General features: G+C 39.1%; 1 protein-coding gene and 1 pseudogene across 3 annotated transcripts; both read left to right on the forward strand.

Moving 5' to 3' along the window:
* Nucleotides 1-2,050: 2,050 nt before the first annotated feature.
* Nucleotides 2,051-59,136, forward strand: MAN1A2 (mannosidase alpha class 1A member 2). 2 transcript variants are annotated; one of them, XM_081122125.1, is made up of 13 exons: nt 2,051-3,694; nt 14,974-15,229; nt 17,501-17,597; nt 25,280-25,398; nt 29,573-29,653; nt 41,194-41,288; nt 41,916-42,039; nt 43,086-43,179; nt 48,626-48,741; nt 49,421-49,637; nt 50,920-51,092; nt 52,230-52,345; nt 56,387-59,136. In XM_081122125.1, exons 1-13 carry the CDS (start codon nt 3,393-3,395, stop codon nt 56,517-56,519), a joined length of 1,923 nt encoding a protein of 640 aa, XP_080978251.1. In that variant the 5' UTR covers nt 2,051-3,392; the 3' UTR covers nt 56,520-59,136. The 2 variants fall into 2 exon arrangements, with proteins under 2 accessions (XP_080978251.1, XP_080978252.1); XM_081122126.1 differs by having other exon boundaries at nt 2,641-3,694; nt 14,974-15,100.
* LOC308549485 (ADP-ribose glycohydrolase MACROD1 pseudogene) lies at nt 20,500-21,476 on the forward strand (annotated as a pseudogene). The gene has a single exon. The product of its transcript is annotated as an ADP-ribose glycohydrolase MACROD1 pseudogene (transcript).
* Nucleotides 59,137-72,089: the final 12,953 nt, after the last annotated feature.

Below are 72,089 nucleotides of genomic sequence, written 5' to 3' on the forward strand. Positions count from 1 at the left end.
AACAAAAACAGTACTGATTCCTTAAAAACGCCTTTGAGACAGACAGACCTAGTCTCTAGCAGACAATACGCACACACACCCCATGCTTTTTGATGCTGGTGTAGGATTATAAGAAACTAATTGATACCATCATCAATGGCTTTAGAAATGCAGACTGCATTAACCCCTAATTTAAATAATGATGTTTTTACTCTCCTGAAAAATGAATTTTGCACAACAGGCAAGGCCAAGAAAATGAAAGGGGCACATATAAGCCTTCTCCTCGGGCTAATAGGCTGAGCCTGCTTAAGTCACACGTGTCAACTAGGTGATGGCAAGTTTCAGGTTATCTCCGTGGTTAATGATTTGGTGACAACCTAGGTAATGTTTACTTTTCTAGACTCATGCAACTTGCTACTTCATCCAGAGGTCAATATTTGTTTTCCCTACTGTCTTCGTGGAAAATAATGACCTTGAAGGTAGGAAACCGAAGAGTTTTCTTTTCAGAGAGGCTCAGCATTAGAAACCTACCCATAAAATTGAGGCACAGCACGGACACACGGGGAAGGCAGTGGGTTTCCCACGTCTAGGCCTCACAAGTGCCCACGGAGATCTCGCTTTGGACTGGGCACTCTGCTGCCAGCCTGACCGGGCGATGGCGAGATCTCGCCTTGGACTGGGCACTCTGCTGCCAGCCTGACCGGCGATGGCGAGATCTCGCTTTGGACTGGGCACTCTGCTGCCAGCCTGACCGGGCGATGGCGAGATCTCGCCTTGGACTGGGCACTCTGCTGCCAGCCTGACCGGCGATGGCGAGGAGATCTCGCCTTGGACTGGGCACTCTGCTGCCAGCCTGACCGGCGATGGCGAGGAGATCTCGCCTTGGACTGGGCACTCTGCTGCCAGCCTGACCGGTGATGGCGAGGAGATCTCGCCTTGGACTGGGCACTCTGCTGCCAGCCTGACCGGTGATGGCGAGATCTCGCCTTGGACTGGGCACTCTGCTGCCAGCCTGACCCGGCGATGCCGGGCGCGGGCCCTACACACTCGCATGCCTTTGATCTGGTTAAGCAGGGCCCACAACAATGACGTCTTTTGTCCCATGGTAGGTAGGAAGATATGCAGAGCCTCTGGAAATAGTGCAGACTGGCATGTACTTCGCGTTGGGCCAATGCACACGAGGATGTGTCGCTTGGTTTTCAGCCTACGGCCGACTCTCCCCGCTTCCCCCGCCATGTGAGGGCCTCCTCTCCGATTCCTTACTAGTCATCAGTAAGGACATGCAGAGGGGATGGAATGTATCTTAGTACCAGAATAAAACACAATCTGGAAGCGAGAATATGTATCACAAAGAATTTTTTTTTTATTTTACGCAATACTATGGGTAACAGAATCAATCCACTCAGGCGGCTTTTAAGCCCGATTTTAAACAACACTGCTGTCTTCTGGGGTTTAGGCGCCTCCTCATGAATACCTGGCATCTCCCCACGGGAGGGTGGCGGTGAGGGGCGAAGACGGCCGGGCCGGGTGGCTGCAGCCAGACGCCCCAGAAAGGAGCCCACCGGGGAGGGCAGGCGGCCATTTTGTCCTGAACACAGAGCCTGGCACAGGCTGCAGCTCCACACTGAGGGGGCCCTCGGGTGCCCAGCAGCGTGCACACGGGCCGCACGGAAGAAGTCTGAGACCTTGTCGTTGGGCCCGAGGGGCCACTGGCTGGAAGCGGGGACCAGACTCCCACGGGGCACGATCAAAGGTAAACCTCAGCCTTCGGACCCTTCGCCCCGGTTACCCGTAACTGCGGCGAAACCTCCGCGCCCCGGGCCTCCTCTCTCTCGCCCAAACCCGGGTCCAGCCCCCCGCGGGCGACGGCGGAGCGCTCGGCACCGGGGAGGGTCCCAGGGCAGCGCCGACGGGCGGCCGCCTCCCCTCGCGCGCCCGGACGGCGGCGGAGGGCGCTTCCGGGGGCGGCGGGCGCGGAGCCCGCGGCGGCGCGAGGCCGGAGCGCGGCCCGGCGGGGCGGGGGCGGGGCCGGGAGCGTGCGCGCGCACCTCACTCTCCGCCGCCCGGGGCCGCCCACTCGCGAGTCCCGGCGGTGAGGCCAGTCCGCGTTCGGCCGCCCCCGCCCCCCGGCTCCCTCCCCGGCGCGTCCCAACGGGTGTGGGCACCCTCGGCTGTGCGGCGCTGCCCGGACCTCAGGGGGCCGCGGCCCAGGACCCGGCCGCGGTCCCGCACGGTGTGGACGCGCCGCCTCTCCCGCAGCCGCCGTCAGAGCGAGCCGCGGCGAGGGGCCGGAGGCGGCACCGCGGAGGCCCTCACGGCGGCCGGCGGCCGGGCCGACCTCTGCCCGCCGGAGGCGCCGCTGCTCCCGCGCACCCGGGGCCGCCGCCTCGCCAGAGCTGAGCGAGGAATGAGCAGGCGCCGGCCCCGGGCTCTCGGAGCGAGGGGCGGCGGCTCGGCTTCTCCCCACGCCGCGGAGCCGCGGGGGCTCGGTCACCGCGGCCGGGCGGGGCGCGGCCGGGGGCAGCGGCAGCGGCGGCCTCGCTCGGGGGGCCGGCGCCGGGGTTAACTCCGCCGGCCCGGGGGGGAGGAGGAGGAGGAGGAGCCGCCGGCGGGGCGGGCCCGCGCGCTCCCGGCGCACGCCGGGGCCTCTCAGTGGCCGCCGAGGAGGAAGTTCCGCTCCCTGACAGAGCCGAGCGGCGGCGACAGCGGCTACGGCGGCGCGGCCGGGCGGGCGCTGGTCCTCGCGGCGCGGATGCCCTTCGCGCCTGCCGTCCAGTGGGCAGCGCCGGAGCCCTCCCCGGAGCCGGGGCCGCGTCGGGAGGCGCGGGCGTCCGAGACCTCCTGCCGCTCGGCCCAGCGCCGCCGCGTCGGCTTCCCCACGAGGTGGGAGACCGCCCTCCCTGTTGGCCGACTTCCGAAGAGACCCTGTTTTTTCCGCCACTGAGGTTGAGAGGTTCTGGAATCGAAGCATCAGAGGAGGTGACGTGACCCTTCTGTAATGTAACCCTTCGGATCTGGACAGGCCGCCTTCGGGGCCGGGAGACCGCAGTGGAGCATCCGCCGGGGCGCAGGAATGGAAGAACCCACCTCGCACCCTTTCTGCGGCGTCGCGTGCCCAACCCACCCTTCGGCATGAGGGGGGCCGCTGTAGGAATCCCGCCGAGGTCCTGACAGCCCGATGGCGACGGAGATACCGCGGGACGGAAACTAGGGATCGTCCGGGGGCCGCACGCGTTTCTGAATGAAATCGGGCGAGCGTAAAGAGGCGCCCCATTAAGAAAGCACAACAGCCCTTTACGAGGAGAAAAATTGAATTTCCCCGTTTTCGCCAAGGTTTTGAAGATTGTTGTATGTGTTGTACATTTGGTATAAGATGAGAACTTTATAAAGTACTCTGTCCGAGAGTGTAAACGATGACTACCCCAGCCCTGCTGCCCCTGTCTGGACGAAGGATACCGCCCCTGAACTTGGGGCCGCCTGCCTTCCCGCACCACAGAGCTACCTTGAGGCTGTCCGAGAAGTTCATTCTCCTCCTCATCCTAAGTGCCTTCGTCACCCTGTGCTTTGGGGCGTTCTTCTTCCTTCCAGACTCTTCAAAACACAAACGCTTTGACCTGGGTTTGGAAGATGTGTTAATTCCTCACGTAGATGCCAGCAAAGGGGCTAAAAACCCCGGAGCCTCCCTGATTCATGGACCCGATGAGCATAGACACAGGTTTGTTTATTTCAGAAGTTCTGGTATTCACATTGGGCAGAGCGAGGTGTGGTTTATTGCATCGGATCTGTTCTATTTGCTTTTTCTTTTTCGGTAAAATGTCATTTTCCCTGAGTCGTGAGACTTGTTTCAAAACTGGTTGAGTAGAACCAGAGACTGAAAGGGCTCCTCGAGCCCCATTTAAAGTCCAACGCCTTCGTTTTATATGGGAGGAACAGTTGCGTCCAGAGATAACCTAAAGAAATAGTGACATATGTTATACCTTCATTTATTAAGAATGTGTTGCATTCAGTCATTGTGCCACCCAGTGAAATAGATGATACTGAACCCTGACAGCTTCTGTGGGTTTGTCCTCTGCCAGAGGTCTCTCATTCTCTCACTTTGTAATTAAAGCTTAGTAGCGAATCTTAGCTTTTTAGGAAGACAAACATGGCAGGATATACCTGTCATTTCTTAATATGCAAAAATATCCTGATTATTATTTTCAGGGGATGTGTTTGGGTACTCAGTATGAAATTAGTAAAGTTAAAGATGTCATTGAATCTTGCCATATCACTTTGTGAGTCTTGTAGACAAGATTTGGTTATGTTTTTAAATTTAATATTGCCCTAAAACACACACACACACACACACACACACACACACATACACATTAATTGAGAGGTGGAGTGTATCAAGTAACTATTAGAAGATGATCAATTAAAGGGTACACATTCTTTCAAATCACCAAATCTGAAATGAGCTCTTGGGAGAGTTTAGCCAAATTAAGATAAAACGGGAGCTCTAGTTACAGCCCCTTTAAATCATTTATGTAATTTGTATCAAAGAAGAGTTTGGGACAGTAGTTTCCTTTTCTCAGACCTACAGTTGTGTGTGTTTTTTAACCTGCTATATGTTTCCCCTTTTTTCTCTATTTCTTAAAATAATCTTTGAGTATGTGATAAAAATCATATGCTTGAGTTGTTTTCAGCTGACATTAGTTTTAACTTTTTATCAAGCACAAGGTCTTGAGAAAGCTTAGTTTCAAATGTGAGCCTAAGTTAAATACTTGCAAAAATGCACTGTTGTAATGAGAAGTGGTTTTTCCTTTTTCTCAGTCTTGTTAATTTATTATTTGCTTGCTGATTCTTTGACTGTTGTCTGAACCTTATGGAGTAGTTACTTGAAAATTGTTTCATGCCATTATTTTGTAATTAAGTTAATTTGGAATTTTTTCCATCATTTTCAGCTTCTGTACTCTTTTGTGTTTATTTCTTTTATTTTGCCTTTTGCTCTTTGTGAATTTGAGAAAAATATGATGTGATCTGTGAACTATGTTGTTGAAAAATTAATACTGAAAGTACTGTTTTCCTTGAAAATTTTATTTCCCATGATATTTATATAAGCTATGGGAAATATTTGGAAAATATTTTTTGAGCTCCTTGATGGCCATGCATTAGCATTATTTGATTCTATCTGTCCTATACTAAGCAGTTTCCTTTATATTTTAAGTGTGGTCTAAAGGTTTAAAAAAATATATGGCAACCTTCTAGTTTAAAAACACATAGAAAAATTCTCAGTTAAGTAGAATTAAGATTTAGAATGTGAATGAAAATACAGATATGTACATTTTATTCACATTTTTAAAAGCCTATTTAAATCTCTTAAGAATTCTGAAATTTATATAGCCTGTGAACACATATGCTTGTGTATTGCTGCTATCCAAAACTATTGGGTTCCTGAGTTTGGAGTGAGAGACTGGTTATTGAATTCTGATAGCAAGGGATAGTAAGTGACCCAAATCCTGAGTTTTGGGTAGTGAGAGTCTGGGTAGCAAAGTGATATATGTGAAAATTTATTTAAATCTGTTTGGTTCCTGAGTTTTGGAAAACAAGAATTCAAATAGTGAGAGTTCAGGTAGCCAGGGATCTCTGTGCATAAATTTCTGGGTTTTATCAGTTGTTTTTGTATTTGCTTATAGTATGTTATCAGTTCTTGCTTAACCATATCTGAAAACACAGGCTATTAATGATAAGAATTGTAATTGGATCAATGAAGTGCATTTCAAGTTAGAGATGATTCACATAAGTTCAAAGTGTGAGACATAAAACATCAAATCATTTATAAACATTAACTTATTTAAAAATAATTCAGAAAGATAGCATTGTAACAGAATTAGTTTGTATTAAGAGCATACCTAATTTGAGTGTGGGTCAAAAAACCATCTTTCTTAATTTGGAAACTATAAATTGATAATTTGTGTGGAGAAGGGTGCAGGATAGAGGGATGCGGATAAGTAATGGAAAATAAATCATGGCCATTATTTCTTACTCATAGTATTTAAGAGATACTTTTTGAATTGGCTTTTCTTTATTAATGAATTAGTTTATTGTAGTAGTTAAGTGCTTAAGCTTTGGAGTTAGACTACATGGATTCATACCCTGTTTTGTTACTGATTAGATGTGTGCTTTTGAGCAAATTTTAAAACTTGAAGTTGCTACCTCTGTATGACAATGGCATCTATTTTACAGATTGTTATATTGAATGAGATAGTACAAAGTTCTTAGCATAGTTCCTAGCATTTAGTAAATGCTCAGTAAATATTAGCTTTTATTATCAATAATTCTACAATGTCTTTATTGATATTAGAGAGAGAGCAAGGGAGAGAGTGAGAAACATCGATGTGAGAGAGAAACATCCATCAGCTGCCTCTTGTACGCACCTTGATATGGGACTGAACCCACAACCTGGGCATGTGCCCTGACTGGGAATTGAATCTGCGGCCTGTAGGTGCACCAGACAATGCTCAACCAACTGAGCCATACCAGCCATGGCAATAATTATAGTTTTAATTGAATATTTTAATTCTGAGTCTTCTTACCTTTAAACACTGTACATGTTTCTGAAAAGTTAGGCACAGATTAATATTTTTGAAGTACATCAGAATCTTGTTGTCTAAAGGAACATTTTATAACCAAACCAGTTAGCAACAAATGTGTGTCGCAGGTCTACTCTGTGTAAGGCCCCGCTTTTATGGACCATCTGGGGGGGCAGTGATGGGCATTAAATGAATAAATTTGTTTTTGAGCTGTGATGAGTGTTTGGAAGTTGTTCTCAGTGCTATCAGAGCACACACATTGTGATTTAGCCTGTGGAGGCCCCAGAGTGGGGGCAAGGTTGGGGGTGGCAGTGAAATAGAGAAGGCCTCCTTGAGAAAGCAATGGCTTGGAAACTTAGAACAAGTGGGAGATCTTTGAGTGAAGTAGAGATGTGGGGGGAAAGTGATTAAAGCACAGGACACGCCCAGCCGGTATTGCCCAGTGGTTGAGTGTGGACCCATGAACCAAGAGGTCACCTGTTGGTTTCCAGGTCAGGCTTGATCCCCAGTAGGGAGTATGCAGGAGGCAGCCAATCAGTGACACTCATCATTGATGTTTCTCTCTCTCTCTCTCTCCCTTCCTCTCTCAGAAATCAGTAAAGATATGTTATTTAAAAAAAAAATCTAGACTTCTGATTTTTCTTGAAAAATTAGAGGATATGGAGGCACCCAAGTCTGTATTTTCAGAGGGCAGCACTCAGCTGGATCTGGGTAGCAGCTACTATCTCTGGAGGGACTTGTGCTCCTCACTTTATGCCACTCAATTAAGTTGCCAGATAACTAAATCTAGTGAATCAATATTTAACCTGGTTGTTGTTGAGTAAAGAATCTCTAGGCAGGATCCTGGAGTGTTTGTAAAGTGTTTCTATGGGAAGTTATTGAAGGGTTTTCATTAAAGCACAGGAATGACATAGTTATTGAAAAATGAATTGCAGTATAAACACTGGGTTGGAGAGGCGCAGGAGGAGATGTAGTGAACTCAGGAGGTTCTAGGTAATGGAGGATATTGGCTTAGACCACAATGGTGGTGGTGGTGAAGGAGAAAAATTAGTAGAGAAAAGTGGTTGATTCAAGAGACGTTAAACTCTTAAGTTTCACAGAAATTGGTGGTCAATTGACTATGGGGGGCTAAAGGAGGAGGAGGAGTGAGTCCAGGATAACTCCTAGTTTCTGGGTGATGTGGCTGTGGATTACTAAGAAATATATATTATATTTAATTAGATTTATGTAATTGATATTACATGAATTTAAGATAAAGTATTTTTATCAGAAAACCTATATATTCCCTTTCTATTCAGTGGTTCATAAATAATTCAGAGTTTACAAACAATATATACCTTCCAGATGATAATATGAAGTGTATAGTTTGGTATTGATGATAGTCATTTTTAGCATGTGTGATTTTAAAGTAACCAAAACAGGTATTGGTTATAATAAACATGACTGTTGTTATAAATATATACTGATATACATAAAGTATCGTGTTCATTTTTTGTGTATATAATAGACCTAATTAAAATGTTACTTACTAATTTCTTTTGAAACACATTTGTTTTATATAATAGTATTATATAAATGGGCTTTTTTTGTTGTTGTTGTTTATTTATTTGAATTGCCAGTAGGTTTCATCCACCTGTGAGGGTTTTGTTAGTATGAATTGAATACTTGAGGATCAGGTGTATGTTAACTTCTGATTTTTCCTCAAACAGAAAGAACATAGGCTTAGGAGTTAGAAGGGCCTGAAGTTGCATCTTGGTTCTACTAACGAGCTGTGTGACATTTAACTAGACATAATCACTCTAAACCTGTGTTGGCCGATATAGTAGTCATTAGTGATATGTAGCTATTGAAATTGAAATGTGGCTAGTTCAAGTCACAGTGTGCTTTAGTGAGAGTTTCTAAAGTTTTTCATGTCATGATTTGTATTTTTTGCTTGATTCAGTTGGCCTTTTATTGCAGAAGTAGAGATCTAAGATCTCACTTTTATTATTTAAATTTTCTTTTTTCATCTCATTCTTCTTCCATTCTTTTTCCCCCTCTCCTGCTCTTTACTTGGTGCGTTCTGCTTTTTTGGGGGGGTTACATCACTTTACCCTCTAAGTGTGCTGAACTTTCCCTTGCGGTGTATTTCCCCTCGTTGGCTCATGGTTATTTTTCCTACTTCTCTTTACTCAGATGGGAATAAGGTAAGGTTGGTTTGTGCTTGATATTTGTCCACAGTCTGTAATGTAGATGCCTTTGCTACATTTTTTGTATACTTAATATTGAGTACCCTTTTCAGCTGTGTAGTTGGTCAGTTGATCTGTACAGCTCTCAGTCTATTTCTCTCTATTCTACTACAATGGTAGAGTCTTTTGTCCTCTCAGTTGTTTTGGTGATGAGGTAGATTTTATGTCATCCCCAAATTCATAATACAATTGGCAGCATGGACAGCTACTGAGATTTCTTTTGTCTTACTCCTTACCACCTAGAACACAGTTTTTCATTCTGCTTCTCATGCAGTAATTTCCCCTGTGTTCCAGGAGTTGCTCTCACAAAAACCTAGCTAGTTTAGGTAATAAGGAAAGAATTGGGAAAGGCAAGTTGAACAGTACTCTGACTGCATGTAGGTCTCTGTCCCATATTCTCCTTGGGACAGACCCTTGGTCTCTGAGATAAGTTACACTTGGGGTAGGGTAGTAGTTTGGGTATTTTTTGTTTCATGAGGTAAGGCTTGGTGTTCTGTATATTCTAGGTATGGTTATAAGTTAGTAAACAGTTCTTCCAGGTCCTGACATAATGGCTCTTACTTCTTTGATAGTCTGAGTTTTTACTATTTTCTTCATCTTTCTGGACTATTAATAGTGATTTGGAGAAGAGGCTGTAGTTTGGGACTGCTCACCAGATGACATTTTATATACTCTTCTTTAAAGCCTAATTTTGATCCTAAGCAAAGTGACAGTAACTTTGCTTTTTTTTTAGTTCAGCATTATAAAATCACTGAACATATCAGTATGTTTTTTATTCTTGTCAGAAATGAATAAAGTATTAGTATGATATGGTTAAAATGCAGAATGCCAAGGTTTAAGCCCTGATTTTTATGTTGTTCAGTAAGTATTGGAAGTTCCAGGAAATGACATACTGTACAATGCCCCACAAGTTGAATGTTAATAATAGGTGAACAGTATTTTTGGATGAAGTTAAATGTTTCAAGGAAATAAAATTTGTTTAACCATTAATTTATTTGTTCTAAAAGCTGTATTAGCCTTTTCAGAATTTTTCTTGGGTCTTATAAGAAGTGTTGTACGGCTATGAAATGTTTATTTACTCTTATTTATTAATGTTTATTTTGGACTTTCTTATTAAAGAATCAAACACATAATCTCAGAATAGTCTTGAATTAACATAGATTTATGTAGATTATGTAAGCTTTTATAACATGTAGTTTAAAATTAGAAGTTTACCCTCTTCTACCTCCCCCTACCTCCCCTTCCCTCTGGCAATCACCATACTATTGTCTGAGTCCATGAGTCTTTATTTTCTTCGCTTAATCTCTTCACCCTTCTCACCCACCCCTCAACCCCCTCCCCTCTGACAGCTGTCAATCCGTTCTCTGTATCCATGAGTCTGTCTCTACTTTGTTAGTTTATTTTGTTCATTAGATTCCACATGTAAGTGAAATCATACAGTACTTTTTCTGACTGGTTTATTTTACTTAGCATATTGTAGAATTGTTTACCTGAAACCTATATAATTTTATTAACCAATGTCACCCCAATAAATTCAAGAAAAATAAATTAAAACAATAAAATTAGATGTTATTTTTATCATCATTTATTATAAAACCATGCTTGAAATTACTTTGGGTGATATGCATTTAATCTTATTCTCTAATAGTGTTCTCTGATCTACATGGTTCTTGTTAATGTTAATTTACCCATTAACAGCTGAGATTGCCCAGATTCACATATAGATTTAGTCTCTTACCTCTGCTCCCTCTAGGTAGCCTTTTTTCTATGTACTGTTATCTTTCTAATGTATTGTCTGTGATTGCATATTTATAGTTATTTGCTTCTCTGTCTTTCCCAATACAACATGGGCTCCTTGAAGACAAATGACTGTCTTTTATTTATCTTTATATCTCCAGTGCTTGAAATGTCTTTAGTAAAAGCGTTTATCTATTGAATAAATGATGTCCATGGCAAGGTGACAAATTCCACAAGAGAAGGTATAAGCAGAATGCAAGGAAGAGTTGAGGGAGAAGATATTAAAGTAGGAAGAATGAGGTCTTAGAGTGAGAAGGATAGTTTTAATAAAGGCCCTTTATAGGAAATAATTTAAAATTAGGGAATAATTTGTATTGATCTTATCTAGAACATACTTATTCCTGTGAGTGTATCTAAGGTATTTGCATGCCCTGCCATTGAATTTCTCCTCGTTTAAGAACAAAAGGAAGAGAACAATAAAGAGTGTGTGATGAGTGTTTTCACACATTTCACCTATAGTCTTCATGTCAGATCTGTAACTTAGGTATTATCTCATTTTTACAAATACGGATACCACAAAACTTAGATCATGCTGAAAGTTGGAAGGTTGGCACCACAGAAGCCAAACATCTATTCAGTAGAACATGGTAAACATTAATGTAATTGAACAACTAGGCAAATGTACTATTGTTTGAAATTTTTATAAAAATATTTAGGCTGACTCTACATATCATTGGCAAGGAAAATCATTTTGCTATTTTCATTTTCCATAATTGTGCAAATTCAGTCATAAAACCCAATCTGCAAGTAAATCTTCAGTTCATTCTTCATGACAACCATGTTCTAAAAGGAAAATGTTCCAAGGAAAATTCCATGGCAATCAAGGTAAACTTTTATGACTGAATTCCAAGATAGATAATTGGAATGAATGCCCCTTGAAGATTTTTTTTTTCCAGAAGGAGAGCACCATTGAATATTTAAAAGCATTAGGCTCAGTGTTAAGAAATAGATAGAAACTAGGCTCTAGTTTCAGCATCGTCCTTACTTGTTGGAGTGTATTTAGATAAGCTATTAACTTCTCTGTGCCTTATTTATGAAATGAGGAAATTGATTGAATCGTTAAAGATTACTTCCAGCTCATACATATGAAATACAAGTAATTTTATGAAGTAGGGAACTGAAGAATGTGCAGTAATTTAGTTCCAAGACATCACAAATACTGTGAAAATAAAATGTATTCTAAGTAGAATTAGCAATGCCATTTTTATATATAAATTAAGGTTTAAAAATTATAAATGACTATAATTCATTTGTATATTACAGCAGTCCCCCTTGTCCATGGACTTGCTTTTTGCTGATTCAGTTACCCGTGGTCAAAAATGGGAAATTTCAGGAATAAACTGTTCATAAGTTTTAAATTGTGTGTCATTCTGAGTAGCATGATGAAATCCCATTCCATCCTGCTCTGTCCCTCCTGGGAAGTGAATCATCCCTTTGTCCAGTGCTGTATACACTGCCTGTCTGTTAGTCACTTAGTAGCCCTCTCATTTATCAGATTGACTGTCCTGGGATTGCAGTGTGTTTGTGTTTAAGTCACCCTTGCTTTACATAATAATGGCCCCAAAGCAAAAGAGCAGTGATGCTGACAATTCAGATATGCCAAAGAGAAGCCATAACGTGCTTTCTTTAAGTGAAAAGGTGTGTGTGTATAGGAAAAAACAATGTTTGTAGGGTTTGGTACTATCCATAGTTTCAGGCATCCACTGGGGGTCTTGGAATGTATCCCCTGCAGCTAAGGGGAGACTACTGTATATGATTATTTATATAATGAAATCTGTACCAATTTAAAAAGTAAATGTTTTATACATTTCTTGTTTTTCATAAGTATAAAAGTAAAATTTATTGAACATTTTATATACCCGCATGAAGGTAATAGGTGTATTTACGAAAGTATTTCCAGTTGTCATTTTTGAGCCTGATTAACAATTACATTTCTAAATTTATCTAAGACTTTAGGATAGATTTTGTGGAAAACAAGAGTCCTTTAGTAATTCAGGTCTCAGATCTTGTGAAATTTTCTTTAAGACTGTAATTTCCTAACCTTAGTATTGAGAGATGCCTTTGACAGTGTCTGTTCTCTTTTGTTCTTCATATCTTAACAAGAACTTTAGGGACAAGTTATATGGTTAAAAAAAAAAAAAAAAAAAAAAGGATATGAAGAAATCTGGAGATTACAAAGAACAATGTGGTGTTTTCTTTTTATATTTTTGACATTTACGTATTTATAAAAATCAATCTCTGTTACTTATGCAGATCTCTTGACGTCTCCTTAGTGATACTGCTGTTACCATTTAAAAAATATTGGTCACACTTATTCATCAAATGTTTTGAGTAGTTTTTATATGCTAAGCATTATACTAAGTATTGGGGATTATTGGAAAATAATGTAGACAATTAATTTTGATTCAGACACTACTGAAACATTTAAATCTTAGGTTCAAATCTTATTAAAGCATATAATCTTTAGAGTCAGATTCTACAGGTTCTTAAAGATATCTTTTCACCTAGGTGAGGCTCTGGCGCATGTATTTATTAGGTCATTGGCATTTTTTGAGAGTTCGGATAAGTTATTGCTTTATCTTTCCTCCTTTCATTTTTTTTCTAATATGCATTTATGTCATTAACTTATGCATTTCTGGCACATGGACTAGGTTATCTGAATATAAAGTGAAGTATTCCTGCAGCTTTTTTTCAATAAAGAATTAGACCCAGACATCTGAAAAATAGGCTAATCATTGTGCCAAATTGAGATCTGGAACACTTCTATGTATTTATGTATCTAAAACTATTTATATATAGCTATATGGTTATAGTTAATTTCATTTATAAAGTTACATGTGTGTACGTGATCCCTTCAATTACTTGGCAGTAAGGTGGCATCTGATAGGAAGTTTGTATCTGTTTGGTGTGTATCTGTTTTGTATGTTATAGTAAATGTGGATTATTTTTCTGTTAATTTGTGATGCCATTATAAAAACATTTACTTTTTCATGACCTAGATTTTTCCCCCTGTACTTAAAAAGATTGGTAATACCTAGGGTGTGGTGAACAGTGAGCAGCTGGTTCATCTTGTGCTAACACTGTTGGTGTAAGTCTAAATTAATAGAATTTTTGTAAATAACAATTTAGTAATAACAACTAATTTAAAGTAGATATTCTTTGATTCAGCAGTTCTTCTAAGAACTTATTCTTGGTAAATCTTCACATCGGTGCACAAAATAATGTTCAGGAATGTCCGCTGAAGCCAAAACATGAAATATAGTAAATGATCCAAATGTCTGTCAACAGGGGATTAGTTAAATAAATGATAATATATCACTATATGTGCAGAGTTCTTTTCTTATTTAACCACCCTGTGGATTTTCTTAGTTATTCCCCAAAACACCATACTATTTTAATTTCATAGTTTTATAATAATATGTTTTGATATCTGGTTTATATTCTCTATACCGTCCTTGTTTTATAAGCATACATAAAAGTCTTAACAGATAATATTAATGTCACTGTACCCACAGATGTTCACCCTTGGAGTAGCCGTCATTGATTGATTTGGAAAATAGTAACTGCCACTTCTGTATTCATTCATGTGGATTGGTGTAGAGATGGAGAGAATATTGAGCTCTCACAAAGTAGGTCTGAAAACCCAGTGTCCACTGCAGTAGTGGTTTCCACATGTTTGTGTACACCAGAATCATCAGTGGAGCTCTTAATAATATCAGTTCGTGGCCATCACACAGACCTGCTGAATTGGAATCTGTATTTTTAACAAGGGCTCAAGAGAGTTTTAAGTAGTCATGCCCACACCAGTTGAGAACCATTGTACTATAAGCTCTACAGTATTTCCAAAATGCAAAAGTTTTAGAAGAGTGTGATGTACTACTATATAACATGAACATTTTCTCATCCTCTTATTTTTCTGTTTATCTCTTTCCTTCACCCTGTTTCTGTTTTTGTCCCTCTTAATATTTAGTTCTTAATTCTATTTTTAATTTTTTCTCTCTCTGGTCTGGTTTTTCACTGGTGTGTCTCTCTTCTGTCCTTTCTCCCTCCTCCCCTACCTCCTTTTTTTTCTCCCATGTGCCTACTGATAAGTTACTGATTGCTGTTTTCTCTGTTCTCATTGGCCCTGAAATTGTAACTTTCTTTCTGGGTTCCCTCCTCCTCCACTGTGTGAAGTGTTAGCTCTTTGGCATCCAGGGCTCATACCAAGTTATATTTATCCTGTTCTTTGGGCAGATAGATCTGAGTCTCTCACAGATCATTCCTACCTTTCAATGGCAGGAGTAGGAATCAACTCTCTGGGTTTGGTGTAGGAAACTTTTAAGCTTTACATTTAAAGCTTGAATTTCTTAAGTAAGGATCATTGTAACCAGTCTTTTTTTCTCCTCTACCTACAGGGAAGAAGAGGAACGTTTGAGAAATAAAATTCGAGCTGATCACGAGAAGGCCCTGGAAGAAGCAAAAGAAAAATTAAAAAAGTCGAGAGAGGAAATTCGAGCAGAAATTCAGACAGAGAAAAATAAGGTAGTCCAAGAAATGAAGATGAAAGAGAAAAAGCCACTGCCACCAGTCCCTATACCAAACCTTTTAGGAATAAATGGTGGAGACCCAGAAGATAATGACATAAGAAAGAAAAGGGAAAAAATTAAAGAGGTAATAATAAGCTGAGATTTATGATATGGAGTGATTATAGATATATATTTGGATATACATGCACACCATTTATGTTGTCATACTTAGATCTTGTTTGTTTTTGGGTCCTAGTTGTTCATTTTCCAAGTTGTCAGTAAGGACTAGAACTCCCTTCTTCGTAATATGGGTTATAATAGGATTATTGGACACTTAAAATTTTGATATAATGTTTGGATGGTTACATCACTCACCCTATGTTTAGAGATCTTTCGATATTTAGCATTTTATAAATAATGAAGAGTAGATGTATAAATAATTTATCAAATAAGAAATTTCTTAAGTGGTGCTATAAGAGATTCTGCTATATACTATGCATATCTCCTCATAAACATGCTTTTGAAGAGTTAGCATTATATCTGCCATCTTTAATTTCTCTTTCAGCAGTGTTTTGTAGTTCTCAGTATATAGTTCTTACATATACTCTGTTATATTTACTCCTAAGTATGTCATGTTTTTTGATATGATTATAAATGTAATGTTTTAAAATTTTCATTTCTGTTGTTCATTACTAGCGTATGGAAATATATTTGATTTTAGTTTGCTAAACTTGTATTCTATTATTTTACTGAAGTCATTTATTAGTTCTAGTGACTTTTTTTAGATTGCTTAGAATTTTCCTTGTACAGAGTCATGTTCTCTGTGACTATAGAAACTTACACCTTTTTCATTTTTGATTTTTATGTCTTTAATTATTTTTCTTCTCTTATTGCACTTTCTGGGACTTCTAACACATTGTTGAAAAGAAGTAGTGAGAATGGACATGTTCGATTTGTTCTTAATTTTAGGGGCTTAAGCATTTAGTTTTTTACCATTAAATATGTTGTTAGAAGTAGGTTTTTTTAAGATGCCCTTTATTAGGTTGATGTTTCCTTGTAGTTATAGTTCACTGACAGTTTTTATCATGATGGGCGTTGAATTTTGTCAAATGCTTTGTCTGCCTCTATAGAGATTATTGGAAGATGGTTTTCCTTTTATTTTGTTAACATGGTGAATTATATTGATTGGTTTTTGAATGTTAAGTTAGTCTTATATTCCTGGTTTAAACTGCATTTGGTCATCATGTCGTCATATATTGCTAATTTTGTTCAGTAGTTTTGTATTTGTGTTTTATATTGGTTTTTAGTTGCCTTATAATGTCTTTGCCTGGTTTCAGTGTCTGAGTAAGGTTAGCTGCAAAAAACAAGTTGAGAAATGTTTTAATGAATAGTGTACTGTTAAATGAACAGATTTTTGATCTACTATAGGCTGCTATTAAATAATTCAGCTGATATATAATTAAATACTTTGCTACTGTGTTGCTTAGACTCCTTGGGTTGTAAGAAATTCAGCTCAACGTTATTAATATAAAAATACTTATTTGCTTACTGGCTCTGAATCCAAGCTTTGCTGAATCCAAGTCTGTAGATGTTATTGTCAATAATATGTATCTGTCTCTTTTTCTTTCGTCATTTAGTTTCTCCATGTTGGGAGAGAGTTAGCTTCCATCAGGAATTATATATTACTTAGACCTTAAGATTGCAAAATAAGAGAGTCCTCCTGTCTCCTACGGAAGAATCTTACTCTCTATAATAATATGTGTAAAAGGACTTGATTATCCCTACTTCAATCACATGTATACAATCACTTTGTTTAGGTCAGGGGTTGGCAAACTGCAACCTGTGGGCCAAATTCTGCCTTTATTTTTTAAAAATCAAGTTTAATTGGAACAGGCATGCCCATTTGTTTATGTATTGCCTATGGCTGCTTTTGTGCTGCGACAGCTGAATTAAGTCATTGGTATAGAAACTGTATGGCCTGCAAAACCTAAAATACTTAGTTTAAAGAAAGAGTTTGCTATCTTTGATCTAAGGGTAAGGAGTTCTCTAGCCAGGCTGTTTTAATTGGTTGTGGAATCAGAGCCTCTTGATTTATGGCTCTATCAAAATAACAGTGAGGGAAGGGAGCAGTTCCCAAAAGGATTGGCAGTTCCTAAAAGCAAAGAATGCCAGACACCTTCTTTCTTAATAAAAACAACTTGTCTATTACATCCAGTTTTTCCTTATGTGTAGATCCTGAGATTAAGCATTGTTATGTGTGTCTCACACTGATATAAATATTAATAGAATAACATTATTGTAGGAGATATAGGAGAATGTGTAAGGATAATAGTAATAGAATCCCTAAATTACATAAAATACAAAGATAACAGTGTGAATAATGTAAATTGATGGATTATAATTTTTCTTTTCTCAGATGATGAAACATGCCTGGAATAATTATAGGATATATGGATGGGGACATAATGAACTCAGACCTATTGCAAAGAAAGGACACTCCACTAATATATTTGGTAAGTTTACTTTTTCAAATTACTATTTCCATTTTCTACATCCATTTTAAAAATAAGACTTAACTTTTAAAATACTTTCTAAAACCTGAGTATTTCTGTGGAATGGAATTATAATTTGAAGCAACATATATTTTCTCTCTCAAGTTTCAGTCAAGATTGGTTATGGTTGCTTTGGAATACAGAGATATGTGGTAGATTTTTAGTTTGCATACAGATGCTTTAGTCATTTATCTGAGTATTTTGAAGCTTTTTCTTTGTTGTTGTTTTTTTCTTAAATACTGAGAAGTTAGGTACCTATTTGTAATTCTTTTTCTTCAACATAGCTCACACATTATAGAGCCCAGGGGGAAGGAAAGGAAATTTCAGTAGTGCTGTGTACAGGCATAACTTGGAGATAACTGCAGGTTTGGTTCCAGACCAGCACAATAAAGTGAATATTGCAATAAGGCAAGATACACATTTTTTTGTTTCCCAATGCATATAAAAGTTATGTTTACAATATACTGTAGTCTGTTAAGTGTGCGATAACATGTCTAAAAAACAATGTATATGCCTTAATTAAAAAATACTTTATTGCTAAAATTACTAATCATCATCTGAGCCTTCAGTGAGTCAAACTTTTTGCTGGTGGAGGGTCTGGCCTCAATGTTGATGGCTGCTGACGGATCAGGCTGGTTGGTTTTGAAGGTTAGGGTGGCTGTAGCAATTTCTAAAAATGAGACAACAGTGAAGTTTGCTGCTTCAGTTAGTCTTCCTTTCACCAGTGATTTCTCTGTAGTATATGATGCTGTTTGATAGCACTTTACCCACAGCGGAACTTCTTTCAGAATTGGAGTCAGTTCTCTCAAACCCTGCAGCTGCTTTATTAACTAAGTTTATGTAATATTTTAAACCCTTTGTTGTCGTTTTAACACTCTTCACAGCATGTTCACCAGGAGTAGATTCCATTTCAAGAAACCACTTTCTTTGCTTATCCGTAAGAAGCAGCTCCTCACTGGTTCAAGTTTTATCATGTGATTGCAGTAATTCAATCACATCTTTAGGCTCCTCTTCTAATTCTAGTTCTCTTGCTATTTCCACCACATCTGAATCAACTTCTTCCAAGCTCCTGTTAATGTTGATATTTTGACCTTTTCCTGTGAGTTATGAATGTTCTAGAATGGTGAATCTTTTCCAGAAGTTTTTCAATTTATTTTGCCCCAATCCATCAGAGGAATCACTATCTATGGCAGCTATAGCCTTATGAAATGCATTTCTTAAGTAATAAGACTTGAAAGTCAAAATTACTCCTGCAGATTGGATGTTGATTTCGCAAGCATCAACATTAATCTCGTAGTACATCTCTGTTAGAGCTCTTGGGTGACCAGGTGCATTGTCAATGAGTAATTTTTTTTTATTTTTTATATATATTGATTTCAGAGAGAGAGGAAGGGAGAGGGAGAGAGAGAGAGAAACATCAATGATGAGAGAGTCATTGATCGGCTGCCTCCTGCACACCCCCGACTGGGGATCGAGCCCGCAACCTGGGCATGTACACTGACCGGGAATCAAATCCCAATCGCCTGGATCCTAGGTCGACACTCAACTGCTGAGCCATGTCCGGCTGGGCGAGTAATTTTTTGAAAGGAAATCTTTTTTTCTGAACAATAGATCTCAAATATTAAAATATTCAATAAACCATGCTGTCAACAGATGTGCTGTCATCCAGGTTTTGTTTTTTCATTTATAGGGTGCAGAGTAGATTTAGCATAATCCTTAAAGGCCCTAGGATTTTCAGAATGGTAAATGAGCATTGGACTCAACTTAAAGTTACCAGCTGCATTAGCCCCAAACAAGACAGTCAGCCTGTCCTTGGAAGCTTTGAAGCCAGGCATTGACCTCTCTCTAGCTATGAAAGTCCTAGGTGGCATCTTCTTCCAATAGAAGGCTGTTTTGCCTACTTTGGAAATCTGTTGTTTAGTGTAGCCACCTTCATTAATTATTAGATCTGGAGGATAACTTGCTGCAGCCTCTATATCAGCACTTGGTGCTTCACCTGGCATTCTCATTTTATGGATATGGTTTCTTTCCTTAAACCTTATGAACCAACCTCTGCTGGCTTCAGCTTTTCTTCTGCAGCTTCCTCACTTCTCTCAGTCTTCATAGAATTGAAGAGAGTTAGGGCCTTGTTCTGGATTAGGTTTGTCTTAGGGAATGTTGTGGTTGGTTTGATCTGTCTAGACCACTAAAACTTTATTTATATCAGCAATAAGGCTGTTTTCCTTTCTTAATATTTTTGTTTGTTGGAGTAGCACTTTTTATCTCCTTCAAGAACTTTTCCTTTGCATTCACAGCTTGGCTGACTGGTGCAAGAGGTCTAGCTTTCAGCCTACCTTGGCTTTCGACATGCCTTCCTCATTAAGCTTTATCATTTCTAGCTTTATGATTTCTAATGCAGTGTTTCTCTTATAATTTGTTTTTTTGCTTAGGTGTTTTCTGTAAAAGAGAAAATGAAAAGATCATTTTGCTTGGGTTTGAAAGATGTTGGGATGGAGGAATAATGGAAAATTTTTTAAAAATTATATTATTATTTAAAAATTTAAATTATAATGAAATGCCAGAGATCTCATTATATGATATGACATTTAATTTAGTAGAGATCTCTTAATGAAGTAAACTATATTTCCTCAGCAGAGGTTATGGATGGAAAAGTTCCCATTGCTTTGTGGATGCCCACAGTGTGAGATATTAGTGCAATAAAATCCATTATATTTTAATGGTTAATTAAAATTAGATCCTCTTGGAGCAGGTTGCGAGGGCTGGCATCCAGCACCCGGTTCGTTCTGGGGGAAATAAGGGAGAGACTCTCCCGAGCACCATAATTAGAGTCCAAGTGGGCGGAGCCACTCCTAGCTGTTGGCTCATGTCTCTGCAGAGCCAGGTGTCAGGCCGCCTGGTACAACTGTGTGGGGCGGGACGGCTGCTTGGCGCCCCACGTCCCTGGCCAGGCCCCTCAGCGGGTGCCCTGCGAACCCGCAGCAGTACATGTGGTCCTCCAGCGTCCCTGGGCGCTAACGGTCCCGGCACACGGACGCCAGCGGGAGTTGGGTCCTGGGGGGAGGTGGTGGTGGGGTGTAGAGCTGGGGTGCGCACCTGGGCCCCCCTGCTCTTGGCAGCAGAGGTGAACCCAAACGCCTCCACCAACTGGAAGGAAGCAAAATCGTTTCTGAAGGGCCTGAGTGACAAGCAGTGGAAGGAATATTACTTCTGCCAGGACTTCATCAGGCTGAAAAAGATTCCAACCTGGGAGGAGATGGCAAAAGGGTTGACTGTGAAAGTGGAGGAGCCCAAGTACAAAAAGGACAAGCATCTCAACGAGAAGATCTCTCTGTTCCGAGGTGATATTACCAAGCTGGAGGTGGACGCCATCGTCAATGCTGCCAACAGCTCCCTGCTCGGAGGAGGCGGTGTGGACGGCTGCATTCACCAGGCTGCCGGGCCCCTTCTCACCAAAGAGTGCTGGACCCTGCAGAGCTGCGAGACCGGGAAGGCAAAGATCACCAGTGGCTATCGGCTGCCGCCAAGTACGTCATCCACACGGTGGGGCCCATCGCCCACGGAGAGCCCAGTTCCAGCCAGGCTGCCAAGCTTCGCAGCTGCTACCTGAGTAGCCTTGACTTGCTTCTGGAGCACGGGCTCCGCTCCGCCGCGTTGCCCTGCATCTCCACCGGCATATTTTGCTACCCCAATGAGGCTGCAGCGGAGGTAGTGCTGGCAGCGCTACGCCAGTGGCTGGAGCAGCACGAGGACAAGGTGGACCGGCTCATCATCTGTGTGTTTCTGGAGAAGGACAGAAACATCTACCTGCAGCAGCTCCCTCGCTACTTCCCAGTGGCCTGATGGTACCCGCTGCGCCCTGACCAGGGCTGCGTGGCCTGGGCCTGCTGGGTTTCACTCCCAGCTGTAAGAGGTTGCTGAAGCCTGGCCACTCCCTCCTTTCCCTCAGCCCCCTACCCTTCAGCAGCCTCCTAATAAAGACCACCCTTGTTTCAGATAAAGAAATAATCAATCCTCTCTTCAAGTAAATATTTCACTATATTAAACTCAGTGGTAAAGGGTGAGCCCTTTGAAATGATTGGAGAATAAAAGCGTACTGAAAAGAGTTGGATGTTAATTTTCTACTTTTCAAAAATTTGTTTTAGACATTAGGAAAATGAAAACGCAAGCCACAAGACTTGGAGATATTTATGATATGTGAATATAAGGATGTAATCAGAATATATAAATAATTTTATACCAAAAAAGGTATATGAATAGCCAGTAAAGCGCATCAATCATCAGGGAAATTAAAATTCAAGCCACAGTTCAACATCCTACATACCCATTAGAATCACTAAAATGGAAAGACAGATAATACCAAATGTTGTCAAGGATGGTAGAGCAACTAGAACTCACAGTGTTGCTGGAAATATAAAATGGTGCATTCTGGAGAGCAGTTTGTCAGTCTCTCATAAAGTTAGACATAAACTTACCATACAGCTCAGCAATTCTACTCCTAAATTTTTCCCTGATGCTCACACTGAGATCAGATAGCAGTTTTATTTTTCTTCTTATGTTAGATTGTTGCATCATTGACATGCAGAATTCACAAATTGAATTTTAAGCTCTCTTCTATAAAAGTTTATGTAGTAGTTATCACCCTTAAAATTAAAATAGAATTCCATGAAACTTCCAGAGTATGGTAGTTTTATAGTGGGTAGCTCTTTGAGAACTGAATTTTTTCTGTTTCTTGGTCTTTTTGTTTGGATTTTCTGTTTCTTTCTTTCATAAGTCAAAATACTGATATATATATTCATATATTAGAAAATCATTAATTCCACTCATTTTTTCAAATCTATTGGAAAGATATGACTAAAGTGAGCTTTTTATAGTTTTCTTAATTTCCTCTATCTGTTGATGCATTCTCATTTTTTATTTTGTGTTTTTGTATTCCCATGACTACTTTTTAAAAATTGATTAGTGGTAGATTCATTGTATAGGTCTTTTCATAGAACTATATATCTTGAATTTATTATTTTGACAGTTTTCTTTATTTCTTTTTATAAAAAATCTTTTTGTCCTGTATTTTTCTTTCTCATTTTGTAACAATTTTTTAAATGTATTTACTGATTTTAGAGAGAGAGGAAAGGAGAGGGAGAGAGAAACATTGATATATAAATAAGTCAAACAACAAATTGATGTCTTTTTCTTTCTCCCTCTCTCTAAAAAAAAGACAACATTCTTAAAAATATTGGCACACTTCATCAATTTGTGAGTCATCCTTGTGCAGGGGCCATTCTGATCTTCTCTGTATCTTTCCAATTTTAGTATATGTGCTGCCAAAGCAAGTACTTTATTTCTAATTCATTAATTTCTGCCTTTAGCTTTTCTGATTCATCTACTTTACTGATCAAGTTTATCATTCCTTTTCTTTTTAGTAGAATGTTGTAAATTCAATTATTTTTATTTGTTTTTACTAAGTAGTATAAACTTTCAAGTTATGAGGTTTTCTCTGAGAACTGCTCCAGTTGATTTCTTTGTTCTCATAATAAATTTTTATTAATTTTTAAATATATTCTACAATGTCATGTTTTACTTCTTTCTTGACCCAAGGGTAGTTTTAGCCCTTTTAATTTTTTCCAGTTGAAATCATGGGTTGTCTAGTTAAACAACCACAGTGATAGCCAGTATTTCAGTTTTGCCTCTCTCTGCCTTGGGCTTTTAGGCAATGGCACAATCCTATAACTACCTGTAAACTTTGAAATAAGAACAAAACTGGTATTCTTAAGGATCTAAAATAAGCATGATAAATATTTTAGACAAAATACTAAAAAGATAACATATTTAAGTTAGTATGCAAGAGATTGGGATATATGGGCGATTAAATGGCTTAATAAAGTTTTTGTTATCTTATTAAAAACTGAGGAACAAGAAAAGTAAAAGGAAAGTATGTCTGTAATAACCCAGAACAAACATTCTAGCTAATATCAACATGAAGAGAAGTGAGTTGGGAGAAGACCAAGGAATTTATCAGAGTGTGGTGGAGTACCTGTCTTGTTAGTGGGAAGATATATTTCTTGATAAATTGTAGAAATTACTAGGAACACGTGAACAAGAAAAGGTGGTGTAAGTGAAGGACAACCATTATAAAAACAAATTTGTATAGCTTTATTTGTTTTACTAGATCAAAGCATTTTTTTTTCAAACGCAAGCCTGTCACTTTTTTTTTTAGATTTTCATATACTTTAATTAATTTACAAAAAATTTTTTTTTGTCTTAAACATTCAGAAGAAAACACTATTTACTTAGTAGAGAAAGGAAGAGAAGAAAAGAGGAAAGAAAAGAAAGACTAGTAACTGTCAAATGCTGACGTCTAAAATATCACCAAGATAACTTGTTGATAAGGCAAAACTTTATCTTTGTTTAATGCTTACTTTGGTAAGGTAGATCATTACCTCACCAGAGCCTTACTTAGTAGCCTGGCAGATGGGGAAGGAAAAAGTTGAGATATTTATTGAGATTTAAAATCTGGCTTAAGATGGGCCTTTCAGTTGGAGGATGCTTGTTTATGATGATCAGATAAAGATCATGATATAATAATTTAGAATTGGTAAGCAGGGAATTAGGAGGCTAAGAGCTCAGAGTTTTGGAGTGTAAACCATCATGTGATACTTTCTATTGAAGAGTTGATGGGTCTTTCAGGAAGTTCCTGGAATGAACAATAAAATTACTTTGTAACTTTTATCATTTTGAGTAAGAGACTCCTGGAACAGTAAACTCTTGATGACGACAGTATAATAATAAAGTCGTGTTAATGTAGATAGTAAGCTGTGTGGATGATTTTCATTCTCAGAAGACAGAAATAATAACTGTATTCCTAGGGTTGGAGAGGGCCCACCTGCTCCCTTTTATTTATTCTTTTACTATGCTACCAGGTTTGTTCGCTAGTATTTTATTCAGGAGTCTTGCAGTTAAAGTCATTGGTAAGATTGGCCTCTTTTTTTGTCATATGTTTACAGTATCTAGTTTTGGTATCAGCTAGCTTTTTGAATTAGTTCCTCCCTCTTGGAAACATTTCCTTTTAGATCAGGATTATTTCTCTCTTGAAGATGGGTAGATCTTACTATTTTGATTTTCTCTACTCACATTTGTTTTATGGCTTCCTTTTCAGTATGACCAACCTGCTTTTTGATTGTTAAGGATTATTATAATTTCTGTTCTTGTTGCACTTGTATTACTACTTTTAAGTATATGTTTTGCTTTTTCTGTGAATTTGTACCAGAAGAGCACGGTTGCCTTATGACTTAGCTTGTTTTCTTGAACCACCCTCCCCATTTCTCGAATTAGTCCTCTTTTTTAAACGTAATTTAGTTAAATAGATCTCTATTATGACCAGGAAGAAAAGGATAATTAAAATTTTGTTTTTTAAAAAATCATCTTATTGTCAGTGTGCCATATTTAGGAAAATATATTAAACAGTGTATATTATCTATTCTTATGGAAAAGTGAACCATATTGGATATTCTTTTTGGTCCTTATATTCTTACTTTGATTTGCTTTTTATATATAGAATATTATAATAGACCATATTATAATAGACCATATTGCAATGGCCTTATGGGAAGGCCATCTTTTTAATGACAGTTTTTCCTCTCTAAATATAGGAAGTTCACAAATGGGTGCTACCATAGTAGATGCTTTGGATACCCTTTATATCATGGGACTCCATGATGAATTCCGAGATGGGCAAAAATGGATTGAAGACAGTCTAGATTTCAGTGTGGTGAGTATACAATTGATAATTTCTTCGACTGACTATGAAAAGACACAGTGTCAAACCCTAATAGTTTTGAGCATTATACTAGAAGTTTAAGGATATCCTAAGTCCCCTTTTTTCTTTTGGGATTATCAGTTGTTAATTTTTTCATAATTTTTTTTGTACACTCTCACCATCTTCCTTGTATTTTTCTTGCCCTTATCAGTTGAGGCAGTATGTTAAGGCAATAACGGGAGGAAAAACATTGAATTAGAAATATGAGGAAAGTTAAACTGTAAATAATAAGCATTTTATGTTATTATTTTTTAAAGATTTAGTGTTTTGGGCCCTGGCCAGTGTGGCTCAGTTGGTTGGGCTTCGTCCTATGCACCAAAGAGTTACCAGTTTGACTCCTGGTCAGGGCATATGCCAGGTTGTGGGCTTGATCCCCGGTAGGGGCGTGCAGGAGGCATCTGATTGATGTTTCACTCTCACACCGATGTTTTTCTCTAGCTCTCTTTCCCCTTCCTCTCTCTCTAAAAAAAAGTCAATTAAAAAATATATTAAAGATTTAATGATTTGGTGCAGCTTTGATGAATATTCCTAATTAGGCCTATGCCTGTCCTTCCAGTATTTTGGCACAGTTGTTGAATGGTATTGGTTAGGTTTGAAGCCTAGCACAGCTACATTCTAGCTATGTGTCTTTGGGAAGGTTTCTTATTCTTTCTAAACCTATCATAAAACTCACTGCAATATTATAAGGATTATTTGAGATAATCTGGTGCATATAAAGTGCTCAGTAAGTGGTAGCGGTTATTTTCATTATTACCATTCTTCATCTCAAAGATGTGTGGACTGTTTTGTCATCTTCATTGTCATCTTTCATGATATTCGTGCTTGCTATTCCTCTGCCTGTAGTCAGAAGTCACTCCTCCATGTGTTTTTTTCTTTGGCAGACTCTGCATATTCCAATTGTGATTTAAATCCAAAATTATTTCTTCCCTGGTGTCTTTCCTGATGCTAACTAGACAAAACTGATTACTTTCTTTTATATTACTCTAGCATTTTTTGGACATATCTCAGGACAATTTATGTTATCAGGTAGGTTAGGTTTGGCCATGAGTGGCAGAAAACCTAATATAAAATAGCTTAAACACGATAGATGTTTATTTATCTCTCATTCAAATTAAGTAGAGAGATAAACTGTTTAGCGCTGATTTGGGTAGCTCCTTGATCATCAAGGTTCTGGGGTTCTTTGTCGTGTTGCTCTGTCAACTTCAGTGCACAGCTTCAAACTAATGGTGCAAGGTAATTCCTCAAGATAAGGTGGATAAACCTTCCAGTTGCAGAAAAAAGGAAGGGATAGGGAAAGATATGCAACCGTTCTTTAAGAACTCTTTTCGAGAGTTGCTCACCCCACTTTTGCTTGTGTACTATCGAGTAACTCTTACTCATATGACCCTACATTAGTAGAGAGAGGCTGAGAGATGTAATCTTTTTTTTTCTTTGTTCTGTTTGGTTATGTAGCCCTTATAGGTTGTACTTTCTGTATCTTGTTTAAGAAAACCCTACTCCAAGGTCATGAAGATATATTACCTTATTTATTTATTTATTTATTTATTTATTTATTTTTATATATCTTTATTAATTTCAGAAAGAGGAAGGGAGAGAGAGAGATAGAAATATCAATGATGAGAAAGTTTTCATTGCTCAGCTGCCTCCTGCATGGCCCTTGACTAGGGATCGAGTCCACAACTCGGGCATGTGCCCATACTGGGAATCGACCCTTTATCTCCTGGATCCTAGGTTAATGCTCAACTGCTGAGCCACACCTGGCAGGGCGATATAGTACTATATTTAATTCTAAATATTTAATGTTTGCTTTTGCACTTAGGTTTTTAATTAATATAGAATTGATTTTTTATGTAGGGCAGGATAGGCTACCATCAACTGATCCTAGTACCATTTATTTCTTCACTATTTATACATGCCTCATTAGTCATGTTAGTCTGTTGTTTTCTATTGGCTTTTTTTCTTTATCCCTACATCATTATTAAACTGTCTTAACTACAATATCTTTGTAAGAAGCTTTATACCTATATTTGAATCTTGATATCTGATCTTGTTCTTCTAGGAAATTACCTTAATTCTCAGGTCTTTGTTCTTTTCAGCTCTGGAATACTGTTGAAATTTTGATGAGGATTGCATTAAATTTATAGATTAATTTGGAGAGAATTAACATCAGTGCAATCTCAAATACTTCTCTTCATTATTGTGGCAACTTTATTATGCCTAATAATTTGCTGGCGTATCATTTTTATCCATTGGCTCTATCGGGAACCAGAACTATACCATTTATTTTAGAGGACTTACTGTTTAGAATTGTTAACCAAATAATGGGGAACTGAAAAGGCAAAAAGAGGACATTGTGGTATCATAAGAGGTAGTAACTGCACTAAACAGCTACCACCCCTGGGACTTTGAGAACAATGTGAAGAGATTGGGATAATGAAAATTTAGTAGCTAGGGACTCTGTTTCTGGTGTCTTAGGAGCCCTTGGAAGGGCTCTCTCAGCGCTAGGCCTCAGACTTCTGAGGAGGGGGTACCTAGCTAGTGCTTGGTATTGCTAAGGGCTGTAATGAAGCTGCTTTGGAGATTGTGTATGTGTGGCAGGGGAACTGTAACCTAGAGCCAATGGCCACTACCAGGGAGTTTGGCAATTCTGGAACAGTAAGGAGACCCATTTGGTAATTTAAAAAAAGTGAGTGAAAGGAATATAGGTAGGAGATGATTTCAGAGAGGTGGGGATCTGATTTTGTTGGGTCTTGTTAGTCACTGTACTCTGAGTGTAGCCAGAAGTCATTGTAAGAATTTGTGTAGAGTAGTAGCCTAAACTGACTTAAGATTTTCAAGGCTCATCCAGCTGTAGGATGCTGCATAGAGTGAAAGCAGGAGGGTAAGGATGAAACCAGGGAACCTGGCTAGAAGATTATTAAGGTGATAAAGACCCTCCCTCCCTCTTTCCCTTCCTCTCTATATTTGTGAATGTCTGTTGCAGTGTGCTATGTATTGGGAATATATGGAGCAATATAAAGCACTTTGCTTTTGAGGATGGGGAGTGATGACAGTTATATTATTAAAAATTACATTGTATTGTGAAAATTCTATATTGGAGAAATATACTTGTGTTATCAAATGCTATGTTCTGTCCATGAATGTTTGGAGGATTTAAGGTAATAATAGTTCCTTTTAATTTGTATTAAAAAGTTAAACATAAATGTTATCTTTATATTAGTCGGTTGTGTATATTCTGTGAATTCTTTGGTCATGTTCTCTGCCACTTCTATTTTTCTTTCCATGTATTAGAATTTTTCTCAGCAATACCTATATGCATATTTAAATACAAACATATAGATTCCGTGTAGTAGTTCTGCTATATTTGTACTAAATTTCCTTCTGTTTGTTTGCTTTTTAATTTTGTTCATAATTTTTTTTTTTTCATTGGTAATTTGCATCTTGGGAAATTCAGTTCTTTCTGTCATCATTTATTATCAATACTATTGATTTTATGCTTACAGAGTACCTTCTTTCTCAAGGAAGTTTACAAAGAGTCACAATTTCTTCTACTCTTTGTTGTGATTTTTTTCTATATTTGTGAAATGGTTATCCACATTAATTTCTTAACTAAGCCATTTTCTCAGCATTATTAATTGAATAGAGTCCATCATCCTACCGTTATTTTTTTGGTGCCTCTTTTAACATTTATTAAGTAATTGTATATTAGGAAAAATATTTAAAATTCATGAGGAGAGATAGAAGTGAAGATGGACATTATGTTGTAGTAAATAGGACAGGAAAAAGGACCAGTAGAAAGTGCTAATTCCAAAATTCAGGAAATAGGTGCTTTCTAGGAGAGAATAGTAACAGAATCAAGTATTTTGATAATTTCACAATAATATGTAAGGGACGTGAAAATGGCCTGTTCTTGGCAATTAGGAAGCAGCAGGAACAGTAGGGGAGTTGCAATATCATTAACAACAAACGGGAGGGGAGATGGCAGTTGCATGAGAAATGAAGATGTAGAAAGTGGAAAAACATTCTCTACAGGCAGGATGTTTGCAAGAAACTTACGAAGTATTGGAAACATTTTGAGAACTATAAAGTTTTAAGTAAATGTAAATATTTCAATGTGTTTTTACAGAATTCAGAGGTGTCTGTGTTTGAAGTCAACATTCGATTTATTGGCGGCCTACTCGCAGCGTATTACCTTTCAGGAGAGGAGGTGAGCAAAATCAAGTACTGCATTGTTTTGGGGAAGGGGTTGTGAATGGAATTTAATAAAATGAAAGATTCCCCCGTCAGCATAACATTTCTTAATTGTCAAATATTGAACTAATGTTAAGAACTAGAGGCTACAGGTAGAACTGCTCCTTGGGAATAGTGAATTTTTCATTTTGAGAATATCGATAAAACATAAATTCATTACAATCTTAGCTTTATATACATCACATCTCCTTTGCAAGAGCTTTCCTTCTCCAGGAGGTTGCTGCTACAATTAATTACGTGGTCAAAACAAAGGGGGGAAATCACTAAGACCATAATTAAGGAATGAATCATGAGGACTGAATATGGATCCTCCTTAGTTAAAACTGTCTGGAAATTAACTACAGTTTCTTGCTCTAAATTTAAAAAACTAAATACAGCAACTCTGAATTCTCTTTTCTGGAAATCTTGGTGTAATACACACAGACACACTTGAGACCTATGGTGATGGGGAAGTAGGTGCCTGAAATTTTATCACGCAGATGGGTTCAAGAATGGGGTTGGATAGTGGGAGAAAGAGGAACTAAGAGGAGGAGGTTATAAGTCATTTCTATTTCGGTTTCTGAGAAACTACTTTGCCCATATACTTAATTGGTTTGTTGGTCTAAATAATTTTAAGAGCTCTACAAATTTAAGAAAATTCATCTTTTCTTCTGTGTGTTGAAAAGATGGATTTCTGTGTTGTCTTTAGTTTTTATTTTTTGTGATTAACCTTAAAGTTGTCATTTTTAGGATTTTTTAAAACCTTTATGGCTTCTAGATTTTATTAGAAAGCCTTCCCCATGTTTGTGTTATTACAAAACAAAAATTCCCATTTTCCTTCGGGATTTTTAAGACTGTATATGCTTATATTTAAATATTTCATCTGTGTTGCATGTTTGTGTAATGAGTGAGATATTCTTGTACTACAGTTCTTTTAGAAGTAATATGTTTGAAGATACTGGTATTTAATATAAATGTTAGATATATAACATTTATTTAACTTGTAATTTTGCTGTCAGACTTTATGATGTAACTTCATTATGCCTCCAACTTATCTTTCAGTAGCCAGAACACTACTTCAATTCACATTTATTTTTCCTACCCACTGCTTTTTTATTCCTTGTGGCTCAGTTTGTGTAATTTTTATAGACCTACCTTTAAGTTCACAGACTTTTTTCTCAGCTCTATTCAATCTACTTTTGAGCCTGTTGAAGGCATTTGGCATCTCTCTTACTTTGATTTTTTTATTATTATTATTATTTGTAGTATTTCATTTGACTTCTACAGTTTCAATTCCTGTTACAGTTTCTCATTGTCTTCATGCGTGTTTTCCACCTTATCCACTAAGGAGGTCTTTTAACATAGTAATCAGTCATTTTAAATCCTGTTTCAGCCTCAGTCTGGTTTGTCATGTGTTTTGTCTCTAGAAAGTGGATTTTTTTCATGCTTTCTTAGGTATTTCATAATTTTTTATTGAATGCCAAATATTGTGTATGGGGCAGTAAAGACCAAGGTTGATAATATTTATGCCTGGATTAGCATGCCTGTGCTAGAGTTGAGCCAGGTGTGGGTCTTTTATTGCTAAGATTACCTACAGTGCACCACTAGGTTTAAATTCTTCTATCATTACCTTGTAATTAATGTGGTCCTTGTTTGTAGACAAGTCTTTCTTAATGTTCTTGCTCTATCACAGGTATGCCTGTGGCCCAGAGAGGGTCTCTTTCTATACGTACCTTGTCTCTCCCCCAGCCGTGGACTGCTATTACTCCATGCTTCCTGTCCTTCATTCATGTGAAGCCATTAGTTTACACCAATAGCTCAGATTTCAGCCCAACACCATTAGGTTCATTCTAGCTTTCTGCCTTTTCATAATTTTACTTCTCTTTTCTGCCTCCTAATATTCCTTATTTATTTACCTATCGGTTTGGTCCTGCTGTATGAAACCACTTTCCTCACCTCGCCAGGCTGCAGCCTTGCTGAGTGCATCTTCTTTGCATGGACTCCTCTGGGACTTGACTCCCTTTGTTTGGTTGGCCTTCCTTTCCTCATGTTGGTCTCAACCCCTCTCCAGGACATTGCTTCCCACTCCAGTCATACCTTCTGGGTTCAGACCCTTGACTTCAGGAGCTGTTGGAGTGACATATTAAACAATGAAGGGGGGAAGAAAATGCAACTATTTTGATGCCTTCAATTTCAGATTTCCCCCTCCAGATGTCCTTGAAAAAGGAAAGCATTTTTTTTCTTACTTTTACGCTTATCTGAATATGTTTAAGTACTAAATATTTTGTGTGTAATTGGCATACTTGATTAATTTTCCTATCAAAGGCATATGACTCAGAATTAATTATGAACAGCTCATGGGAGAAGTGTCAGCTGTGGCTGTTCACACTGGGCTCCCCCACCTGAAAGTTGAAGCAAAATGTTGAAATTTTGATTGCTGTTCTCATAGGAAAACAATAAAATACCAAAAAAGCATATGATGTTACCAGCATTTCTATTTTTGCCATTTTTATGCCTCAGACTTTAAGAAGAAACATTTTGAGGTGGAGGAAGGTACATATGCTTTGGAGTTAGAGGTTTGCGTTTCTCTTCTGCCTCGCTTTCATAATGATACTTGGCAAGGCATTTACCTTCTGTAACTTCAGTTTTTTCTGTGAAAATGTGAGGGTTCACTTGAGAGTTGTGCCTCACATAATGCCTGACTCAGTAGAGACTACTGTACTGTTCTTCCTCCTCTGACTTTTTCCTGTGTTGAATATTCTGTGTTTTAATGGGTGGGAGATTTCATAAATTTATTTTAAAATGTGTATCATATGTTAATTTCTTAGGATATAGTCTGCTCAGAAAGTAAAGAGAACATGTTTTACTTTTGTGACTCTCATACAGTAGAATATTACTGACCATTTTACTTTTCCCCTTCGTCATTTTACATTAAAAGCTCTAATCTGTATGTTCTAGGAAACCAACAATGAGTCGCTGGGGTCTGCTAAAAGTAAATAAAACATAGAAAAATAATTTGAATATGACATTCTCATACCAGGTAGACAGTAAATTTTCATGTTTCATATAAGCCAGAAAATTACCTATAACTTATAACATGGCAAAGTGCCTCTGTTACAGAACATTTTACATGTGTTCTGTGTTCTGGTATAGGGAACCCAGAAGGTTATATGTGATCCTAACAAAGTGTTCCTTTCCTGTTGATTTATTAATATCATAAATATGAAACTTTATCGTTTTATTTTCTTAGAACAAGGCTATTTATATTAAATATTCACAAGTTCAAAAATCTCGATGATTTATTATGTTTACTTGCTGCTAGCCTCAAATATATGGCATATCTTTTACAGGATTGTCTCTTCTCATTTTTTAATACTTATCAAAGTGGCATCCCTTCCTAAATAAGATAATACCATAATTTATGTGGATAACTGCATCTGAAATCTGTCAGAAAGGGTAGAGAAATGTTTATGTGGAGTTTAATACATATTTCACAGGTAATAAAAACAAAATAAAAGAAACAACACCAAAATCTTTCTTTACCAAAACATAAATGGTACTGTATTGCCTGTAGAGTAAGATCATTTCTGAATAAGTTCAGGGATGTTTTCTAAGACAAATAGGATATCCTTTGTTGACCTAAAGTCCTTTAAGAAAAGTACTGAGTTAAAAAAAAAAAAAGAGTAGAGTATTAATTTCTCATCTTATTTTTGGAAAACCTGATTTTGCTCCAAAAATTGCTATTTTTATTGAAAATTCAACATCATTTTCTACAGATATGCTAGTAAATTGGACAAAACATTCCACTATGCTTTGCTGACCCAGATAAGATTTTAAAATACACTCTCCAGTATTTTCCTCTTAAATGTGAGAGTTCATGTACACATTTATACACATTCGTACATGTTTAAAGTCACAGTACTCATACCAATTCATAGTTGATGATTATGGTTATGATTACTTGTTTGACAGATCATAAGAGTTTGGAGTTATCTACTATAGGAGCTAGAAATTTAGGGGTGAAATCCAGGAAGGAGGAAGCCAAAGAGAAGCCCCCAATTCTGCATGCATGAGACTGTGTATTTAGACCACATTGTTTTATTTCCCTGTATTTTCATAGAGCTCTACCATAGTTTTCTGCCTGAAATAAACTCTTATCCTTCCACTTTCCACCTAGTAAAGAACGTCAAGGCCCAGATTACTTGATTTATTTTTAAGCAACTCTTTGAGGTTAATTTATATACAATAAAATGCTCCCAGTTTAAATGTATGGTATGTAATTAAATGTGTAGTTTAGATTTTAACAAATGTATATAAGCTGTTGGAGGGAATACAGATGATACAATTTTTGAAAAATGATTTTGCAGTGTCAAGTAAACATTTAAAATGTAAAATTTTCTTTGACCCAGTTACCCATTTAGGAATATATTCTCTAAAAGTAACAATATGGATACAATATGGTATACTTAGAAGACCATTTCATTGCAGTAGTATGTTTGTAGTAGCCAATATTTGAAAAGCCCCAAATAATCATGTAGGAGAGAATGGATGAATAAATTAATACATCTCTTACTATAGAATGTTGTACAATTATGAACATAAATTTGGTATATTTTAACTAGGAAAAATATGCTTGCTATGTGTGTGTATTTCCCATTCAGTCAGTTAGCCATTGCAGTATTTTGGATAAGACATAATGGCAGCTTAGGCTAAGATGGGTTGTAGAAATGAGAGATATAAATGATTTCCAGGGACTTGGGAGGTAAATTCAAAAGGATTGGTGATATTTTGGAGGGAAAATGAGGCAGAAGGAGGAATTGGTCCTGTCCCCAGACTTCTAGGTTTTGGTACTAGACTGATGGTCTGACACTTACTAGATATTGAACACTTAAAAATACTAGATTGGGAGAGGAAGATATCAGCTCATTTTAAGTATTTTGAGTTTGAGGGGATTTTGCTATATTTAAGTGGAAATGGGTAGTAGACAGATGCAGTAGATCTGGTGCTTATTGGAGAAGTCTTGACTTGAGATACAATTTGGGAGTCAGTTGCTGTGTAGCTGATACCTGAAAGCAGACACATGTAAAACTGCTCAGGAGGCGCTTTAGGGGATAGGAAGAGAAACAGCAGATATGAGGGGATGAGTCAGCGACGGAGGAGGAAGACTGTAGGATTATTGGGCACAAGGGAAGAAAGTATTTTAAGGAGAAACTGGTTAGTAATGACTGAAAATGCTATTTGCTCAAATGTGTAGCTAATTCTTTGCAAGATCCACGTCAGTGAAATGATGGGGCAGAAGCTGTGTTGGGATAGGTTGAGGGGCGAGTGGTAGGAGAGGGAATGGATACAGTAAAGTAGACAATTTGTAAAAATTGGAAATTGTGTTATTATGTTAGTAGCAGGAAAAGATAGAATAAAAATCCAACTACTTAAAAATTATATGTATGTACAGAAAAAGATGTAAATATATCAAAATATTAATTGTATTTGGGTCAGAATATAGGAACTGTGTATGAGTTAACATTTTTTCTTTTATATTTTTATTTTCTTGTTTTCAAAAATAAGCATATATTTAATAATAGATAATAACAAAAATATGGGTTATTTATCATTCAGGGTCCAGTTAGGAGACAGAAATGATGCCAGTTATTTGAACACAATGTAATATAAAGAATTATTAGCTAGGCATAAACTTAACTTGGTAAATGCTAGATTCAAAAGAATACCTAGAGGGTATTATGCCAAGTGAAATAAGTCAGAGAAAGACAAATACCATATGATTTAACTTACATGTGGAATAAAAAACCCAAAACTCAAAACAAACAAAACAAAACAGAAACCCACTCATAGATACAGAGAACAAACTGACGATTGCCAGAGGGGCGGGGGGATAGAGGCTGTAGGGGCTGGGCAAAAAAGGTGAAGGGGAGTAAGAGGCACAACTTCCAGTTATAAAATAAATAATTATGGGAATAAAATGTACACCACAGGGATTATATAGTCAGTAATACTGTAATAACTGTGGTGACAGATGGTAACTAGACTTCTCATGGTGATCACATTGTTAGGTATGTAAATGTAGAATCACTGTTATACACCCAAAACAAATATAATACTGTATGTCCACTATATTTTAATTAAAAAAAAAAAAAGATATCATGGAGGTGGCTCCTACAGGAAGCAACCAGGGTTGAGGGACTCGAGGGAACCTTAGAAATGTAAGGAGGAAGGACTACGCTGAGCCGAAACAGACCTGCAGTGACAGTGCTGCTGACCTTGGAGTGAGGGTTGAGGGTGATGAAGCTGGTTCTGCAAGTGCTGGAAAAACTGCCAAGTGCATTCAGCTGCTGCCACAGGAAGGCAGTGTTGTTACCACTGACTTGAAGGGTTAGGAAAGCAGTCAGCCATAGTGCTTAAGTGTCCTTACACTTCTGCTGGGATACCAAGAATACAGGGCCCCGACTGTCCTTACTCAGGTCATCAGGGTTGTGCATGCAGGGATGAGCTAATGTTAAATAGGCTTGCTTTCACTTGGAGATTCTCCAAGCTCAGTGCGCCGCTGTAGCACACCCCGTGTGTGCAGGAATCCGTAACAGGCCCTTTGGATCATTTCTGTGTGATTTAGGTGGTGGGGTGAGGGTGGGCATGTACAACCAATGTAAATGAACCTGAAACTCTGCTGCTCCTTTGCCATGAATATTATAGGTGGTTATTTTGTTGTTGTTGTTGTTGTGTTTTTAAATCTCTGACCCAGTTGTCTTATGCCAATATTCGCGAAACTGTGGGCCAGATAACTTGCTAACTTGCAGGTAGAATAAGATCTTAGATCTCATGAGTTTGAACATTGTTTGAGGGCTAATTTTGAGTGGGAGGTGTGTCTCAATGTGTTTCTACCTCCGTGTTAACCTGTTTGCAGTAATCTTCACTTTGGGCCTCAGGAACACCTGGGGATCCTTTAAGGATACTCCTGTTCATGGTGGTAATGAAAAGTCATCCAGAATTCAGTATAGAGAGTCAAAGAGCAAAATTAAGAAAAAGAGTTGAGAGAGATAAAACAGATTGCAGAGTTCAAAATTCAAAGAATGTTGAATGGGAACCTCAGATGAGTTTAATGGAATAAATGATAGAAAAGGTAGAGAGTAAATGTTTGAAAAGATACCAGGAATAAGGAAGACATATTAAAAGCTACCAAAGCGAAAGGGCTGATTACTTACAAAAGAATGACACCTGACAGTAGAGTTCTCCATACTAATAGGTGCCAGAAGATATTGGAATAATATCTTTGACCTGCTGAGATAAAGTAACTGTCAACCCAGGATTTTATATTATCCACATTGTCACTCGAGGTATGCGGTAGTCAGGAAGACATTTCAAGGGATTTAATTGTTGACTGTGAACACGAAGACTGAATAATGCAAAGTGAGGAATACATCTATGCCTGCCTGTCCATATCTAGACATAGATATATTCCTACACCTTGTATCATTTATTCTTAATATGCCTATGTCTGTATCTATGTCTGCCCACAGGGGTACTTATATGTCATAGGTGTTTGGTGATTGCGACACCAGGGACTCAAGCATAAGGAGTTTGGACCCACACACTGTGCAGCAGAGGCAATGGTAAACCACTGCTGCATTTTCTTTTCTTATTATCTCTCTCTTATATTTTGATCTTTTGTTCTACCTTGAAAACCCCGTGATAAGAGTCCGAAATGAAACATGAGCTAGTGCTGAAAGATGAGACTCCCACATCAGAAAGCACTCAAACAATTACTGGGAAATAGCAGAGAACAAGGCTATTTGCTAATGATGCAACTAGACTAAAGCTGAAGGATGTTTGGTGGCTGTTGTGCGCGAAGGTAAAAGGAAAGTACGATGCTTGCACAACATATACAATCAGGACGTGGAACATTAGAAACATGAACCAAGGGAAACTGGAAATTGTAAAGCAAGAAAAGGTACATCCAAACATTGCAGTGCTTGGTATTAGTGAACTAAAATGGACTGGAATGGGACACTTCCAGTTAGGCAGCTGCAAAGTGTTCCATTCTGGAAATGACAAACAGCAAGAAATGATGTGGCTTTAATACCGAGGCAAGATATAGGGTGGTCAGTCAGACTCTAGGAAAACCTGTTTATGTAACCATCATTCAAGTCTACGCTCCAACTACAGAGGCTGAAGAAGAAATTGAAAACTTTTACACAAATATCAAAAAAAAAGATCACACACCAAAACAAGACTTGCTGATAATTATAGGAGAACTCAAAAGTAGGAAATATAGCAGAATCAAATGTCATCAGAAAATTTGGGCTATGGGTCAGAAATGAAGATCGACTCATGGATTTCTGCAAAGCCAGCAACTTGTTCATTACAAACACACGCTCCAAACAACCAGACAACTGTGTACATGGACATCACCAAGTGGGCAATACATAAATCAAGAAGACTGTGCAATTGGAAGCAGGAGATGGAGAAGCTTTATTTTCTCTGCCAAAGCAAGACAAGGAACAGATTGTGGTACTGATCACAAGCTGTTAATGTCAAACAGTAAAACTGAAGAAGATCATTAAAAGAATCATAGTACCAAAATACACTGTACATAACATTACTGATGGATTTAAAGTCCACATAAAAAATAGAGTTGCATGTTAAACTTAATTGATTGATAATAAGAGGAACTGTGAACTAAAGCTAGAAATATCATTAGGAAAGTATGTGAAAAGACAATGCCGGAAGTAAATCAGGGAGAAAAACCGAGGTGGATAACAGAGGAAACTAAAAATTGTTAGAGGCTGGTGAGAGGCAAAAGTTGATAAAAGCAGGGTCAGGTAGAGATAAAGAGAACTATTACAAATTGTCAGTGTAAGAAGATAAAAAACAACAACAAAGGGAAGACGTGATCTCTACCAGAACGCTGAAGAAGTAAAAGGGAAATTCAGAACTAGATTAGGAATCCTAAATAGATACTTCAGGGAGGGGGTTGGTGTGGAAGAGCGAGAAGATGATGTACTTGTTCACTGTAAATCTCTATGTTCTTTGGCTTCTTCAATTTTAATTCATTCAACATTTGTTGAGCACCTCATATGTGTTAGATACTCCTTTAAGTACTGAGTATATATACAACAGTAAATAAAACAAAACAAAAATTTCTTCCCATCTCCTGTAGGGGTAACAGGCAATAAACCAGATAGATATGCGGGAGAGTGGGTTACACACACACACACACACACACACACACAAACAAACACTAGAAATACATGCGAAGGAGAAAAATTGAGCATGGAACGGGATAAAGGGCTTTCAATTAAAGCAGGGCAGTCGGGAGTGTGTGCACAGGTAAAACTTGTAAAAGGCCTAAAGGAGATAAGAGCCATGTGGGTAACTTTTCTAAACGCATTTAATGGAAAGGAACAGCAAATGAAAAGACAGGGAAGTAAAGCATAACTGGCATTCTCAGAGATAACACAAGAGGTTTGGGGTTGGGGGGGAGTAGGTTTCTGGGGGGGCAACAAAGGAGGGAGCGGGCCACGGAAATCCATCACACAAAGACGTCTATCTTTTTAGAGGTCTGTAATGTTTACTCTGGATGAGATGGGCGTCATTTCAGCATTCTAAACTCTACTTTTTCACATTCTCACTCTGACTGCTAGGTTGAAAATAGGCTGAAGAGGATCACCTTAGTAATTTAAATAGTCTAATAAAGAAAACAAAAGCACACATGGATTCTCTAATGTCACTTTCTGTCTCAAGGATGTACCATGGTTCTTGTTTATTATCTTGCTTTGTTTTATTGCTTATATTTTAAAGCTATTTGTAATCTTGCCACATTGCTTCTTTTTAGTCCCATTTCTTCCAGTTCTTTCAGACCTAGCAATAATCCTTCTTATTCTTCTAAACCTGGGACCAGTTTTAGCAGAGTTCCATTACCTATAATTTGTTCTGGTAAAAATAATTGCGAGATTTTACCTAGTGGATATTCAATACATAAAAGTTTTTTTTCTGTACATAAAATAAATGTTTTAGAAGTCTTCATTTAAATATTACTGAGGCTCTTAAACATACAAATAATTGATTTACTTTCATCATCTTATCGGTCAAGAATCCTAGTTGTAGAAAACAATTTGTTTTACCTAGTGACTTATTAAAGGGTAATGACTAGCTAACAGAATCTTTGGGAGGGACACGAAATCAGACATTTTCATTACATAGCTTGTAACCAGGGCCAGGAGAAATGCCCAAGCATACCGTATAGCTGTCAAGCACCAGCTCCATTGCCTTCCTCGCCCACAAGGTATCTATGAAGGACCAGCCACTAGAACTTCCATTAGAGCTACCACAGAAGAAACACACCTTTGCCACTGTGCCTGCAAGGCCACAGCCTCAGATCATTTACTTCTTCCTTCCAAATTCTGCATATTTGTTATACTTGGCAATGCGTAGGCCATTATCTAAACCTGAGCTGGAGTGGAGTCTGGGAAATGTTATATGTAGTTTTCTATCCTCTGCAATGTGTGGAGGTATGCTTGAAAGCAGATTTGAATGAGTACTGAATATCTACCACATTTATAATAAAAGAAATGAAAATAAAAGTGATGGCATATCAGATTGGCAATATAAATTTCAGTAACTTTTGTGTTAGCAAAAATACAGGGAAACAGCCACTCAGATTCTGGTAGGAACAGAAATTAGTAAAACGTGGAGAACAAATTGACATTAACTATCCAAATTATAAGTCAGTATACCTATTGATTTAACAGTTCTGAAATTTATCTTACATAGTTTGGAAACAAATGTCTATTAATAGAGGACTGACTAAATAAATTACAGTATATCCACTTAGGAGAAATTCTGCAGCCACTAAAGAGAAGGAAATGATAGACCTTTGTGGATGATTTGGAAAGATATTGAAAGAAGCAAGTTCAGAATTGAGTGTATGATATTCTGTGTGTGAGAGAGACACACACAAAGGCTCTGTGTGTGTGTGTGTGTGTGTGTGTGTGTGTAAATCGTAACAGAATTTGTTTCTTGGAAAGCCATAAAATGAGGATTTGATGTGACAGAGTTAGGAACCATGCATACCATGGAACTGATATTGCACAGAATATTTACTAGATACTTAAGAGACTGATCATTTGCATTGTAGAGGGAACTGTGTAGTTGAGGGGATAGGAACGGAAAAGAATTGATACTCTGGATTTTGTATTATTTGCCTGCATTTCATACTTAAAAACTAATTTGTTTTAAATGAGCTATTGCTGTTGTCTACTAAAATATGGTTCTGAAAATAGGGAACGTAAGGCTATGATGTATTTCTCATTAAAGAGTTTGTATATTTGTGAATAAATTAAAATAAGCATACGATATAAGGAAGTTTTTCTCAATGATATTAGGATGTTGCTTTTTGGGGGGCTGTGTACTATAATAGATTACATGTTAACTATTATTAATGACTGGTGATGGCTATAATTATGAATTGATGACAATAATTTATGAATATTTATGTTTTTATCTTAGGTATTCAAGATTAAAGCAGTGCAGTTGGCTGAGAAGCTCCTTCCTGCCTTTAACACACCCACTGGGATTCCCTGGGCAATGGTGAATCTGAAAAGGTAAATCCTATTTGTATGTGGTTATTCCTGTTTTAGAATTTTATTTTAATTTACCTATTAGTGCTTTTATATAATTTATTTATTAGCTGTTTTTAGCAGTTGCTGTAGGAATCACTATATATAATTAATTTTTCAGTTAATACTGTAACACTTCCTGTAAAGCATAGAAACATTTCAACCATACCTGTTCATTTACTCTCTCCCTCCCATACTTTATATGCTACAGTTGTCAAGTGAATTACATCACACACTGTTAATCTCAGAATACATTGTTAAAATATTAAACCAACCTATTTATTTTACAGAATTGAGGGGAATCAATGAGGCAGAGGAAACAGGCATTTGATGAAGTTTTACTGTAGGAGATATTTAACTTTTAAACATGCGCTTGCTTCACTTGAGTGTTTCCATCATATTGAACTTGAAGATATTATAAAACAAATTTTTAAAACACGTGGGTGTGGTATCTATTCAAAAATTTTAAAATAATAGAATAAAATTTGAGATATAAAGAAACTATTGTGTTAGCTACAGTCAGTCCTGAGAGGTTTACTTAAAGGATGTGTGTTCATGTGAAGAAATGTGGTCTTTTCCCAACCTGTCTCCTTTTCCGTTTGCTTCACTCAGTGGAGTCGGGCGGAACTGGGGCTGGGCATCTGCAGGTAGCAGCATTCTTGCTGAATTTGGGACACTGCATATGGAGTTTGTCCACCTCAGCTACTTGACAGGGGACCCGGTTTACTACAAAAAGGTTAGTTTTCTTTTCTTTGTTTGTTATATAAGAGTCCCTTCAGGAGCACATATACTAAAATTGGAACGATACAGAGAAGATTCGCATGGCCCCTGCACAAGGTGAAGCATGCCATATCTTAAAAAAAAAAAAAAAGTCCTTTAAGATTTACCGAAAGACTTGACTGATGCTTAGGAAATGATTGCCTTTCTAGAAATATGTTTATCAGGGCTCTCGCCTTCTTTTTCTTTTTTAATTACCGAAAGAAATGTCCTTTCTATTTAGAACATATTTAAAATATTTACTGTTACTTGAGAAGTTTTAGCCACTAGTAGGCTTTTTAAGAATTTCATTGCCATCTCTATTCAGCAGTGTGCTGAGATTCCTAGCCAGCATGGTAAGGCAAAAAAACCAAAATGAGCAAAAGGTTCAAGAATTGAATTGACTTGAAAAGGAAGAAAGAAAACAGTAATTAATCACAAATTGCATGATTACCTAAAATATTGAAGCAACCTGCATTTAAATTATTAGAAATAAGAGCTTAATATATTTTTTGAACATAGATATTAAAAATCAGTAGCAGTTCTTGGCACCAGCTACAACAGGTAAGAAAGTATCATTTTACAAATACATACATTATGTAATAGGAACAGAAGTATAAGTTTTCTACAGATAAATATACCAAAAGATAAAGTTCAAAACTATTGAATACAGTTGGAGAGGACCTTAATGGAGAGAGAGAGATGTCATGTTCGTGTATAGTTAAACACTGTCATAAGAATTTCAGTCATCTCCAAATTGATCTGTAGCATCAGTTCAGTGTCTATCAAAACTCCAGTGACTTTTTGCTTTGTATTTTTATTGTTGCTTGATTTTTAAATAATGATCATGTGTCATCATAAAAATGAGGCACTTTAAAAATACTAGCTTTTCTTGACCACCAGACACACACACAAAAGGCAGGGGAGGTGGTGAAGGTTCTGAGTGAGGAAAAAGCACAAAGCTTAGATTAGTGTAAAGCCATGGTGACCTTCATTTTTGTTCATTACATTCTTTATTTTGTTTAGGTCATGCACATTCGGAAACTACTTCAGAAAATGGATCGTCCAAATGGTCTTTATCCAAATTATTTGAACCCAAGAACAGGTCGCTGGGGTCAGTGTAAGTATTTCTAGTACAACTGATGCTTTGTTAAAAGATTATTTGTGTGTAAACTTTTGCTTGCTGTAGTGGAAAGTACACTACATGTAGAGTGAGAAGCCCCCAATTAGTGACTAACCTGTGATTCACTAGTGCTGTTACCTTTGGCAAGTTTCTAATCTCCTATAGCTTCAGTTTTTCTACTTGTAAAATAGAAACATTAACACTAACAACCTGTCTCACAAGAGTATTTTATTTCACGCATGTGTAAGTACTGTGTTAAAATATGGTGGGGCATTTGCGGAGGGTTGTACTTTAAGCCCCTATTTATAAAACATATATACATGTAGACACATTATAGGTATTTACTAAAGGAATGTGAAGATCAAATGGGTATCTTAGACGATTAGAAACGGGGACTATTCCTCTTGGATACGCTATGTCCAGTCATTCATTTTAAAATGAATGTGTCTGTTATTTACTAGGCTCTGTGCCAAGCTCTTGGATGAAACTGGAGATGGGGAAAGAATGTGTAGGACTTAGTTTGAATTCAGGGAGCTCCCGGGCTTGCAGAGTAGGCAGGCCGGCACACTGAGAAGTAGTTGGAATATAATGTGCTAACTGTGAGAGCAGAGGACTGTACCAATTGTTAAGCGAGGCAGTGGTAGAAGTGCATCCCTCTGTCTGAGGAGAAGGTATTTTGTCTGGTGAAGGGGTGATTTTCTTGTTAGAGCTTTAGAATTGCTCTTTGAAGGAACTGGCTTTTTAAAAATAATATTTATGTGGAAATGTGGAACTTAAGAGAATTTTAATAAGTTACAGGTTTATCAGTATTCTCTTAAAAGATCAGAAAACTAAAATAGTAGAAGTTGCGACTTTGTCTCTAATGTAACATGTTTGGATTATTTTGAGACTAATAACATCATAATGAAGTAGTAAAAAAGAGGTAGAAATAATAATCACTTAATTTTATGTATGGGGACCTCTGTTGAATCTGTCAGTGAGAAATTATGCAGGCACCTGCTACCAAGAGTAGGAAAACATTTGCCACAGGATTGACTTTTGGGCTCCTCTCAAGGAAATTGTCCTCTATTTTATGAAAGGAAAGTAGATTGGTCAATACAGGTGTATCTTTCATGGATCTGGGAATAAATCTCAATCTTCTGACTCCTCCTATGTACATTTCTTTTCCTTTCCTAAAATTCTTTACATGTAACTCATCTCTACGTCTGATTCCTAGATTGAGTGAAAATGATACATTCCGAAAGCACAAAACCCTGAGAATAGCATTTCTAAAATATAAAAATGTACTTTTCTTATTTTATTTATTTAAATATATCCTTTATGGATTTCAGAGAGAGGAAGGGAGAGAGAGAGAGAGATAGAAACATCAGTGATGAGAGAGTCATTGACCGGCTGCCTCCTGAACGCCCCTGGTTGGGAATCAAGCAGCAACTCAGGCATGTGCCCTGACTGGGAATTGAACCGCGACCTCCTGGGTCCTAGGTCAGTGCTCAACCACTGAGCCACTCCCAGCCGGGCTACTTTTCTTATTTTAGATAAGGATGACTGGTTTGGATGTCTACTCACTAATTAGGGTGAATTTTTCCCCTGAGAGTTATATTAAAATTTTGGAATATTCTAAATTGAGGAGGGGAATTATGTTCCATCTCCTTCCTTATATCATATGCTAGTATATGTTTTATATAATACAACTATTTAACTGTTAAATTAAATCATAAAATTACTTTAAAAAATGGTTGGTTATAATCAAGAAATCCTTTTCTAAACATGTCACATAAAGCAGAGACCATAAAGAAGGTGTCGGTTTTTACTCTATTTAAATGTTAATCTTCTACAGTTCATAACAACAGGCAAGTAACAAGCTAAGCAAATATATTTGAACATATTTGGAAAACAAAGTTTTTATATTCTCTCTATATCAAGAACTCTTATAAGAACATAAATGGTACACTTAAAAATGGTTAAAATGGCAACTTTCATGTTGTATATATTTCACCACAATAAAGAATTGTGATAAAAATAATCCTTTCATTCTCTCCCCCCCCAAATACATTGAAATTACTTCTTCAGAATACATTCACTCCCAACAGTATTAATTTTGAGAATGTTATAGAAAGCTTTTCAATGGTTATTTTGGCAAGGGGTCTTTCAAATCTTAGGGGAGTTGCCCTGATATCCTTTAGCAGCTGCAGCCCTTACTAAATTGTCCAATTTGTTTCTTTTAATGTTTTTGTATATTTTATATCAGCTTCTGAAAAGTATATCACATTCCATTATTATTTTTGAGCAGTATACATCTGTCATATCTATAAATAGTCTGCAAAACAGTGAATTGAACTGAAATTTAACAATTCAGCTTTGGCTAACTATATTGTAATTAGAGTAATGATAATGTTTGTGACATGCACATAGCAATCACAGAGAATAATTACTGGTAATTACCTTCAGGAAAAGTTCTTGGCAACAGATATAAAAGAGTGTAGTAAGAAACCTAGATTTAAAGGCACATCATTAGTATTTTTTCAGTTTAATTTTTTACTTGTTTTCTAAGTATGATTCTTAGCCTACGTCATTTAATGACTGAAGTGAAGGAAATATAGGAAATTGGTCATTACTGATTTATTAAATTTTATACTGCTAAATTAAAAATTGTGGAAAAACAAGAATGGGTAAAATACTTTAAGTTAGAGGACTAATTCCGGCTTTCTTAATAATTTAGATGTTATTTAACTTCTCATCTGTTTTCATTGTACTTATTTAATTGGATGATCATTTGGGTCATATTTTTGAGATAATATATTTGAAAATGCTTCATAAACTTTAACACATGATATAAATATTAGTTTTTATTCTAGAATTTTTTATAAAACACTTCAATAAATAGCTTCTGTTAGAAACCTGCCATTAACTTCTTGACATGCAGACATAGATTATATGAATCATTGATATTTAGTAGGGCTTTATAATGTGTTACCAATTTCTGAATATCAAAAGAACCCTAGAGTGCCATGCTTCATTGAACTTGACACCTAGCAGGCATGGTTCAGTGGTTTAAGTAAGAAAGTCAGACTACTGGGTGATAAATTCCATAGTTATCATGGATCTCAGGCTTTTGCTGTGTGTTCACTTACTAAGCATATAATCTTCCACTGGAGCTATAGCCTAGAAGAGCTGGAGAGAACCTGTCAGCAGGACTGTGACTACATCCTATGACCTAAGTAACATACAACTAAAATCTGTAAATTAAACTATGGCAGTAATTCACAGATCCAAAAAACATTTATCTTAAATCACAATGCCAAAGACTTTGCCTTTCCTTGCTTTTCCATTTCACCTTCTTTAATTCTGTTACATTTTTAATCTTGTTTTTTCCCCTGCTCATTTGTTCTTTCCTTAGATCTACAACATATCCAGATACATTTATGAGGCCAAAGTACACACTTTTAAAAAGCCCTCTACGTTATTTCAATGACTTACCTAAGTGTTACGCTCTGGAGTACCATTTGTGCCCTCTCATCACTCCGTGCATTCTCTCTGAGTAAACTCCCATGGCTCAAATCCATTTTATGTATTGCTAACTCCCTAATGCATACCCCCAGCTCAGCGCACTCTCAGGCTTTCTACCTATCTGATTGCCTGTTTGTCATATCCATTTAGCTATCCAACCGGCACCTCAAACTCAACATGCCCCAAATTCAAACTCCTTAGAGGGCCTGGCCTTCATTTCTTCTCCCCTTCAGGCAATCTAGGCCTTCAGCTCTCTCCCACAGTTCCCACAGTTCAGTATCGCCCCTTACAGATACACCCTCCACAGCGGCCTCAATAGTGATGGCTGGCGGCCGGGTGCTGGTTGCTGAAAGTTGGGGTGCCTGTGGCAATTTCTTAAGACAACAATGCCACTTCCCAGACATGTGAAGTATCTTACTATTTTACTAATGGAAATGGTGCTGTGATGCATTTAGATCTGTGGTGTGTATTTGTGCAGGTGTTGTTATAGAAGAATTCCAGAACTAGAAAACCTAGATTAAATTTTGATAGCTACTACAAGATTGCCCTTCAGTTCCAGCAACTATGAACCATAACCTTACCAACATTGTTGTTAATCTTTTTAAATGTTTCCCCATTAGACAAAAATTGAGTTTCATTGTTGTGATTTGCTTTTCTCTGATCAATAGTGGAGTTGGGCTTCCTCTTTTAGGTTAATTATCAATTTGTATTTTGTTGTTGTTAATTATTTGGATGTGCCCAGGTCTGTTTTCCTTCATTTTCAGAGTTCTTTGTGTAGGACATGAGTCTTTATTTCTCTTATGTTGCAAGTATCTTTTCCCAGTCTATTTCTTGCCTTATAGAGTCATTTATGGTAGCCTGTACCTACCATGTGACACACTAAATCTTTTCCTTTATGGTGCTTTCATTTTGTGTTGTGTTTAAAAAGATCATCTGCTTAGGAAGAGCTGACATTGTCTTATATTTTCTTCTGGTATGCTTAAGTTTTGTGTTTATTTTTAAATCATTGATCCGCCACAAATTTATTTTTGTGAGTCAAAGATAGAAATATTAATATGCATTTCCCCACAAACAGATAGACAGTTGTTTCTATAAATCACCAAGTACTGCATCGTTTCTTCACTAATTTGAAAAAACAATAATACTGTATGAATGATTGAAGGGTTATAAAATATGTGATATTTTTCTTTTCGTAAAGGGAGGATGTGAGTTTTGAAACAAAGCTTGAGGAAGTAGGGCAGGGTTTATAGAAAGTCAGGGATAAAAGAGTATGCCTGCTCAGGAGGCAACAATTTAATATTGTTAAATTTGGATAAGATTAAAAGTATAGATGGTATCCCATCCATAAGAATAAGAATAAGAATATACCCAGGACAAACAAATACGCACTAATAGCTGTATAAATAGTAATCAAGGGTATTGATTCAACAACTTACTATATTGTGAAGGTGATATTACAAAGGAATTCTTGTGTTTTTTTTCTTTGTAGATTTATTTTAATTTACTGCCTATAGGACAGAAATCACCATTCACCATTCTATAGAAAAATGAGCTCTTTTTGGTTAACATCAGATTTAAGTCTGTCGTTTATACTTAATCTTATAGCTTATATAATTAAAGCCATTAATATGTGAAAGATATTTATTTTCAATTCTGGAAACATTTGGATGTGTGACAATATGCAAACTATGTGACTGAAGAAAAAGACTACTAAATTTGTGAAATACCACATCCAGCAGAAAAAGATTTTCTAGAAAGTTGGGTACACATGTAGAGGAGTGATTATGGTATGTGATTACTAGACTGAGTTTGAAGTATGTTGGAAATAGAGCTGTCAATGTAATTTTTCAGTAGTCATTATAGTTGAAAACATTATTTAATTGTCTCCTGTCTTCTCTTTCCTCCCCCGCCATCCTTCTCTTCTCTCTTGTTGCAGATCACACATCAGTTGGCGGGCTGGGGGACAGTTTTTATGAATACTTACTGAAAGCATGGTTGATGTCAGATAAAACAGACCATGAGGCGAGAAAAATGTATGATGATGCCATTGAGGTAATTATGGTCAGAACACGTACCTACTTAGCATGTCACATATACAGTGTATTTGATAGTGACAGAGGAACATCTTATATGCATTTTATTATATGCATTTATTGTAGAATTTATTAGTATTTTAATATAAAAGTTTTATATTAAGTTTTCCTTTATTGTGCATTTTAAAGAAATAGTAGAAGAAAGAATTTAGTGTAGCACATTTATGTATGAAATTTTATTTTACTTTTAGTTACTGTTTTCTGAGACCATAACTAAGGAGAAACCAGTTTAACTATCAAAATTATATTTTTCTGATGAGCATAGGTGTTCTTTCTATTTAGTTTTTATTGTATGAAATAGAAAATAAATCAGCAGAGCCTTTGGGTTCTAACTTATCATCATGATCTCAATTGACTGATTGCTATGAATTTTATTTCGCTCAAGAAGAGAGGTAATCTTTAAGCTAGCTTCTCCTCTTCCGCCTTGTTTTGTTACAGTAACGTTTGGGATATTTGTTCAAATTTATGCAACTTGATTACTCACTCCCATACTTTTTGTAAATTAAGCCTTCCAGTTTGGGGAAGTTACTACTTTGTGGACTAATCATATTACCAAGGTTTTATAGTCAGAAGGATGCAGTAAGTTTGAACACTAACATTTTGCTTCTGAAAATTTGAGCATCTACTCTTTCTTATAGGCTATAGAAAAACATCTTATTAAGAAGTCCCGTGGAGGCCTAACCTTTATTGGAGAATGGAAGAATGGGCACCTGGAAAAGAAGATGGGGCATTTGGCTTGCTTTGCTGGGGGAATGTTTGCACTTGGAGCAGATGGTTCCAGGGACAAAGCTGGTCATTATTTAGAGCTAGGGGCAGAAATTGCACGTACATGTCACGAGTCATATGACAGAACTGGTAAGAAAAATTAATGATGCTAATTACTTAGTCCAGAAGAATCTATAAGTTAAAAATATATCCAGGAATTAGAAGGAAATCTAATACAGTAAATTACTTTCTTAAGAACTTGAATTTTAATTCTGGAAATGTGTTCCTGCATCACTTTTTTTATTTCTGAATTCTGTTACAGTTTTGAAGAAGTTGTTTTAAAAACAAGAGGTAGAGCATTTGGGGATGTATGGGATAACATTTATTTCACTATAGTAAGAATCTAGTCATTCATTTCAGCTTCTATGAAAACAGTTACTTAAAAGGACACAATATTGACTGATTCAGGTTACATGTCTTGCCTATCCTCTTGTGAATGTAAGAAGATAATAGTAGTTATATTGAATGTATAACTGGTATCTAGGTAACCAGTAGTTTCTCTCTTAGTTCACCAATAATTTTTGAGTTGTTTGTGCCTCTAACTAAAAAGATCCTCTGGCATTGCTTTAAGCAAATATGTAATATTTCTGGGCATCAGTGTCCTTACCTAGAAAATGCGCTGATTCTCAGTGGTAATAATTGGTTCTTGGGGGTGAATAATATATTTTTTTATGTGTGAAGCATGGATATACATACAGGTATAGATAGGTAAGCAGTATGTATTATTAAAATTTCATGGAGAGAGAAGGCAATTAGGTTTTTTAAAAGTCTGAAAATAAGGTTAAGGAAAACTGGACTAGATGTTTCAAGGTTTTCTGTGGCTTTAAAAATGTATGTTTCTATATGAAATAATGGATAATGAGTTCCCTGAAAGACTAAAAACCAGTGAAATCTAATTCAGGGTCTGAGCTCTGGGCTTTAAAATGTCACTGAAAAAAAGATCTGAGCTCTAAAATGTTCTCTTACGTGTGTGTTACATTAAAAGGACTTTAAAATTGTCTTGTCTTTTTAAAAAGTGATTCTGCACAGTTCTCTGTCTCATTTTATTTTGGACCAAAACAGAGTATGTAATGTGCTTCTGTCTGTCTTTGCATTTGTTTCCAAAGGACTACTAGGCTCTTGTCGGTATAGTTAGATTTAGCAGTACATTGTTTATGAGAAAGATTTCATGTAAGAGTAATAGGAATATTTATAAATCTATTATAAGAAAGCCACATATGGATCTTTTAAAGTCAGTGATTTTGCAAAGCAGCATTAGTAAAAATAAAGCAAACAACAAGCATAACTTTATCCCTGGTTCCTTCAGGGGAGAGAAGCGCTGACATCCAAACGCAGCTGGCTTACGTGCACTTTTATTTCTTGTCATTTACAGCATTGAAGCTGGGCCCCGAGTCCTTCAAGTTTGATGGTGCAGTAGAGGCTGTGGCGGTCCGGCAGGCTGAGAAGTATTACATTCTCCGGCCAGAAGTCATCGAAACCTATTGGTACCTATGGCGGTTCACTCACGATCCAAGATACAGGCAGTGGGGCTGGGAAGCAGCTCTGGTAAATAAACCAGCTTTTCATTTCAGTGCAAGAGTTACATCAGGCTCTTCTCTGGTGTCATGGTCCTCCATGTTGCCTCATGTTCAGTAACTACAGGACTATTTCCATTTATCTGATTAGTGTTTCATTAGAAGGGAGGAAGACCAGGGAGTAAGAAAAGTGCAAGACTAGGAACAGTATTGCGGGGTCAGGTAGAGAGAAGTCCACGTGCACTTGCACCTTTTCATGAATGGCGTCATTCTGGAGTGTAATATACCTTCATAAGCAGGATATTTTGTTGTTTTGAATTGAAAATGGTTTGAATAGATTCCATTGGATTCAGTGTATTTTATTTAGACATGTTCAAAGATACAAAAAGAGATATAAATTAAGAATTTTCACTTGCAGTCGGTAGTTAATAATAACATGGAGCAAGTTACTCTGCCTCAGTTTTCCCATCTGAACAGTAGAGCTAAGACAACCTCATAGGGTTGTTGGAAAATTAAATGTTAATGCATGTAAAGCTCTTAGAAGAACCTTCAGCACAGTCAGTACTTCATAATTGTTAGGTTTTAGTATTGTAATTATTATTGTAGTAGGTGTGTGGGTGGGCACTTGCTGCCAGTTGGTACCACCTGTAATACCCAGCTCATAGAATTACGATAGTACAATCTCTGTCATGTAGTATGTTTGCAGTAAATATTATCTCATTGCTATTACTATGCAGAGCTGCTAAGTAATGCTTTTAATTTTTTTAAGCATATTTGTATTATTGTTTATCCTTGGAAGTGATAAAATTGTATTTAAAAATTTTAATTGAAATTGACCTCCCTCTTGATTTGTCAGAATTAATGAGACTTTATTGTGCCATACAGGTCTCGAATCCAGTGTGAATAACCTAAATTTGACTCCTAGGTCAGGAATATAGAAGATGTCTTAAAAAGATTAAAGAATTTTGAAGTGGGAGAAGTTCCACAGGAAACAGGATACCTCCATCAGTTTTTCCAGAAGGAAATGTTTCCATTTGCTAGTAAATTTTATTCTTAAACTGTCAGATTCTCATACAGAGCTCTGTGAACTTTTGACTGGGGTCCCTTAATCTGACCTTTAAAACTTGAAGTTTGTGGCATTGATTCTGTTGTCTGATCTCTTTCACAGGCTATTGAGAAGCACTGCCGAGTCAGTGGTGGGTTCTCTGGGGTAAAGGATGTGTATTCCTCGACCCCTGCACACGATGATGTACAGCAGAGCTTCTTTCTCGCTGAAACATTAAAGTAAGTGGAAGCCTGCTGGCTGGTTTTGCTATATGATCACTACATGATGAATTATGACTATGTAATATGTTACACTAGATTTTGTTACAAATATCTTTATTTTAATTGGATCTTTAATATTTAGCTGCATCTCAAGAAGAATGACTTAGACTATGAGGTAGATATTTTGTCAAATAAGAGTTTAATACCTTTAGTGCACAGTAGAATCACCTGGAAGATTTCTTAAAACACAGATAAGTGTGCCATCCTTGCAGTTTCTGATTCAGTATGTCTACAGTGGAACCTAAGAATTTGCATTTCTGACAGGCTCCTAGGCGATGTAGAGGATGCTGGTCCGGGAACCACACCTAAACTCCCCACTCTAGCTAATAAAACCTGTTATGAGTAATCGTGGCATTTTGATGATACTAGAGGATATATGACCATAGCCACCCTTCCTTTCATTGGAGATTCCCATAAAGATATACATAAAGGGAATGATGGAAAGAATACAGACAGCCCTGGCCAGTGTTGCTCAGTGGTTAGACCATCAGCCCTTGCACTGAAGGGTCAAGGCTTGGATTTCCAGTCAAGGGGGCACGTACCTGGGTTGCAGGTTCATTCACCGACTGAGAGGCAGCCAATCGATGTGTCTCTCTCACATCGATCTTTCTTTCTCTCCTTCTCCCTCCCACTTTCTCTAAAAAAAAAAAAAAATCAACAGAAAAAATATCCTTGGGTGGGGATTAACAAAAATATTTCAGAAAATTAACTGAGTAGAAATGTTAGAATCAAGGGTATTCTGAGAAGTAAAGAAACATTTGGATACAGTACTTGACAGCTCAAGTGAGGTTTGAGTGAGCCTGCTTTTTAAAAAGTCCATCTCAAATTATTTTGAATTTTAAGTGATTAAGAATAAACTCAGACAAAAGAATAAATCACTCTAAATGTTTTTCTGTAGGTTAAGAACACAGGTAAGAATCAGAGGTTCTTAGGAAGTTAATGGGGGGGGGAAATTTCAGCGTTTGCTCACCCTTTTAAACTGTTATTTTCTGGGATCCGTAATTCCACCTCTTTGTTCTTTATATAGATCTGAGCTCTGTTTTTTTAAACTACTAAGTAAATGGTGATTAAAATACAAAGATGATACAGTGTAATAGAGGAGATAATTCATCAAACACTTACTGTTAAGTGCCTCATAGGTGCCATTGCTGTTGTAGGGACACATCCTGACATCAGGGAGCCTACAAGCCATGCTGACATTCTCCTTGATTTAGAGTCGCTGTTTTTTGAGCGCCTGCCTCTGAAAGCATGCCCTGCATATATATGTATGTGATCTGTACTTGCCTTATTCCTGCCCCTCGGCCTGTGGTATTTTCTTTCTATTGCTGTAACCACCTGACATATATGTTGGTTTGTTATCTTTCTCTGCCAGTAGGATGTAAGCTTCATAACTATGGGAACTTTCCTTTTTAACTACTCCCACCTCCCTGGCACCCAGCACACAGTTTATGAGGCACTCAGTAAACATGTGTTGAATTTGTTGAATATATCTTTAGCCTATGTTAAGAAAAAAGTTGACTATTTGTATCTGTACTCTGATCACTCTTACATAGTAGGGTTTTTTGGCTAGAAATAAATGATGACGATTTATTTAAGGGTCTTAGGGTTTGCAAACAGAAACTCGGCTAGGCAAAAACCCGGAAGTGTTCCATCGAAGAAAGAAAAGTTCACAGTTCTTGAAAATAATTAGTCCCGCACTCTTATCCCTAGGATTGGTCCAGGATGGTTATCACTCAGATGTCAGGTGGTCTGGATACGTGAACATTCTTTTCTTAGTCCTTTGGGGTAATGAGAGGGTTATCCGGAGGTGTCATGTATACCCAGGCATTGTTGCAGAACTGGAAAGTTCAAAAGTTTAAGTTCCCAGGCTAGTTAAAACAGGAATAGAATAATTTCCTCATACCTCAACCTACTTGATATTAGTAATTTAACAGTTTGACTATAGTGACTCCATTTTATATATTCACTCTACTCCTCACATGATGTAAGTTTAAGGTACAGTTATATATAGTTTTCTGTCCTCTGCAATGTATGGAGGTATGCTTGAAAGCAGATTTGGATGAGTATTGAATATCTAGCACATTTATAATAAAAGAAATGAAAATAAAAATGACAGTGAGCATCGTCCCACACACCGAAAGGTTGCCAGTTTGATTCCCAGTCAGGCACATGCCTGAGTTGTGGGCTCAGTCCCTGGTAGACGGTGTGCAGGAAGCAGCCAATTGATGTTACTCTCTCACTTTAATGTTTCTCTCTCTCCCTCTTCTTTTCTCACTCTCTCTCAAAAAAATAATAAATTTTTTTAAAAAGGTGTTCCTTGGCTTATAGCAGCATAACTTCAGTCTTTGCCTCTCTCTTTATATAAGTTTCTTCCCTGTGTGTCTCAGTCCAAATCTCCCCCTCCTTTCTCTTGTAAAGATACAAGTCTTTGGATTTAGGGCCCACCCTAAGTCCAGAATGATTTCATTTCGAGATCCTTGAGACCCTATTTCCAAATAAGATCACATTTTGGAGCTCTAGGTGGAAATAAATTGGGCAGGGGGGTAGACTGTTCAACCCACTACAATAATGTTTAATTAAGATCCTTTTAAAAAAATGACAGCATCTTTTGTTATGTAAAATTGTCACTGTGTTATCTTACTGATTTTTGTAACGTATGTTTACATGAAGTACTTTTACAGTACCTCCCATGGAAAGGAATAATTTTTTAGGAAATTCTCGTATGTTCTGTCATTCCTTTACTTACCCCTTTGCCTAGAAGTGATAAGGTTAAAGTGAGCCTGGTTCATTAGCCTACGTCTAACTAAGAGACATGAAGAGACATGGAATTGCTCAGAACATAGCTTTCCCGCACATGTTTGTACCCAGAACACCAAGAGCTTGTGCTTTTGGTCGCCATCCAGTAAGCAGATCCAGCAGAGGCGCTCACTGTGTCCAACCAAGTCTGTCTTTTCAGTTCTAATGTCTGTGCCTGCAACTGGGTGAATAAATCAGTTCAGTAGATCTCAAGTCTCGGGTCAAGGAGTGAGATTGGAAGCCCTGTTATTCTCTCCCCCATCCAGCTTTACCAGTTATTAGTTGATATGCAGTCTCCATTTACCTCAGTGCTGTGTGTTTTTACTCTGTCATCCAGAACTGTAACAGTAATCAGAAAAGGTATTAAAGTGCCTATTTTTAAAATAAATTTTAGCTGAAGAACTGTAAAGGAATTCTTGACTGAAGCCTAGTAAGGCCAGCTAGTTGCTGCTAAGGTCAGGAGTTAGAACCCAGATTTCCTAACTCTATACAGTTAGTCTTTTATGCTCACTTTCATGATCCCCCTCCCCAGTAGAATTCAGATTGGAATTTGCCCGACATTGTAGGTAAGAGTCATTGTGTATATTAAGTCTATCATTTTTGATTTCTACGTAACCACTGTGGCTTGCATTTCTCCTGGAGAGATCAGAAATCCTTGCCCTTCTATAAACAATGCTATTACCCATGAAGAGAAATTAATAATTATTAAACCTCTTATAAATCTATGTTTCTGAAACCTTTAATAGTTTGTGGTACCTGCAAAAACTGCTAATGTATTAGGAGTGTGTAAAAGTTCTCGCCATGTCTAAATAATGTACTTTGCTTATTTCCTTTATTGTTTATTTACAAATGTCAATTTCTAGTTATATTATGTAAGCTGCCACAACATATGACTGATAATATGTTATGTTTCAAAGAGTGTCTGAAAATTATGAAGTGGTTTGTCTTACACCATTTTCCAGCATTGTTTTATGTGCTTCAAACAGATATGTGGAGCTTGTTTTTTAACTGTCTTATCTCAAAGGTCTCATTGTGCACTCTTCTGGAGCACATTGTTTTGTTTTAGATCATTTGAGTGGCTGGGGTTTGTCCTCTGATGTGTTTTTCATTAAAGCTGCTCAAAATAGGTTGTTGGTGTCCTCTGCCATTATAACTGGACACTTGATCTTCCTGAATTCTAATAGAAGCTCCTTTTATTTTCAGGTATTTGTATCTGCTGTTCTCCGGTGATGACCTTTTGCCCTTAGACTACTGGGTGTTCAATACAGAGGCTCACCCTCTGCCCGTGTTGCATTTAGCCAACACCACACTTTCAGGAAATCCTGCTGTTCGATGAAAGCAGCTCCAGAAAGACCATTCTCACCTGTGTTTTGTTTACATGGACCACTACAGAAGAGAGTCTGGAGAAGGGACTTCAGAAGACCTGAACCTCTTAGGTCAACGTGCAGGGTGAAACATGACTCATTCCCCACAGACTTTCAGCTTGTAGATATCTCAGCTTTGAAATAATTCCATTTTATATCTGACCAAAACATGTTCCGGTGTGTGTAGGACGGAGACCTGATGTGCTCTGATTCTTAACGAGATGGTCACATGAGAAATTATACCAGTTACTATGATCCTGTTTCTAGAGTCCTGGAACCCGGAGGTTTGACTTCCTAAGAGTAAGCCAAGAATGTGGAGCATCTTCAGGAGTTAGAGATGGCCTTTGGCACCAGTTTCTATGTGTCTCCTTCCAAAGTGGAGCAGCTTTCAAATCAAATATTTATGCATTGTTTAGCCCCTTTTCTCCATTTTTAATAATAGGATGAACTGAAATAAACAAGAACAAAAGAATTGTGTAACTGTATCAGCAGCAAGAAGACTTGGAAAAGAAACAAATACCTACCCTTCTGAATTTTCAAGTTATCCATTGGATGACCAGACTGGCAACCATTTCAAATCCCAATCTACTCCATTGAAATTTCTTGGTTAAATTTAATTTTCTCTGGGGGCATGATCTTACAGAGAATATCCTTCACGTCTTTGTCTCTGTATGGAATCATTGACACAGTTTGTCGTACCCACTGCTTATGAGCCTGGGCTTGGGATTTTGTGCATGTCGTTCAGTCTGGTGTTGGTAGCATGACAGGAAGTAGGGGAAATGCCGTACTTGGTTGCCTTGAAAACTGTTCTAAGTTTTATTGGTAGGAGATTATTTTTCCAAACCAGCAAATCTACCAAGTAAGTTTTAACCGTTTTAACCTCATTATAAACTTAGTAGAATCCCTCAACTTACAACTTTATTTATGTGGCTTGGCAAAATTCACTATACTATCATGCAACTCTGAATTTTCTTGATGAGCCAAATTACTTTCACAGCTCATTAAATAAAAAACAAAATACATACAGTGAAACTTCCTTAAATATCCTTCTGAAATGGGAACATGGGATCCTTTATTATCTCATCAAATAAGTGAGCTTTTCAAAAATATTCTTATGTAAAAATAAATTTAACTTTTATTTTCTCCAAGGATATTTATAGAAATCCAGAGAGTTAATCAAAATAGCTGCGAAACAATTTTTAGTAATAAAAGTGTGATGTAATTAATCACATTACACTGAATTTGGGATATAGCTAAAGGATTTTCTCATACCATCAATAGATTTTGCAATGATATTTCTTTTTAAATAAAATGATTATTTCTATTTGGAGGAATAACTTAAATTTTATCAAGAACTATATTGTAAGATAAATACCTAATGCTTATAAATGTTCTGTCCCTTGAATTTGTCACAGTGCAAGACACTTTTTCTTTATATTTAATACAAACAGCTTCCATTGACAGTAAAAGTTGGGAATAGTATAATTAGTCTAATATTTACTCTGAATTTCAAGATTTCATGAAACAGTGTTTGTGCAAGAAGCCCACCTTGGAATTCTGAAGGCTTATTTTTTTATTTTGATAGCTTTCTTTTTAACCTTTCATGGGCATGTAGTAAATTTAAATTGGGAAACAATTTATAAATTAATATAATTAAATATTATCTAAGGATGATCACCTTACCCCACAAGTAGTCAGACAATCTTCACAGTTCAACAAATGATCAGTGATAACACTGCAAGTGTTTCAGTATAATAGGAAACAAGGATGTGGAGCCAGGTGCATTATTTAAGTCTTTAAGAGGGTTTAATTTTAGTACATATTTTGAAATTGTATTATTTTTTACTACTTGAAAAATAAAATTTTAAATGAGAAGGGTAGATGACTGTTGCTTCAGAAGAGAAAGGGAAAGAAAGTATTTGGTTCTCAAAAGAAGTGAAAACCTTGAGTTGGCAAGGACCCAGAACAGCTATGTAGATGGCAACAGACCCTCCCTCGCTTTGTTTAGAAGAATTCAGAGTAAAGGGCCCTTCTGGTTCCCCAGGAACTTCTCAAGGAATGAGAGACAACCCTTACTCCTAAAGTGCTCGTTGTATTTCTCAGATGACTGGAGCGTAAAAGAAGGCAGAGAAGTGTACAAGTGCAGCCAGCTCTGGTGCAGGCAAAGAATCTGGGAGGGACAGTTGGGGGGTCGTCCTTACCACCCCTGCCTGCCTGTGGTGATGGAAGACTAGAGCCTACAATCATGCTCCCTTTTTTCCTTCTGAATACCAAAGGCAATTAAAGTCAGCTACAGATGACGCCAGTGTCATGTTTTATTTTTGTTAAGGATTTTTTAAATTATTTCCTCTGAAGTTAATCCTTATGCCATATTCTGCTTAGTTTCCAAGAGTATTCTTTAGTTTCTTCTGTCCTTGATAGCGCTTTGCATTTTGTAGACCTATTTCTGAGGTTAAATAATTCATTACATGTATAGAAACTTCTGCAAAGAGCTAGACATGCACCTTTCCAGGTGTCTCCTCAAAGAGTAGACACCTTACTTTGTGCCTTTGGCACAAATATGCAAAGTAGATAGATCAGTTGGTACATAAAAAAAGAAAAAATAGAGATGTTGGAATACCCCTCTACCTTCTACAGTTGTTTCTTCTAAAGTTTTAGAATCACACCTGTTGTTCAAACCAGTATCAAGTTAAGGCCAAGAGATTATGGCCCTAACCAAAAAGGAGTCAGTGCAGAAAGTCAGTCCTCAGTGAAGGGCTCTTCCTTCCTGGTGGGTATGTGCTGTTTTGTGTCTCTGACACCAGTTTAATCCCATCTCTGAGCAGATGTTTATGTATAACTGGGTATTGAAGGAATGTATTCCTTTTGTGGAATATTGACCCTGATTTTCTGTGATTTCAGCTAGGGCAACCCAGGGCTCTGCTTGGTAGGTTTTAACCAAGCAGTTTGAAATTTTGATCATCTCTTTTCTCTATTGCCAAAGTCTTTGTCAAAACTACAAGTACGTTGATAAAAGATTGTGCTTGCCATTCGCATTATGCAGTTTCTCCTTAAGCGTGGATTTTTTGAATGAATGGGTGAGTGAGTGAGAGGATGAGTGAGCAACATGGAGTGCCCACTGCATGCCAGCATCGTGCCAGGCACTTCAGGCATTAGAACATTTTGTGATTCCAGTGGCATTTTCTGGATAAGAGTAGTTCATACCATTTCAAATGTTTTCCAGTGTGAATCATGTTTTGGAACTCTTAGTTTCATATTTCATTGAAATTAAAGAGTAAAAGAAATTGTTTATATTTTAAGCAGTGTGTTACTATATAATCCCAACAGCTATAGTTGTAGTTTATCACTAAAGTCTCTTGGAAAATGTCAAGGAAATACTTGATTTCTGATGCAACTTTGACTAAAATATTTGGAAATAAATGCAAACATTCTTATTTTGCTATATCACTTTAATTACATAATAAAAATTAATGTTTTCTAGAAATGCCAGTTATTTTATATTTAAAAATTTTATCACATAGTTCATGGGTAAAACTTGCATTTGTATATTGTTTTTGCTCTGCTGTGTGTCCTACTAATGCTTCCATGCTGTTAAATGTAAAGAAAACTATACTAAAATACTTCTAAGTTCCAAACAATAGCTCCCAGTAATAGTATTGTGAGTTCTTAATCTTTCTCTAGGTTTCCTGACCCTCAAATTGGCTAGCTCATATCCACGCTTTACCAAGATAAATACAATTATGCACAGAGATTTTTAATACTGTTTGTTAATTAACAAATAGTTGTTAACTGGTTTTGGCTGCACAACTTCTAAGCAGAATATTTGAATAACCAGATATGGTATGGAGATATTTTAATGCACTTATTCCGTAATTATTCTGGTTCGAGAACATTGGTGATGATTTTCTGTTATTTTAGCTCATTCATGTCATGATGGAGATGTTCTTTTTGACCTATAATGGCTCAGCAAGCTTTTCTGTAAGGGTCTAGGTAAATATGTTAGGCTTTGTGAGCCATCCAGTTACTGTCTCTACTACTCATTCTGCTATTGAAACATGAAAACAGATACAGGCGGTATGTAAATGAGGGGGCGTGGCTGTGTTCCAGTAAAACTATTTACAAAAACATGGAGGGCTGGATTTTGCCCACAGGTCACAGTTAACCTTGATCCCAAAGCTTCATTTGTGTACAGCCCTGTAATCTTTGATCTGCACCTTTGAGTTACATTCATTTTTAAAGAAAGAAAAAAAAAGTGTATATGTACATGTGTATGTATTTGTGTAACCTCAAAAGTTATATTTTTTGTTGTCTTGAAAATAGATATACTCCTCTGGAGTCTGTTCAGATTTCAGCATGATGCAACTATCATGAAAGAGGCACATTTTTTGTTCTTGGGGTATGCTGTCAGCCACCACGGTGTCCTTGCCTTGTCATTTAATGCCACAGTCCTGGAGTCCCCATGTAAACCGGAGTGTTTCTGTGGTGTCCAAGTAGTAATTTTCTCTAAGTTTTGCCTGCTCGTTGACCTTTGGACCAAGGCTCTGGGTTACTGGGGCTGCGAAATTCCTCTTCTCGAGAACTAGAGCCCTCTCACAAGGATGCGGTAGGATTTCTGACCTTTGTGCTACAGAAACCAATCTCTGGAAACATTTTAAGCAACAGAAAATGGGTTATGTGCCATTTGGCAGCCACTCTTACTCTTTTAGACTGCAGAAGGGTACTGCCCCTGTTACCTCTAGAACTGCCACATCCAAGGAGAGCAGAGAAGATGTATCCAAAAGGACAGTTCCCCTCCCCCTCCCTTGCATAACTCTCCTGAAGTCCTTCACTGGTCCATAGCATCATTTCAGAATGCATCACATTTAAATTAAAGTATCTCTCAATCTCAGCCTCACACTTCCACTGTTTAACAAGTAACCCATTTTTTAAACTTTCAGCTCAGCAGAACTCCTGAGATGACTCAACACCTTATCACCAGTAGATGCATTGCAATGCACCAGTCATCCTGAGGGATCATAGATTTTTCACGAAGAAGTTTATCAAATATTTCACGATTTTTGGAAATTCTAGAGGAGAGGAAGCCTGTATTCAGAGTGACAGGGAGTACGCGTTACAAATGAGCTGCCTTTCCAGGTCCAGCCTTCTATGCAGATGACTGCAGCTCTGTGAAAGTGAGGTTACAAACACCTAGACCCACTTTTGCACGTGTAATATGTAGAGGGTTTTAATCGCAAATGTCTTGCAGTCATTCGAGTGCTACAGAAGCCTGCTGCAGATTGCATGCCTGAAAACTTGGAGATACGCTCAGCTCTCGCGGAAAACGATATTTTGGAAAATTTAGAAATGAACTTTTATTGGATTAATTAAAGTATCCCATTTTAATTACTGGATTTGGAAGTTGAAATGCCATTGCTCAACCTCACTGGTCTCAAATTCACTGATAATACTTTTTCTTAAACTATTAAATCCGGGTGAGTGTAACCTCTTGAATCGGTACCCATTGGCTGCTCCTGAACTGATTTCCAGTCATGTCCTCCATATGTAATTTTTATAAATTAAAGGTAATATTGTATATTAAAGGTCAAATAAAGATGTTCTTTAAGTGAAAAGCCTTTGTTTATCCTTCATTTGTACCCAGTGATGACAGTGCAGTTCAATCTTCTTCTTTACAGAATAAATTTGACTCTTAACTGTAACCGACAGTCCCCAGTCTCCCTCATTCGGAGAGTGTTTCTTTTGGTTCAGCTAATCGTCACGCTCCTTGATGTTACAGAAAGGTGAAGAGCTGGCTTAGGGGTAATTTTTATTTCATCCGATTTAAAGGAGACTGCAGTACTGCTGTGCCTGTTATCTCTAAGACCTGGCCTAGTCCAACCTCAGATCATCCAGCTTAAAAATACCCGAATCACTGCATCTCATTCACATTAAAGTCTGACCTGACTGGCTTAAGTACTTGATTCTTGGGCAAAAATAGGCTTAAGAGGCTTGAGGAATAGAATCAGCTAGACTGTGGATAGTGGTTTATAATCGGTACTGTAAATGCAGGTGATATTTAAGAACTTACACTCAGATGGAGCATCACCGAGGGTGGTAAAACCTGAAATTGCTAGTTTATATCCTTGAGGTCTAATTCTTTCTGGCACAGTGGATTTCAACTTCATCAAAATTTTAAACTAGGAAGTTTATGTTGTGGATGTATCAAAATTCATTATGGACTTACCTTTTCAGAAGCAACTAAAACAGGAGCAGATACAAGAATGAGGTTCTCTGAGTGATTATAATTTGATAATCTCTCTGTCTGCCAGATACCTGAAATTTTCATCATTATTTCACCGAGTTACAAAAGACTGTCGTCAACATGCAAATAGCATTCATATTAAGACTATGAGTTCCTCAGAGAAACAGTAGACGTGATTGCTTTGGGCAGGGGGAGCAGGGGACAAATAGGGAGATGTTGACCAGTTGTACAACATGGTGACTTCTTGTGATAAAATATAACAAAATTTACTATTTTAACCATTTTAATTGCATAATCCAGTGGCATTGGTAATTACATTAACAAGTTGTGCAACCATTGCCACCATTTCCAAAACATTTTCATTTCTCCAAACAATCTCTGTAACCGTTAAGCAATAATTCCACATTCTCTCCTTCCTCCAAGAAATTTTTTTGCCTATAAAAAGGGGTAATACAGGATTTGGGGGAGAATTAAATGAGAAAATTTTATGTATCTGGACTGAAATAAGCTCACAATTTTAGTTGCTATTTTAAATTATTTTCATTAGCAGATTGGAGTAAATTTTGCTGAAGGCATAGAGAATCAAAGAGGGTAAGGGCAATCAGAACAGGAAAGTCAAGAGCGAAGAAAACCATTTAGTTCTACCTCCTTGTTTTATACAGAAGGACATTGAAACCAAAACGGGGTGAACGACATTAGATGATCTTCAAGATGGTTTTCCAATTTTTTGATTCATGATTCTATGAAATAAAAGTCACGCAGTTCAGTTGTTAAAAAAAGTTTAATGACATGTAAATGTATTCATATTGTGACCCAAGCAGTTTAAAACCTGTACAGAAGTCACCTTTTGTTAAAACACATACACGGCCAAAAAATACACTAAAAACAGCTATCTTTGCGTGGTAAGGATATAAGAGAATTGATATTTGCTTGTTTAACTTTAAAAAAATTAACAGCATGCCCCGCAGGGCGTGGCTCAGCGGTTGAGCATCGACCTAGGATCCAGGCGATCAGGGTTCGATTCCCGGTCAGGGCACATGCCCGGGTTGCGGGCTGCAGCCGATCAATGACTCTCTCATCACTGATATTTCTGTCTCTCTCTCTCTCTCCTTTCCTCTCCCTGAAGTCAATAAAGATATATTTAAAAAAAAAAAAAATCATTGTTAAAGGAAAAAAAAGAAAAAAGCTGGCCGGGGTTCGGGCTCGATCCCCAGCAGGGGGCGCGCAGGAGGCAGCCGGTCAATGACTCTCATCATTGGTGTTTCTCTCTTTCTCCCTCTCCCCTCCTCTCTCTGAAATCAATAAAGATAGATATTTTTTAAAAATTAACAGCATTATCAAAGTACAATTGTAATTCCCCATTGTAAGTGGGAATTTCAGTGGTGGTGAGAAAGCTTACAGAGTTGTACAACCCTCACACAGACATGTCCTCTAAGGGTCATTATAGTCCATTTCTCTTGATTTGGAGTTTTCCATTAAAAGAGCCATCAAAGCCACAGACACTAAGAAAAGTCTAAAGTAAGCGTTATAAAAGTGACATGGCATATATGGTATCTTTTTTACCCACTTGTGGGAAATACATAGTGCTATTGGTGCACACAGTGTCGGGGTGTAGTGGGAGGAATGGGGATTTCTGATTAGTCAGGCGTCCAAAATTGCAGCCCTTTATCATCCCCTGACTGAGCCTCGGGCAAGCTATTCAATTTCTCTGGACCACAGTGTATTTTCTACAAAATCAGGGACCTGCACTAGAAAATCTGTGATTCAAGAGATAGTTAATATGGTTATTATATTCCACACATATTTATTGAACTTTTATCTACCGTTTCCAAAATCTCTAATAAGCTTTAAATATGCAGAACTAAAAACGAAATCTTCACCCACGGACAGGGACTGGTCTGCTTGATATTGTGACAAAGGGCCTAATAGAGGAATGTGTTGCCTATTATAGGGGGATAGTGGGAGGAGCTTCTAATTAGCTTAGGGTGGGTTTGGAAGGGGAGGGGTTAATCAAGAAAGATTCTTCAGGTAACTGACATTTGAACCGAATTTTAAAAGGAACTAGGGTTTGAAGATAAGGGGGAGAGGAGCTATTTGACAAGGCAAAGATACCTGAAGGAAGGAGTGGGAATGAGATCCAAAGCACAGGTAGGAAGAGCAGCCTTGAACTTGAGAAGCGACCTCCATGTCGCTGAGACCTACACAGCAGTCCCCTTGCGCAGTCCCTTTCAGGCCCTGACACTGCACTGTCCATGGCCCAGGGCACCCACCCAGATCCCCCCAGTTGGCTCTCTCCTTTCTGAAAGTCTGGTTTCTGTCATCCACCTGGAACATCTTTCAAAAATACTTATCAAAACTTTAGATAATTCCCAAAAAGAATTAGCATGGGCGGTGTTTTGAAACAGTTCAGCAGTGCCCGGCCGGCATGGCTCAGTGGTTGAGCTTCAACCCACGAACCAGGAGATCACAGTTTGGTTCCCGGTCAGGGCACATGCCCGGGTTGCGGGCTCCATCCCCAGTCGGGGGTGTGCAGGAGGCAGCCGATCAATGACTCTCTCATCATTGATGTTTCTCTCTCTCCCTCTCCCTTCCTCTCTCTGAAATCAATAAAACATATTTAAAAAAGAAAAGACACAGTTCAGCAGTAAGAAGCCAGTAATGTATGCCACCAGAGGGCGCTAATCAATCAATTAATCTCTCTCTTAATTTCACAGATGCAGTGAAACCTCTGACACTTTTTTCGCTACACCCTGACGTGGACTAACGGAGCGATGCCACAGCTCTGGCTGTCACGTAAGCCTGTGACTAAGGACTTGCTGGGACCTACAGTAACCTCAGCATGAGATTTTCACCGCCCCAGGGCTCACGCCCCATTGAAACCAGGTCAGTGATAAAATGTTTGCCAGACAGAAGATAAATATTACCTTAAAAAGGCTTCCATTGCTTTCCAAATATGACCTCCCCTTAAAAAAGACTTTGAACTAATAGGTAAAAGTTATTAGAAGATGAAAACTATATCAGAAACTAGACCTAGAAAAATTCTGATTTGAACCCTACGAATAATTTTAGCGGATATATTGTGGCACAGATACTTAATGACATTTTATAAATCAAATTGTAATCACAGTTCTTTTTAAAATTTTAATTCTTTAATTTTATTTTGTATGGAATTTATCGGGTGACACCTAAAATTATATAGGTGTACAGTTCTGTAATGCATCACCTGCATATGTGTTCACCACCCCAAGTCGCCTCCTCCCATCCCCACTCACAGCTCCTCTTGTTCACATAAAGCTGCTTACATCCTTTTGGAATCATTTTTTCTTGAAACTTTTGCTGAACGTGTATGTGGCAAGAATCATGTGAGGCGCTGGAGGTGCGGAGCCCCCTCTGATACTTACCTTGGGTGTCTTCGGGGCTGGAAGGGGTAAAGGGGTGGGCCAGAAATTCCGTGTCCTGGTAGAGGTGCTTCCGAAAGCTGCTGGAGCTCGGGACAGAGACACTGCCAGCTGGGGGGGGGGGCAGGAGGGCGTGATGGAGAGAGCGGAGGGGCACCCGGACCACCCCAATTGGAGCTTTCAGGGAGGAAGCGTTTGGCTGAAATTCGGAGGAACGACAGGTTCCTTGGCTGTGGTGGGAATCCGGCTGCAGCAAGGCAAAACGTCCTGGGAAAAGCGTCCTGTTTGAGATTTAGGAGGGGAGCGATGGGGGATTCTCTCTGGGGCACGTGCGTTTTGCATTTTGCATTTTGCGATGCCTATGAGGCGTCCAAGTGGGCCTGGAGCCGGGGAGCCGGCCGCGGGAGCCTGGAGTGCCGGAGTCTGGGCCGCAGGGAGAAATCTGGCCGGTCACCAGCATGTGGCCAACTGTGCTTGTTGAGGTCATCTGGGGACTTAGGTCACTTAGAGAGGGAAGAAGCCATCCTGAGGCACGCTGGTGTTTGGAGGTCCGCAGGGCAAGAAGCCAGTGAGATGGGGGAGAACCGGGCCCTGGTGAGGATCGTGGCTTATGGGGGGGGGGAGCCGGGCGCTGCTGCTGAGGGTCGGGTGAGTGAGGGCTGAGCACTGACCGAGGGACCTGGTGGCCAAGACCGTCGGGGAGCCTGACAAAACCCTCAGGGGAGGGAGGGGAGAGGGGGACACAGCGTCAGCCACTCTCCAAAGTTCTGCTGCGGCCAGGAGACCAAAACGTGGAATCGAGAAAAGATTTCCTTTTAGCGGGAGACGCTGCAACTTGCTTCTGCTCCGAGGGGATGGTGCGGGAGGGGGACCCGGCCGTCGGGGAGGAAGGCGTGCCCGGGGGCCAGGCCCCTGGGGGCCAGGCAGGGGTGCAGGGCACAGAGGGGCCCTGGCCTCCGCTCAGCCCAGCAGGAGGGACGGCAGAGGAGGGCTGGGGGTGCGAGTGGGGCGGCGGGAGCGGGGGCTTCTCTCCCGACTGCTGTTGATTTCTCAGTGAAGTAAGAAGCGAGCCTGTTAGATGGGGCTGGGAGTGCAGGAGGCGGCCGTGGGTGCGGGGACCAAGGACAGGATGAGAATCGGGAGAGGAACAGCTGTAGCCAAGGGGAGCGCGAGGGACTAGGGAGCTGTCCCGGTCACCTCCGTTCACCTGGACCACTCGTGTTACCTGGGGACTTTCTGCGCACCCTCGCATGGAGGTCAAGCTAAAAAGCCAAAGGAGATTTTAAAAAAACAAAAGAAACATTTTTTTTTTTTTTAAGGCATTTGAGAACTGCAAGCCAGTGAGGGATTGAGCAGACCAAAATCCAGGAGGAATGAACCCAAAAAGGTCAGCACCGCCCTCAAAGGTGCCTTTGACCCGAGGGTATTGGTGACCTACCAGGAAGCCTCGCTGGGACGCTGAGTTCCTCCCTGTGCCCGAGGGGAGCTTTAAAGTCAGTCACCCGCCTAGATTCCCAGTCTAGGCATTAATGGGACCCTGCTGGGCTCCTCAGGACTAGGGCGGGGCCTCTGTCCTGAAATTCAGGCCCACGAGTAAATGCACAGGTGACCTGGAGGTGGATCACTCGTTCCTCCCTCCACCTCAGGAAGCCGACAGCTGTGTGGTGAAAGGAGGGGACTGGATGGGGGAGCGGCCCGTGCCTCAGGGTCCTGTATGTGACAATGCACGTCGGAGGCCCTGTTCTCAGGTGAGCCCTGGCCTTCAGCACTGCACACAGCCCTCTGTGCTCCCCAGGTCGGCTCCGTTTTCTGGCTTCTTCACCCACCATCCCTGTCCTCACACCTCACACTCCACCAGCATCAGAATGGTCAGGGGATGAACTGGGCCACGGGAGCCAGAGGGACGGGATGCTCATATGGCTGTGCACGCAGGATGGGGGGGGGGGGGTGCTGGGCGCAGTACTGTACGTGTGGAAGGGTGTGCAAGGACGTCTGGGTGGGTGTTTCACTCTGTGCCCATTGAGAGGGTCACGCATGGGGTTGGTGACCTGGGCTGGGCCTGTCCCTCCCTGCTGGAGTCACCCGCCCCCTTCTTGACTATGGCCAAGCTCCGCTGTTGGGAGCCCACAGGACTCCCTTCTACTCCTGTGCTTAGCAAAGGGCATTTCAAGCCAGAAAGGATGAGGCCCAGGGTCGCCAGCTCACCCCTGCCCTGCATGTGCCTTGCATGTGGGGCCCAAAGCAGCACCCACCTGCTTTTCCTGATCACAATAGCCAGGGCCACCGAGCACCTGCCAACATGGCTTTGGACTGGTGCTCCTCACCGCAAGGAGCAGGAACCAGCTGGGCTACTTAAGTAAAAGGGACTCATGAGAAGGACATGGGGGCTCAGGCTGTCTGAGGAGAGGTGGAGGCACAGGCTTGCAGAATGGTCCGGAACCAGGGGTTCGGGAAGCCAGGCCCCAGAAACCCCTGGGCAGGAGGCCACTGCCAGGCACAGCCCCCATCGTGGGGCCATCGTAGACCAGTTCTTAGTGGGCCCTGGCCTTGCAGGTTTGAAGTTTGTGTCTTGGGGTGAACAGTGAGGAGAGGTTCAGTTGCTCAGTCTGGCAAGCAAGGCGAAGGAGCTTTCTGCTCATTGAGACTCAGGGAGTGATGGATTCCCTAAAACTTGGAAGTCTGTCTGGGTGCTGGCAAGCAGCTACAACAGAAAAGAGAGATATTCCTATAAAGTCAGATACTCAGTGTAAATTCCAGGCCTGGTGCATATTCAGTGTGTGACAGTGAGCCACGAGTCTAACATCTCTGAGCCTCAACTTTCTCATCTGAAAAATGGGATAATCACGCACCTCTAACAGGGTGGTTGTGAGCATTCGTTAGCTTGCCCCACGGGGCATCGCGAGGGCAGGGCAGCTGAGGCTCAGGCCGTCCTTGCTTCCTTACCCGCCCTGTGGATGGGAGCCCGGCCGAGAGGCGGGGCTTCGCTCACAGACTGGCCATTGGACTCCAGCCTTGCTCAGCTCCTGCCGGTCCACCGTGGCTCTTACAGGTGGAGGGTGTTGCTGTACCTCCTGTGGACACTACAAATCCTCTGCAACTCAGGTTCTTGTCTTTCAGCTCAACAATAATAACTGTACTCCAAGCCCTTCTAAAATGCCAGGCACATATTCATCTCATTACAAACATCCTCTCATTTACCCTTGTAACAGCATGAGGGAGGTTCTATGATCTCTCCCATTTTCAGATGAGCAAACTGAGCCTCAGAGACGCTAAGCCACTTCCCTGTGGTCCTGTGAAATGAGAGCACACACTCCTGACCACTAGGATACACCACCTCTGACAGTGGTTGACAGCCTGCCCGCAGGCCCAGCCCTGCCTGCTGTAGCTTCCAGCTCCCAGCCAACCTCCCCTGAGAGCCAGGCCCACCAAGAAGTCACAGGGATCCTGCGTTTCCTGCAGAGCTGGGGGGACCTGTTCTTCCACATCCTGGTCCAAGCGTGTGCCAGGGCTGGGTGAGGCCGGCTGGAGCTCTGGGAGGCCCCCAGGGGTCTGCCCTTAACCAAGATCTCAGGAGAGCCCCAGCCATCCTCCCTTGGGGCTCAGAGGAAGCAGCCCCAGGGGGAGAGGCCCACGTGGCCCTGAGGTTCCTCTCTGCTGGGGTGCAGCTTACAGGAGCCGTACTGTCCACGGTGCATCCCAAAGCGCTCAGGAATGGGAGGACTAGACCTCTGGAAGCCTCCCAACTTGTCAGGATATCCTCTTGCAAGGACACCGGTGTGACAGTTGTGGGCAGCTCCCTCCGGGCACTCCAGGCCCAGCACCCTTCAGACCAAACACCTAAGCGGCAGCCCTGTGTGTAGACAGAGGGAGGCTGCTCGCACACGGTTCAGGCAGAGATGGTTCATTTCATTGCACCCCTTTGAGGAAATGTTTCCAAGAAACACAAACAGCAGCCTTCTGAGGATTGGGTATTTTTCCACTTGGCAAGCATCTGTGATTTATAGGACACACGGTGCTCCTCGCTGGCGCTGGTCCTTTCCTCCTTCCTCCACCATGGTCTCTGTCCGCCCAGCTCAGGCCCAGGGCCCAGGTCAACTGTGCACACTCAGCTCATGGGGCCTGTGTCCCTCGGTGGGGAGGACCGAGAGAGACCACCTGGAGAGGGGCAGCCAGCTGCCACCAGAGCCTGCAGCTCATACTCAGGGGCCAGCAACATTTCTTGAAAAGTGAGAGCAGGGAGGCAGGGTCTGCCTTGGTTTCTCCAGGAGCCAGCAGATACCAAAGGGACAGTTGACATGGTTCCTGGTTTCACAGCAACATCAGGAGAGTAGGGGATGCACAGGGCAAAGCCACCAGCCACCTTAGCCACAGAACAAAGCTTCCATGGCTCTCACCAGTGTGGGCTGAACAGCCACCAGCATCCTCTTAAAACGGGTGGGGAACTTCCGGCCCACGAATCATTGGGTCTGGCCCTGCCACGGCAACCATAGGCGGGACTCGAAATTCAATAAATCTCAGAGCTGTTTTCATAGCTAATTTTTAAGTTGATAATTTTTGTATGGCCCTTGAATGATGTTATAAATATCCAAATGGCCATTGGCAGAAAAATGGTTCCTCACCCCTGTCTTAAAAGAAGCTGGAATTTTTAAAAAATCTAGCTTGAAGGGGTCCTAGAGACTGCCCTAATTTGCAAACTAGGAAACCAAAAAGAAAAAAAAAAAGAGAGAGGGAAAAGGTTTTTAAAAAAATGTATTCAAGCAACATTTGTTTATTTACAAAGCACATTCTATAATCATTAGTGCTGGGTTACTGGAAGGTTTACAAAGATTAGTTAGATTTAGTCACTACCCTCAGGGACCTATCAGGAAAATCACCCCAGAAAGAGCTTCATCCCATCTAGTCTTTCTGTCCATACATTTTAAGTCTGGTTTTAAGACATGTTTAATTAAAGTTAGTGTAGCCAAAATGAGTTCAGATCAACTCAGCAGCATTGAGCGAGCATCTACTGTATGGTAGGTACTGGGCCAGGCATCAGGGGTGCAAAGATGAATGAAATATGGTCCCTATTCTCAGGATCACAGTCTAAATGTGTCCGAAATAACAAGGTGGAATAAATGCCATAAAGGGGCATGACATGCTATGGGCAGAGAGGGTAAGACCACATGGCTGGCAATCTGGAAAGCTTTCTGAAAGAGGCAATAGAGAGTGAAAACAACCCTTCCCATCTCTGCACCCCCTTTTGTCTGTCCTATCTCTCTTTCACTCTTCCCAGCCAAGTCAATTCATTAAGTCATTCATTCACTCACCAAATATTTATTAAGCTCCAACGTGTCCTGGGTACTGTTCTAGATATGGGGATACAGGATGAGTAACATAGATAAAGTCCTGGCAATTTGCGTACATTCCAGTAGGGTGGGGATGGATGACAGATACCAACAAATGAATAAATAAATATGATGTCAGTGATGTTGTAAATTAAGATACAACAAGGCAAAGGGGGACAAATAGTGTGGATGGGGAAGGCATATGTGTTTCGTTTCAAACACGGTATTAGAGAAGGCTTCTCTGAGGTGAAGACATATCAGCGAAGACCTGATAAAGTGGCAGAGTGAGCCTGAGTGCTTTGGTGGGAAGAGTATTCCAGGTAGAAAGAACAACAAGCACAAAGGCCCTGAGGTAGAAACATGTTTGATGCTCCAGATGGCAGGAGCATCATGAATGAGCAGAATGGTGAGAGAACTCGGATGGAGAGACACAAAGGGGCCAGGTCAGGAGGGGCCAATGTAAGAAGTTTGGATTGTATCTGAAGAATGGAGGCCACTGGAGGATTTGATGATCTGATATGTGTTTTTAACAGATGATTGTGACTGTGGGATTGAAAAAAAAAATCTTTAAAAGGGCAAGAC

The sequence above is a fragment of the Miniopterus schreibersii genome (assembly GCF_964146895.1).
Source record: "Miniopterus schreibersii genome assembly, chromosome: 19".
NCBI classification, from domain to species: Eukaryota; Metazoa; Chordata; class Mammalia; order Chiroptera; family Miniopteridae; genus Miniopterus; species Miniopterus schreibersii.

Coding starts and splice junctions, on each gene's coding strand:
- MAN1A2 (XM_081122125.1), top strand. CDS start 3,393: ATGACTACCCCAGCCCTGCTGCCCCTGTCTGGACGAAGGATACCGCCC. Junction 15,230..17,500: donor AAAGGGAAAAAATTAAAGAG/GTAATAATAAGC, acceptor TTCTTTTCTCAG/ATGATGAAACATGCCTGGAA. Junction 25,399..29,572: donor ACAGTCTAGATTTCAGTGTG/GTGAGTATACAA, acceptor GTGTTTTTACAG/AATTCAGAGGTGTCTGTGTT.